The sequence below is a fragment of the Phoca vitulina genome, unplaced genomic scaffold (assembly GCF_004348235.1).
Source record: "Phoca vitulina isolate PV1807 unplaced genomic scaffold, GSC_HSeal_1.0 scaffold90, whole genome shotgun sequence".
NCBI lineage: Eukaryota > Metazoa > Chordata > Mammalia > Carnivora > Phocidae > Phoca > Phoca vitulina.
The window spans coordinates 2951972-3023879 of NW_022589793.1; the positions used below are offsets into that span (position 1 = coordinate 2951972).

Sequence of the window (71908 nt, forward strand, 5' to 3'; positions counted from 1 at the left end):
AAGGGCAGTGAGGTAGCACCACGGAGGCCAGTGTTTACGTGGTGCTTACTCAAGCAGGAGCCGCCCTCGGGTGCTTTATTCCTTGCAGCAGCCTAGGAACGAGGCACTATTATTCTCAGCTCCATTGGACAGGGAGCAGACTGGGGCACAGCGAGCTTACGCCCTCGCTCAGTGCCCCTCATGGCAGTGTGTGGCGGAGCTGGGCTTGGCACAGAGGCTGTCTGGTGCCCGCCTCTGTGCACTCAGCCCCGTGCACCCTAGGGTGCGGTGGGTCTTCCATGCTGGCCATGCCTCAGAATCACCTGCACAACCTGCAAAGACCTGCTTGCTGAATCAGACTCTCCGGCCCCTGTGCTGGGTACAAACTCCAGGCCTTGGTGCCCAAATATAGGCATTCCCTTCCCCTCCTTGTCTTCCTTTTCCTGACTCACTGGCTCTTTACCAAGTCATAGGACTAGATAATTAGGGTTACCTTTGACCCATTCCTGACAGAGCCATGTCACCAGTCTGCGCGACAGGTGGAACTGGTTCTAGGAGCTGCAGGAAGAGACGGCTGTCCCTGGGATTATCCTTCTCCTCCTGTATGAAGCCACAACCCTGGTCAGGTGACTACTGGGAAAGATGCTGTGAGCCATGGTGGGTGTGTCACCCAACCTCTGTCTTTTAAATAAACCACATCTGACAACCCCATGTTATCCTGAGCCCCTTCAGGATACTAGAAACTCCCAGGATGTTTCGGAAAATATAGTTCAGCTGTAACTTGGGTCGTAGGAACCCATGGTACCAACCACAGTCGAATTGCCCTGAACGTTAAAATAAGATGGCCCTGAGTTCTCATACCCCTCTAGGACATTCTTCTCTCAAATCAAAATTTGTTTAAATGGGTATTAGGGTCTTACGTGATCTGGCCCCTGCTAATCTCTCTGACCTGAGCCCAGTCACTCCCCATCATGATCCACACTCGAGCCACACCAGCCTTTCAACTGTGATGGCTCACACCTGAAGACTCTGACACTCGCCATTCATCCTACCTAGAACATTCTTCCCCTAGAACTTCACATGGCTAGCTCATTCTTATCATTCAAATGCCAACTCCAATGTCACCTCCTCACAGAGGCCATCCGATGTAAATCCCCCTCCTCTACCCTACCCCATCACTCTCCATCTTGCTAACCTTGTTTTATTTTCTTCATAATCCTGGCAGGATATATACCCAGGATGCCTGGGTGGTGCAGTCAGTTAAGCATCTGCCTTCGGCTCGGGTCATGGTATCGGGGTCCTGGGATCGAGCCCCGCATTGGGCTTCCTGCTCAGCAAGGAGCCTGCTTCTCCCTTTCCCTCTCCCTCTGCCACTCCCTCTGCTTGTGTTCTCTCTCTCTCTCTCTGACAAATAAATAATAAAAATAAAAATAAAATAATTCCATTTGTATAAAAAAATACTTATGACATTCCATAGCTATCTCTCCTTTGCTTGTCTGGGTGCTTATTGTCTCTAACACTAGAATGGAAACTCCAGGATAGCAAAAGCTTTGCCTGCCATGGTCACTGCTGTGTCCTGAGTGCCAGAAGCCTGCCGGGAACGGTGCCTAGAACACTCCATAAGTATCTAGGACATGAATGAGAGCCTTTGCCATCAGCGCTTTCTCTCATCCCCACCCCACTCCTCCCAACCAGGGTCCTCCAGGAGCAAAGCCAGCAATCTGAAGGCAGAGTGTGCCCCCTGAGATGGGCACAGGTGTGACAGATGCCACCGGGAACACCTGACAGGGAGAGTAAGCTCACCAACTGGGTTCGAATCCTGGCTCTATCCCTACCCACCATGACCCTGGCCTCACCTCTGGGCTGTGTGACCTCGGGCTCCCGGCTGTGAGCCTGTTTTCTTCTTGTGTAAAATCAGGCAAAGCATCAGACCTACCACAAAGGGTCATGGTAAGGTGAAATGAGATAGTACACGTGAAACACGTAGCCCAGTCTCTCAGACCCACAATCCTGGATGCAGAGCCAGGGAGGAGCACGCACAAAGCCTGAAAGGCATCCCCATTTGTACTTCCTCAAGGGAGGTTGGGGGGAATGAGAGGACATTCAAGGCCACTGCCCTGCTTTAATCTACCCAGCTTGTTACTGCCGGAGAAGCCAAGCAGAACCACTTATCAAGAGTCAGTTTTGGGCTCCCCAAATAATTACCAAGCACCTGCCAGGTGCCTTAGGAAAGACATGGAGGAGACAGATGATGAGGTCTGGGAACTTAATCTAGGAGCAGAGACAAGATAAAAACACAAGACCAAAGACAGTAGAGGTTAAGCGGAAGACAAAGGGAGGAGGGCCAGGGGATAGTCTGTTGGCAGCGGACCGGCTTTGCTCCTGGTACCTGAAGGGAGGGCACCCCTCCACGGGCCCCTCCGAAAGATGCCTCGGCAGTAAAATAGAGTCAGTGGTTAAGAGAATGCCCTTCCCATTCAGGCACACCCCTTTTTAAATTGTGTTTCCTCTGTGACCTCAAGCACATGACATCACCTCTCTGAACCTCATTCCTCATTTATGAAATAGGGATAATATTGGGACCTATTCACAGGGTTCTTGAGAGGATTTCAAGAAGTCTGCATTAAAAGTCCTTGGCACAGGGTGGTAAATAAGAAATGTATAGCCACAGTTCTTGCTTTGTTGTTATGTTTATCCAAGATGGAAGTATTTCAACTTCAAAGAAACTTCTCCAGCATTTGCTGCTTAAATTTTTCTTTTCTTTTTTTAATTTTTTAAAAGATTTTATTTATTTGACAGAGGGAGAGAGAACACAATCGAGTGGAGCGTGAGCACAAGTGGGGGAGCCGTAGAGGGAGAGGGAAAAGCAGACTCCCCTCTCAGCAGGGAGCCCAATGCAGGGCTCCATCCCAGGACCCTGAGATCATGACCTGAGCCAAAGGCTTAACCCACGGAGCTACCCAGGTGTCCCTTAAATTTAGTTTCCAAACAACATTTACATGGTACTTCCGTGCCAGGGTCTGTCTTAACAACCTTATAAGGAAGGTACTATTTTTTGGTCTTTTTTTTTTTATACATAACATAAAATTTACCATCTTAACCATTTTTAAGTGTACAGTTCAGTAGTGTTAAGTATAATCACACTGTTGTGCAACAGATCTCTAGAACATTTTTGTTCTTTTTTTGTTTTTGCAAAAATGAAACTCTGTACCCATTGAACATCATCTCCTCACTTCCCCTTCCCGTAACCGTTGGTTTCTGTTTCTAGGAAGGTACTGTTCTAACTCTGTTTCACAAGTCAAGAAACCAAGATCAGCTACATAGTTTGTGGGACTCGGGGCAAAATGAAAATGAAAATTATGAGGAATGGTCAAGATGATCACAGCAGAGCACTACATCAAGCACAATCACACAGGACTCATGAAACAGGCCCTGGAGGAAACCAGGGGCCAGAGAAGGTAAGTTACTTTCCCAAAGTCACACAGCAAGTTTTGGAGTCTCTAAAATCCTTTACTTATTGTAAACTCCCTGCAGGCAGGGGTTTTGATTTGTTCACCGCAGAGTGGCCAGCAACCAGCATAGTGCCTGGTGCCCCTGGTCATTCATTACATAGTTCATATCTGGGGGAATGAATAAATCAGTCACATTCACCTGAGAGAGAAGGGCTTTGTCCAAGGATCTGTGCTCTGGCGCAATAGCATTCCCATTCCTCTTCCTCCTTTGTGTTTACCTAGAGCCCTTGAATTTCTAGGAGAAGCAAGTGTGGCGTGTGTCTTTCTATATATAATGTCCCCTGGCATTTTTACGAGTCCTTTCCTCTTCAAAACATTCCTGGTTTCGAGTCCCACCTTTACCCGTGGAGTGGAATTAGAAGTCACTGGATAGGGGCGCCTGGGTGGATCAGTCTGCTAAGTGTCTGCCTTCGGTTCAGGTTGTGATCCTGAGATCCTGGGATCGAGCCCTGAGGGTCCTGGGATCAAGCCCCAAGAGTCCTGGGATCGAGTCCCACATCGGGGCTTCTACTCTCTCCTCCCTGCTCATGCTTTCTCTCTCTATCTCTGTAGCTATCTCTGTCTCTCTCTCAAATAAATAAATAAAATCTTAAAAAAAAAAAAAAAAGGGGGCGCCTGGGTGGCTCAGTCGTTAAGCGTCTGCCTTTGGCTCAGTTCATGATCCCAGGGTCCTGGGATCGAGCCCTACATCGGGCTCCCTGCTCTGCAGGAAGCCTGCTTCTCCCTCTTCTACTCCCCCTGCTTGTGTTCCCTCTCTCGCTGTGTCTCTCTCTGTCAAATAAATAAATAAAATCTTAAAAAAAAAGAAGAAGAAGAAGAAGTCGCTGGATAAAGAGAGGTCACTGGTAGCATGTTCTGGCCTCAGGTCCCCAAAAGTCTGATGGCCAAGTCCCCTCCCTGATCTCAACACAAGAAAACTAGAACCAAATTATAAAAGTATAAGCTAAACACGAGTTTTATTTACAGTTACAGCATTCAGTGCTGCAAAAGAGTTTAGGGAACTAGCCTGTATGTTTTGTTGCTCTGAAAGGGATTTCATTTTTTTCTGTCTGACCGTGAGAGTCTTTGCTGGCGGTGAAAAGAAAGTAGAGATGAAACCTCAGGGACATATCAATGGATTAATCATACTCCTGATCTCACAACCTCTTATTGTTCTGTACATGATCCCCTTTTAGTTTAAGTATTCTTTATTTGTCCATTTTCAGTACACTAATGACTACATGTGAACCCACCCAAGAACTAGGTCACTGCTGATAACTCCTATCTCCTCTAGGCTCCTCACCTGTCTCATCCTTCCATCTCAGAGGTAACCACTGTCCTGAATGTTGTGTCTCCAGATTGCCAGTTTTCAGGTGCGTTAACATTTGTATGCCTCGCTAAATAATGCATTGTTTGCTTTGAGTTGTTTTTGAAATTCATAGGAGGGGTATGTCAGCTTCTGAGACTTGCTTTCCTGACTCCAGAACAGCTAAAAAGATCGCATTGCCATGTCGTTACACCTACTGTTATTTTATTTATTTTCACTATCGCATTATACTCCAACGTCTGGATAGACCATCATGTATTCACTCATTCCCCTCTCAAGGGCATTCGGGTTGTTTCAGCTTTTTGCTCCTGAGAAGAGAGCTCCCGTGAAATTCTCATGCAAGTACATGAGTTAAATTTTGCCTTGGGTATATATAACCAGGAGTGCAATGACTGATTCATAGGGTATAGGAATGCTCAAATTTGCAAGAGGATGCCAGATCGTTTTCCAAAATTACTGTTGCAAACCCCCCAGTGATCATAGGGGATCCCATTGATCCCCATCTCCCATATATGGTATTGTCAACATTTTTGATTTTGCCAGTTGAATGACTATTGGATGAATGAATGACTCAATAATGGGGAAACTAGATTGTTCACAAAAAATCAGTTCATATGATCAATCAGTGACCTTTAGCTTTAAACAAATTAAATGTGCTTTAAAATGTTGCCAAGGGGTGCCTGGGTGGCTCAGTCGGTTAAGCTGCTGACTCTTGATTTCAGTTCAGGTCATGATCTCAAGGTCCTGGGATCAAGCCCCCAAGTGGGGCTCCCTGCTCATTGGGGAGTCTGTTTCAGGATTCTCTCTCTCCCTCTACCCCTCCCCCTGTTTGTTCATGCCCCCCTCTCAGATAAAAAAATAAATCTTTAAAAAAATAAAAATAGAGGCACCTGGGTGGCTCAGTCCTTAAGCGTCTGCCTTCGGCTCAGTCATGCGGATCGAGCCCCGCCATCGGGCTCCCTGCTCAGTGGGAAGCCTGCTTCTCCCTCTCCCACTACCCCTGCTTGTGTTCCCTATCTCGCTGTGTCTCTCTCTGTCAAATAAATAAATAAAATCTTTAAAAATAAATAAATAAATAAATAAAAATAAAATGTTGCCAAGAAGAGAAAATGAAACATTTCAAGTAAAATGTTGCAAAAATCTTATAAAAACTAAAATCATTCAATCTGTTATAAATTGCCATAAAATATAAATAGTTAAAAAACAAAAGATAGAAACTCCTTTTATAAGACACTTGTATAATTTGCATCAAACCATAAATACAGATTTTATGCTTTTTTTCCTTTAACAATATATTTCACAATTTAAAAAGGGATAAAATGGTCTTCGCTTTATATTATACCCTATACACAAACAAATTCAAATAGATTACAGAGTTTAATTTAAAATCATGATACCCATACATAAGCTGGAGGGAAACTTAAGCAAATAAAAATCTAAGGTGGGTGCTGAGTGGCTAGGAACTACTTTTTACAACATACAAATAAAGGTAAAAACCATGAGGAAAAAACATTGATGGACTTTATTACATAAAAATGCAAAACCTTTTGTCGGTTTCAGTGTTAAATAAAGAAAATATAAAGGCACTCAACCATCTGGGGGAGATACATCAGTGATATAAAGGATCTATCTATCTTTTGTGAATTTGGGCTGAGAACACAGAGGCCAGACTCAGAATCTGGTGACGTGCCTGCTGTTGGGGCACTTGGTGGGATTAGATTATAAGAGTATATAGCAGCCTGGTAGATCTCATTTTAACCTCCAGAACCTGGATAGTAACACAAGTGCCCTGCAGGGGACTGGCAGACTTTCTTGGGTCTCCCAATTCTGTTCTCTGAAACTGAAATGTCTGCATACTAAAATAAGGTAGGGGATCTACTAGATGTATGTGTTTGGTGGGGATGTGAGGGTACAATGAGTTTGAGAGTGACAAAGGTTAAAATTCTAGGAGGTGGGAGCTCCGGAGTTGCTACCTACAAAAAGTTTGGAAAGGTAGGTACAGTACAAAAGGCTTTTCCAGGGCTTACACGAATATCGGGGTAGGGGTGAGGGGAGGAGTGGCAGGGAGAGCAGCTCCATATTACCAACGGAAGTTTACAAAGTTGAGATTTGTTAAGGAATTTCATGAAATGAACCAAATGTAACATTTTGTCAATTAGGCAAGCAACTGAATTAAATCCCATCACAAGCGCATTTTATGCGGGTTGTGGGTGAATTTTGACCTGTTCAATGTGATATAGAGTGAGGTCTCCAAAAGCATTGTAAAGGGCTCTTGGCTGAGGAGAACCATTGGACCAAATCATAACACTGACTATATTCTTTCCAAGGAGACATACTCATCTCCGGCAGGATTCTAATCCACTCTATCCTGAAGATGTGGCCTCCTTTGAGTCCCATCAGGTTGATTAAATTAGCACTGAATTAAGTGTGAAGGGATAGGCCAAAGACCAGTGAAAGAATATAGATTTACCACTTTAGAGGTGTGAATACCAATACAATACCTCATTTTCCTGTCCACCTTTTCTTTCGTTAGATGTAATTCTCCCCCTTTGGTTCATACAGGTTTTTCAAGAAAAGCAGCCGTTCTGAAGTGGACCCAAGAGTGAGAAAATTTTGGTCAGTTACCAAAGATAAAGGTGGGAGAAATTTGTTATATGTGAAAAGCACTGATGCTAATGATGTGGTTGAGTTAAATCGTATTTGTGTCTCTGGGGCTGCCCTTGATTTGCCAAAATCTTACTGCCATGGTATTTCTATAGATCACATAAAAATGTATTTATTCAACACTTTTATTGAGTGCTTACTATGTCCAGGCTGGGGTTCTAAGAGCTGGGTATATGGCATGACTAAAAGAGAAAAATCCCTGTTCTCAGCTGTGGGGGGAAACAGAAAATTAAAAAAGTAAATATATACCATGTCAAATAGTAACAAATGCTTGGAAGAAAATAAAAAAGAGGAAGAGATAGAATGATGGCCATCCTGTTTGGATAAAGTCGCCCTAGGAAGACGTTCCTGACAAGATGATGATCTATTTAAACCACCTTCTGCAAGGATTGGGTGTATGTATTTAGGAAGCCCCTGGCAAACTGCCCCATCATGGCTGTGTGATCTTGTCGTCAGTGACTAACTTCTCTGAGCCCTAGCCAGTAAAAATCCAGAGAGGATGAGGAAAATGCACTGTAAGTTATAGTGATTATGACACTTTATGAATGCAATTTTGTATAGTATGAATTTCATGGATGTTATAATAACTTCCCCATGCCCCAAGGAAAAAATAAGCTCCAATCCACTGGGGGGCGGGGGGGGTCTTGGCAGAGTTCCCTTTGTTTACAATTAGGAATGGGATTTCGGACCCCGCTACAAAGCAGGCATTCCCCTGATTCTGCGAATTCAGAAAGTTCTCGATTGCTAGCTTCCGTTGCCTCATCTATAAATCCGAGATAATGGTCGTGCTGACCACTTAGGGTTTTGTTTTTTGTTTTTTGTGGGGTTTTTTTGATGTTAAAAAGACATTTATTGAGCTACATGTGAGACACATTGAACCATATGCCAGGCATAGTCCTAAACAATGGAAACATATTCATTCATTTAATCTATAACAACCCCGTAGACCGAGTACAATTTTAAACTGCACTTTACAGCCAAGGAAACTGAGGCACGGAGGAGTTAAATCTTGACCCCCGCACCTAGGGTTCCAACCACGACAACTGGGCTCCAGAGACTGGCAGTGTTACAAAGGGCTCAGCCCTGTGCCTAGCACATAGTAAGGACTCAATAAATCTTTATAGTGGTGGTTTTGTCAGTTCTCGCCAGGGGGCTGCTCCAGAATTTCCACTTAGGAAGAGCGGAAGGTAGCGGGTTTGTTGGAAGAGGAGGCTAGGGGGCGCTTGCATAGCAACCATAGTTCACTGCATAGCAACTATAATGTTTACTTGAACTGCGGGAGTTGGTGGGGATTGCGGAGAAGGGGAGTTAGCCGGCCACCCCTAGGCACCCCACTTTGCCGCGGAGACTAACAAGCACCGTAGCAGCTGAAATCCGAGCTCCCCCCCACCCCTCTCCGGAGCCGCCGGGTGAGCCGGCCTTCCGTGCAGCGCCCCCTCCCTCTTGAGACAGATGGTTCCTTCCGTTCTCCGGGCTGGTTCAGGTTCCGCGCTCCGAGTCACAAAGCGCGGGGTCACGTGGGCGGGCCGGTGCGCTTTGTGACGCCGCGGGCCCCGCCTCCCGGCCCGCCTATCCGCGCACGCCAGCCCCGCCTCGCGCGCGCCGCCCGTGCAATCCCTGCTTAAGAGACCCCGGAGTGGGGCGCTCGCCTGAAGCCAGGCCGCGTCCGCCATAGTGCCTGGCTTGGAGGTGTCGCCGGCGCTGGGTGAGGGCCCGAGAGCGGCAGGGGGGCAAAACAAAAAGAGAGCCCCGAAGCCCTTGCCGTTGCCCAGCGGTTTCCGGGCCTCCTCTCGCGGTTGGGGGCCGAAAGGCGACGGGAGCGAAAGGCGAGAGAAGCGCGGAGCACACGGCGAGAGGAAGCGTCGGGGAGCCTCGGCGGCGTCCCCAGGGTCCGCCAAAGCCACCCGGCCGCTGGCTGGGGCCCGGGGTGGTGAGGAAGTGCTTCGAGGCCTAGTTGAGGCCTAGTACCGGCTTTGTGTCTGAGGCGGCGGCGGCGGCGGCGGGGGGGAGGCGGAGCCGGGGGCGGCCTGCGGGAAGGCCTCTCCTCCGCCGACCGCGCGTTTTTGGCCTAGGCCGCGGGCCGCTCGTGGCCTCCGGGGAGCAGGCGACAGGGGTTTGTGTGTGGGGGGGCCTGGGCCTGGGGAAGCTGACGCCGGTCGTCCGGAAGCCAGGAGGAGGCGAGAGGCCGCTCGTGGACTCCGGGCCTAGGCCCTCTCCCCCAACCTTCTCCCGGGGCCTGGGTCACCCCAATCCACGGAAAGAGAGACCAACCGGGAGGTGCGGCCGCGCTATGGACCCCTGACCCCGCGGGGTCATTCGGACTCTAACGTGTGGACTGACCGCTACTGACTGCACCGCCTGCCCCCCGTCTCCTGCCGGCCCTTAGCATGAGCGAGGGGGACCCAGCCGGGTGACATTGTGCCCGTTGGCGGATTCTCGATTTCCCCTTTCCCCGTCCTCGTCCGCTTCCTCCCGTATGAAGTGCTTCTGAGTATCGGGGGGGACGGGGGGGGTTCTGGATTATTGTTTTTACGAACCCCTGCTTGTGGTTGGGGGGGTATTTAATCTGAGGCCTTAGGGTCCTTCGGTGTCTTTTGAGTGTTTTGTGTGTGTACATATTTTGCTCTTGAGTTTATAAATATACATATATTGAGAGTGTCCACGTCTCCTCGCTGAACCTTAGGAATCCTTTGGCACCATGTCCTGTGTGCATTATAAATTTTCCTCTAAACTCAACTATGATACCGTCACCTTTGATGGGCTCCACATCTCCCTCTGCGATTTAAAGAAGCAGATTATGGGGAGAGAAAAGTTGAAAGCTGCCGACTGCGACCTGCAGATCACCAACGCGCAGACGAAAGAAGGTAAGGGCCACCTGGGCTCCAGATATTTGCTGGTTGAAGATAGATACTAGTTGTGCTAGATACTGGTTGCCTGGCAGAAGGCTAACCGCCATTACGTCTCTTGTGGGACTGTTCATTCTAATACTTTTGATACAACTTTTATTGAGACCCCAGGGTTGCAGCGGTCGGCCTGGGAGCTTAACTGGTTTATTTGATGTCTGCGTACGTGGGATCATCGGTAACAGGCTAATCTGAAAACGTGGAAGTCTGATTATTCTTCTCAAATGTTACTTAAAATGAAGATTTCAGTGGGAGACGGTGAGGGGTGTTATCCAGGTTCTTGGTGTTCTTGCCTTGTGGCGTTTTCGAGCTTGTTTTTTTATCAGAAGGAGGGGAGGAGAGCATATGGAGGCTTCTTACTTGTTAAAGCAGCAGTAGAGATACTTCTCTTAACTTTGTAACCTGACAGCGATGTGGGGTTCATTGGCAGGTTTTATGTACTCCTTTTCTTCCTGTCCTTGTGTACTTAATTTATTTTTATTTTGGAGTTGCCTGTGTTTTGGAGAAGGGATCCTCACTTAAGTATTTTTTAAGGATTTAATCCAGCCAGTCTTTAATGTTGGAATTGCTTTTGGAACCTGATGTGTTCTGATGTCACCACTTTGGTGTGTAAATTCCAGAATTAGTAATACAGTAATTAAGTGGTTGAGTTTTCAGTTCATCACATTACTCTTAAAATTTAGCAGTAATTTAGTAAAGATCAAAAGTAAAGGTTTTTCTTTTAAAGTAGTAATTGCTAGACTTTACATGATTATGTTGTTACTAGGATACGGAGAATAGTAGGCTGCTACCACATGAGTTTGGAAGATGCCACTGATAGGAATCTTTAAGTTCTTTCTCCTTTTTAAAAGCATTTTATAATGTTGAAAATTTAACATTAGATGTGACAGTGTGATAAACAGTTTCTTCAGATTCTGGTTCTGCACTTGTTTTGGTTTCTTTTTCTCGGTGTTGTAATGCTGATGTGTAGTTTTCAGTAAGTCAGTCTGGGATGAGAAGAAATTAAGTTCTAATTAGCTTAGGGTATTTTATCGATCACTTAAATTTGGCTTAAGGTGTGACTTGGGTTCTTTAGTTGAAATTGGGGTCCCTCACTTGTAGCCTATTTGGGGTTTGGGGTTTTGTGGGGGTTTTTTTGTTTGTTTTTTTTTTAAGATTTTATTTTTAAGTAATCTCTACACCCAACGTGGGGCTTGAACTCACAACCTCAAGACCAAGAGTCACAAGCTCTACCAACTGAGCCAGCCAGCGCCCTTAGTCTGTAGTTTTTAATAGAGTAAATCTTGTCATGTAAAAGAGCTGTTTCCCATTTACATCCAGTTATAAGTATAATTGTATTATGTTAAGGAATGGCACTATGGCATGACTCAAAAATATTCATTAAGAAAGAACTTTACTCACATGGTAACATGGGAAAGAATATTCTCCGCTGCCCCCACCCCCTTTTAAAATGTATACCTAAGGGATACCTCACGTGAAGCTTTGGTGATTGTAATTATGTGTAGAATACTTACGGAAAGGAAAAATTGCTGGTCATCTTGAACAGTTGAGAAACAGCTTTTTAAAATAGCATTCAAGAGAATACCTTAAAGGAAATACTCTTGTCTTTAAGGCCGCCAAAAGTGTCCCTTAAATATTGCAGCCACACTTCACAGGACAGATGGGTTTATAAGAATTTCAGGACATACTGATATGTTAATGATACTTACAAATGAGAGGAAGAAGATACAAATGAAAGTAAAGAATATTAAGGCAATTTTAGTCCTATACTCAGGCAGGTTTTACATTTTACTGGAGTATTAAATGATTTTATCATAGACTTTGTGCATTTTCTCCACCTAATAATTGAATACAATTTTGTTAGATTGGAGTAAGTTACAGTTGGTGGAATTCTTGTCCAAAAATCTAAGAGTTTTGTGACATTGTGTTATTTTTTTTTTCTAAGCCAGGAAATTCTGTGATGTATTATTTTTACAAACCCTAAAAGCCGGGGAAAGTGTTCTGCCCAGCAGCATATTTTCTTTTATATGTTTGTGTCAACTGTCCTTATTGGAGAAAGCTTTGATGTTAGATTAAGAGAAGGAGCTTCTGGGGAGAGAATGTGCGTTTTGTGCAATCCTCAAATTAAGAGAGAAAAAAATAGCATTGATAGTAGCGCAGAGGATATTCACTTAATGAGTTTTACGGGAAATAGCGTCCAATGTCACAGGCAGCTGAGTAAGAATGGGCTGGGTTTTAGCACCATCCAGTGAATTAGAGAGTGCAAAATAAATGTTTATAGCCTCAGAGTTAGGAGATTGCTTAGGAGAAGATGCTGAACTGGATCACTTTAATTTGTTTGAATTAATGTTTAAATTACCCAGTATATCACATTTCTGTAAAACATTCCTTAGAGTTTTGGGAATCTGTCTATGTTTAGGACCCTTAAATCTTGATTAGACCAAAATGCTTGGATCAAAATTTCATGTTTTAGGTTTAAGAATCTTGCTCCTTTATTTCTAGACTGTCTTTCAAAACAAATCCCAAATGATCTTCCTATATTTTTTAATATAGCTTTTCCATATAAACTTGTTTTCCTACCTTTCAGCTTACCCCCCCCCAAAACGCAACAAAATAAACCTTCATTCTGAACTTAAGTGTGAAAGATTTGAAAGCTGAGAATGAAGTATTTTTAAAAGACTCTTATCTTTATCCATTTTTCAAATTCATCTTGTTTTTCATTCCAAAATCTATGGTCTTCATATTTTTGGATCAGAAATCACACTGGCACCTGGAAAGTGTCTTTTGAAGCTAACAGGCTACTTAGTAAGGTATCTTAAGGGTAGGAAGTCACCAGTGTAACTCAGGTACTTAAAAGGTCAATCAAAGGGGCGCCTGGGTGGCTCAGTCGACTGTTAAGCGTCTGCCTTCGGCTCAGGTCATGATCCCAGAGTCCTGGGATCGAGCCCCGCATCGGGCTCCCTGCTCGGCGGGAAGCCTGCTTCTCCCTCTCCCACTCCCCCTGCTTGTGTTCCCTCTCTTGCTGTGTCTCTCTCTGTCAAATAGATAAATAGAATCTTTAAAAAAAAAAAAAAGTCAATCAAAGCATCTGGTGTTGGGGCACGTGACTTTTAGTCTGACAGTACTGTGCTGATCAAATTAATAAGCTGTCTTGGAAAGCTACAGTGAATGCTTTTGAGAGTTGTTACATATTCAGAAAGTCTGTCAAGTGCTTGACACCAAGTTTTGTTTCTATAATTTATTTTTTGGGGCGCCTGGGTGGCTCAGTCGTTAAGCATCTGCCTTAGGCTCAGGTCATGATCCCAGGGTCCTGGGATCCAGCCCCACATCGGGCTCCCTGCTCCGCGGGAAGCCTGCTTCTCCCTCTCCCACTCCCCCTGCTTATGTTCCCTCTCTCGCTGTGTCTCTCTCTCTCTCTGTCAAATAAATAAATAAAATCTTTTAAAAATAAAATAGAATTTATTTTTTGAACATCTCCCATCTTCAGTTTTTCTTACTCAGAGCTTGCTTGAAATTTGGAACTGTCATGAACTATCAAGATAATGATGATAGTCTCTAACGGTCTAGGAAATTGCATTTCTCTGATTGGATACCTGAGAGATACAGTCTACTACTTGAAATATACTGCAAAGAACCCTTTCTTGAACAATTTAGTTTGTAACAGGAAATAACTAATAATGTTATTAAAATTAATAGAGTATATATAAGCTTAAAATGCTCACATGTGTGATAAATTGAAATAACTGGAAGAACAGAAGTAGTCAGCCACTTGGTGCTGAGTAACTTAAGTGAAGCAGGTAAACTCCATAATCTTAAAGAGTGAACCCTAATACCTGAATGGGGGAGATGGGTACATTCTCATGTCTATCTCCCTATTTTTCTTTTTAGTAATTTTACAAATTCTTTCCTCAGGAAAGCTTTTTCCCCATAGTTAAGTTAATTGGTCCAGGTTCTCTTTTAATTTCATTCTTCCAGAAGTATTGCAAGTAATAGGGAGTTTAAAGAGTAGAAAAATAGGATCCATTCATCCTCCCTGTTTTCTTCTCAGTGACATCACTGTTCTTCCAGTTGGCTTAAGCCAGGAACCCAGTTTTTTATGCCTGATTGCTCTTTTTCCTTCATCTCCTCCCCCCCATTAAATCCATTGATAGCCTTATCAGTTCTACCTCAAACATTCTGATTCTCTTCCTTTGATGAAGAAAATCTGTCACATCCCAGCACAGACCATCATCTCTTACTGTGACTTCGCAGCAGCCTCCTTTTTGGTCACCCTCTTTCTGCTCTTGTTCCCCTCTGGATTCATTGTCTATATAGATATGGGAATTATCTTGTTTGTTTGTTATTAATGTAAACCAAATTGTCATCATTTTTGTTTAAAATCCTTCAGTGACTTCCTGTTGTTCTTAGAAACAAAATATAAATCAGTGTGTGATCTATATATTTCTGTAGTTCAAGTCATTCTTCCTTTCATTATCTTCCAGCTATTCTAGACTTTTTATGATTTTTTTTTCCACATGCTTTTCTTTCTATCTGAAACACCCTTTGTCCAGCTTTTTTGCACATCTGGCTGGTTTCTCAGTCTTTAAGTCCCAAGTGTTCCTTAGAAGAGCCTTAAATCAGTGTTCTATCCAAAGTTGCACTAATTGTTTGTACTAATTGTTTTTACAAAACTCTTTTTTCTCTATTCAAAACATGTCATAATTTCTTTAGTCTGTCGTTTTTAGTAATACTCAGGTTGAGGGGCTAGGAGGGACAGAATGACTTCATTTTAAATAACAGCTTTTTCTCATAGTTTAGATGCTTAGCATTACTAGCTAAATAAACTAAAGAATGACTTAGTCTTACTGAGATTTGGGGTTCCACAAAAGTAGGAGCGCTAGAGCCAAGAACCTGGTGACCGTATTTGGTGTCTTTTGAAGAGAACCTCCTGTGAGGACTTGACTTTCTTTTAACTTTGGATATTTGTTCTGACAATATCAGTAATCCAGATGCAAGGAACATGTAGTGATTAATGCTCTTTTAAATTTAAGTTCATTTTCCATAAAGTTTATGTTTGGTTGAAGTTTTCTAATTCTTGAGGACTGACTTCTCTAAATCGCCAAATAGAAATTCAACTCTCTTATCTTTTTTACAGAATATACTGATGATAATGCTCTAATTCCTAAGAATTCATCTGTAATTGTTAGAAGAATTCCTATTGGAGGTGTTAAATCTACAAGCAAGACGTATGTTATGTAAGTTTTTATCAAATCTCATGTATTTAAGTCCTCAAAATAGACTTTTTTGTTTCGTGAGAAAGAAGTATTTTAGAACTGAAGTCATTACCTTAATAAGTGTATCTTCTTAATCCTTAAAACTGTGAGCATGGGTTTGTTTTTTCCTGGTTTCTTCCCCCAGTTAACTTAATCTGTAGTTAGTAGTACGAGCTATCAGGAAGAATTTCTTGCTATATTATATAAGTGTATTAAGAGATTTGTCCTAAATATTTTGACGGCATCCAGAGTGTTCAGTAATGCTAACATTTGCTTCTCAATAAGGGGCTTTTGTTGGGAAGCTATAGAGTTTATAGGATTTATGGAATCAGGCTTAGGTTTGACTTCAGTAGCTGCTTCACACCAGTTGTGTGACTTTGGATAAGTTATCTAAAGCCTCAAAATAGATTTCTCAAAATAATATGGGGATATGAGTACTTAGCTCAAGAAGAGAGCTGGAGGAATTAAACAGTGCCTGGCCCATGGTAGACTCCCATTACTGAAGTAAGAACACAGCAGTATTTTAGCACCAGCCTAGAGTTTAAGGAATTCATGAAAGACGCAGGATTAAAACATACCTTTTAACTTTCCCTGCCTCCTTGCAATTTTAATGGTGTTAAAATTATAATAATGTGAAAGAGGTAGTGATTTCCACTTAGAAGTTAGGTAGCCTTATTTGAAATTTTGGCAAATTCTGCTTTTGGCTAATGAAAAATCCTGGAATTTGCCAGTCCTAGGAAATGGAATGTGTTCCTGGAATTGAGGTAAAATAGTCATTTCTTGGAGGTTTACCTCATATGGGCAAGTATTCATTCTAAAATTATTGTCATTAATTTGCTATAAAGTTATATTCCATGTCTTAGCATTTGGAGATCCTTTTGTGTAATATCTTGTATAGCAACAACTTAAAAACCTGCATACTTTCTTTTTCTTATAAAAACCAAGTGAATTAGGTGCTTTTAACTTTGTGTAATTGTAAGAAATTATAAGGGAATAATTAATTCCTAGAATTTAGTGTGAAATTATACTTTACTGATTGCTTTTTAAAAACAGTAAACATTCAGTTTTCAGTTGATTTTTTTTTTTTTTTTTTTTTGATACTAAGAAACTCGTAGGGAGAGAATTACTTGAAGTACACCGGAAAATAAGTTGCCTCCTAAAATTGTGTGTTAATTCACTATGTGTGAGATTTCCTTTGTAATCTGTTTGCCTCTTGCCTCGTAAAATGCCTCTGAGTTTATTGAGCAAGTACTAGAAAACAAAAGCTTCATTTTTATCCCAGGACTTGCAAATCGCATGTAAACTTAGAAACTCCTTTCAGAAGCGCACTAACATTTCTCTGTAGTCAGGATAGCATAAACTTCAACTAAGCATTTAAGCGCTGTATTTAGCAACTCAACCCCTGTCCCCTTTCCTGTGAGGACTTTTAAAAGAATTTCTTCTTGGCCTTTATTTGTATGTATTTTAAAAAATCAATTTGTTCAATTCTTCATAACCATCAGACTCGGTCTTTGAACTAATATACTGTCAGACTATATTGCGTTTTTCTGGAAGTTAGAATTCTTGTTTAATCTTTGGTCATTGTTTTGAGACTTACAAGAAGTTAAAGTAACTATCAACCTGTCTTTCTGGATTTGAAATTTAGATTTTGGAGCACAGCCATTTCTCAGGGATCCAAATTATAAATGTTAACAGTGAGTGGTCTTCATTTAAGAAAATCTGATGTATGAAAATTTACATTTGTTACCTATTAAAAAACCAGGGAATAATGTAATTTGGTTGTAAAGTCTATTAAGAAATAGCTACGGGTGCCTGGGTGGCTCAGTTGTTGAGCAACTGCCTTCGGCTCAGGTCATGGTCCCAAGGTCCTGGGATCGAGTCCCATATCGGGCTCTCTGCTCCGCGGGAGGCCTGCTTCTCCCTCTCCCACTCCCCCTTGCTTGTGTTCCCTCTCGCTGTGTCTCTCTCTGTCAAATAAATAAATAAAATCTTTAAAAAAAAAAAAAAAGAAATAGCTACAATGTTTCTTTTCCTTTCTTTCCTTTTTTTTTTTAGATTTTATTTATTTATTTGAGAGAGAGCACACACAGGGGGAGGGGGAGGGGCAGAGGGAGAAGCAGACTCCCTGCTGAGCAGGGAGCCTAATGGCGGGGCTGGATCCCAGGACCCTGGGCCGAAGGCAGACACTTAACCCACTGAGCTACCCAGGTGCCCAAGAAATAGCTACAATGTTTCTTAACAAAAGATCTTCATACTACCTGTGAGAAAACATCTATTGTAAATGGCAGGTTACACCTATTCTAGAATTCCTTAGTACGGAATTTTATTTTATTTTATTTTATTTTATTTTATTTTATTTTATTTTATTTTATTTATTTTATTTGCCACAAATAGGTCTTAAACTATTTAAAGGTGGTAAAGATTAATCAAAGTAGTGTACTTATTATTACTTAGGAAATTGGTTGTTTTTAAATTTTTATACCAAAGGAAATTTGTGTTCATAAAGATATGTGATTAGAGATATGTATTAAGATGTTTTAGCACAAAAATCCATAAATAGCTGCTCATAATTAATGTTATTTTCATTTTTGTTTATTTTTTAGAAGTCGAACTGAACCAGTGATGGGAACTTCAAAAGCAGTATGTAAAAACACAATCTCACACTTTTTCTACACATTGCTTTTACCTTTATAATGTAGCAGTGAAGTAAATCATTTAGAACTTAATATCCAACTGATCATAGTACATATTGTAAATAAAATGTATTTTGATGACAGCTCAGTTGAATATGGATATATGTGGCATAATTTGCACACCTACTTTGTAGAAATGGGTAATTTGTGCCCCCCAAAAAACACTGTTTCATATTAAATATGATAGCATCCTCCCTGTATGACACTGTGTTGTACAGTTAATGTATGATTCTTTTTAGCTCATGTAGGTTTTACACTAATGAACATGATGACATGTTCTACATCTGTCTGTCTATAGTTAGTATTTTGTATGTATGTACAGGCTGTTGTGTGCTTTTTGTTTCTTGCAATAAAAAAATGTTTGGAGTGTATATTTTGCCATTTTCACGTTGTATCACTTAGTTTTTGTTAGTTTTTTTTTCTGCCTGATTGATGGCTTTAAAAAATGCATTAGCAATGTGCAAAGCTAATGTTAAAGTTTGATGCTTTCTCCAAGTTCAGACATATAGAAAAGAGCTTTCCAAAGACTTTTGATGCAGCTTTATTACTTAGTTTTGTCTTATTTGGCAATTTCAAGCTTTTATTCTTTGTTTATATCTGTATTATAAAGTGAGACCTGAAATTGGGCCCCCATGAATATATGAATGTCTCATTGATGATTTATACAATTGAGTACATTGTTTTTAAGTTTTAATACAAGGTCTTTCACTTCTAGCCTGCTTAGTTCTCCAAATTCAAATATTTCCCTCTTTCTCGTAAAGATATTAAAATGCTGCATTAATTGTAAGCTAATTGAAAGCTGTAGCTCATCAAAGGTAACTCCCCTTAACCCGGGATAATATCTTAATTTTTATGATCACAGCTTAAGTATGACACCATGTTGACTTGGAGGTCTTAAGTAAAAGGCGGCAGTATTCCTAAGTTGTGGGGTGACACATCCGTTTCAGAGTGTAGGGCTGTAGTAATTGGGTTCTGTAAACTTGATGGTTCTCGAAACATTTTACTGCTCAGGCTTGATCTGTACACAATACAAGATGTCTGAAATCTTGATTTAGAATTCAAGGGTATTGCTTGCTGTTTCACTTTATCTTTTTAAATACTACTGATCTTTAATTGTGTATCAGGCATTTCACTAACCTTGGATCATTGCATCTTAAACATGATAATATAGAATATCTGAACTTTGGACTTGTTCTCTGAAGTATATGGCCTTTAGTTCTCATGGAACTAAATACGGTGATTCAAAGATCAAAACTTAGTGTTTTGGGGTTTCCCCCCCCCCGGGGGTATATGGGTTTTTTTTGTTTTTTTGTTTTTCGGTTTTTTTGTGGTTTTTTTTGGGCTTTTTGGTTTTTTTGGTTTTTTTGTTTTGGTTTGGTTTTTTGGTTTTTAAAGCATAATGCTGTAAAAAACTGTCCAAGTTTCTGTTTTGCTGGTGATTGGTTTAAAACTGATTTTATGTATCCAAATGCTAGCACAAATTAGAGTGACTATCCTGGTGACTGTAGTAGTTAATGTAACACATTTTGTATAAAGTACTTCTATATAGTATTTAAACTAATTCAGATGAAGTTTTATTTCTTGAAAAGTTATTTCCTTTTTGTTTATTAGCATGTGTATAAACACAAATCACATGTTCATAAATAAAGTTAACATTCTTTTAGCCTTGTGTGTTCCCTGGCATGTCTGTATTACACTTACAAGAAGCAGTTTATTTTATGCTTATTTAGGTTTCTCTTTTCTTTTTTTTCTTTTTTTTCTTTTTTCCTTTTTTTTTTTTTTTTTTGATACTTTAAAAGTGGCTTTAATTTTTAGGTAGAATGTCTGAAATGGAGACATTAGATAATTTAATATCCCCATCATTTATTTGCTTGGGGTACAGTTGCTGAGGTTTAGGTTGAGAATATATTCATCAAGCATAATTAATGCCCATTTTACAAATCACCTGTTATTGTACACATTCACAAAAGCCAAGTAAGATAGAGCCACCAAACCAAATTTCTAAATTCTGATTAATAAATGTGTGTACATTTTTGGTAACCTAAGCCAATTGTGATCAAGGATGGCTATTTCTATCTATATTCCTGGGCTTTGTTTTATTTAGTCATCCTTCCATGTTGGTACTGCAAAGCTGGATGTTCTTCCTGCTTACTAAATACCAGAATTGCATTTTGTAGGATCCTTTAATTTCAAGCAAGGGTAGGTAGCATAAATTTCAGATTCTTTCTCCCAGAAGCAAGACCACAAATTAGATGTGGGGAAGTGGGTTAATTTTAATGATGTCCAAAGTATCGATTAGTTTTTTTTAAGACTACTTTTTTTTTTACATGGTGCATTTTTTTAATCATTAGTATCTGAGAGTTAATACATGTATTGATGCTTAGGACATGTAAATTCCTAGTCATTTTTAAACCATTTCTTGTCAGTTTTCACTAATTTCTAGTACCTTGCTATATGCAGAAAATAATTGGATGCCTTTCTCAATTTGTGGTAAATTTTACTGCCTTGTGGATTTTAAGGTATTTAAGGTGCTAAAGTGATTGTTTGGTGGGGGAAAAAAAGTGATGTAGTTGTCAAGTATCTGAACTTTATAGGATACTAAAGCAAGTTGGCAGAAAACTAAAAGGGCAAGAAAGCCTGGCATAAGAACCAAAAGACAGCTATATCTCAGGAATGGGAAGAACAAAAAATGTTAGTATTTTAGTTCCAGCTGTAAGAAAGTTAATATAGCTGCTTTCTTTTAAATGATCAGTATTAATATTCTAGATAGTAATGGATTTATTTTGAAGGGCTATTTTTGTTTCTTCGGTTAGAAACATAGATGATGCTTGACAGTAATTTGTTCAGTTCTTGTTATTTAGATTCAGGTAATTCTAGCTAATGTAAAATGTAACCCTCTTCAAAATAGATGATCAGAATTTATTTGGATAAAAATAAGGTATTTGTTTACTTTTTTTCTTTAAGCTTCCCTTTGAGATTAGTTCTGTAATGAAAGAGCACTTAAAAGCTAGATGAGAATAAGAACACGTTGGTGGATTATATGGTTGTGTATTAGGAATGTGGAGTTAGTGCATTATGAACTCTGCCACCCCTCAGTGGGGAGCTAAGAACCTTTTGTTTAAATAAGCATCCCAGTAATAATATCCATTAAACTAACTTTTAAAACCCTAAGATATTTATAAGGTGTATTTTAAATTTAGCCAACATTATTTTTATTTATTGAACTCCTACTGTGGTAGGCATTGTGCTAAGAACTTCATACTGAAACTGGTAACATTTCTATTTGGGACTCTCAGTCATGCTGCTTTTATTTTAATACTCTCAGTTCTCTGGAATATTTGAAAAATACCTGATGGAGACTCACTTTGTTGTTGTTGTTGTTTTTCTTTGATCCAGACATTTCGTTACATCCTCTCCATTTTAAACAAGAGTTCTGACCAATAATGCATGAGAAATTTATAATCTGTTGAATAAGCAACCCAGTTACTACCTAGGAAGCTAATAATGTTTTCATTTTGGAACACTTACAGGGAAATCATATCTTTAGAGTTATATGCTAAAGGGGTGTGTATGTACACATATACACACATATACACTTTTAAAAACTGATTAAAATAATTTCAGGGATCAAATAATGAAAAAAATTTTAATATCACATTTGAAAATACATTTTTAAAATCCTTCTTACATCTTTCAATATATAATACTTGCTCGCTCCATTTGATTAAATTAACTTTCTTCACACATTAAAGTCCATCCTCTTATGATAGCCCTGTTTGCCTTTGCCCCAGGCTACTTTCGGTTTCCTTTTTTTGGCTTAACATCTTTGCCCTGATAAAGCTGTGGTTTCTTTGGCAAAAAGCCATTCTTACTCTTTGTATGGGAGAATAAACAAACTTACTCAGAATGAACAGTACATGCTCAAAAATAGAGAAAAAAGTAGCAATTATGTGGGAGCTGTTTATTAAAGCAATTATCTGAGCCTTTAAAGAGCTGCTTGTTTTACAGTGTTATATAATGGCATTCCAGGAAAGTTAGATTTCTTACTCTCTCGTCTAGTGTACATTGTCTTGAGCATTATCCGATTTAGAAACCATCGATAGACACGGGACTCTTTAATATTTAGTCACTGCTCTGAACACATTTTCTGTGATATATTTTTCTTTACCCTGTTGTTCTTTTTTTTCATTGTAATTGAGTGCCCTTCAACTTTAGCCTTTTACTGTGTGTGAAATACGTAGAGAAGGGTAAAGCAGGGTGAGCTACAATTTCAGCTTTAAAACTGGAAATAACATTTTTTAGAAAACTTCTAAGAAAATGCCCAATATTTGAACATTAAGTGGCAGTAGGGACTAAATGATCACTTTCAGATGTTTTCAGTGTGGAACTTGAATGTGTGTTTAATTTTTTGTGAACAGATTGATGACTCTTCTGCGTCTATTTCTCTGGCCCAGCTTACAAAGGTATATATATATATATTCTTGAAAATATAAATCTTTTTCTAACATCGTATTTTTTTAACGTGGAACAATTGTTTGAAGAGGGGTTGGGGGAGGATGTATTTTGCGAAAACATTGTACACATTATTACTATCCTGTAAAGAGTAGTTGCCGTTTTGAGAAGATAGGGGGAGTATTTTGGCAGCCTCACCATAATGTTGGAGTGTTGTTCATCTTCAAGACAGAAGAAACACATGAAGCTACACTTACTTGGTTTTTTTTCCCCTCATACATTTTGTTTAATTATACATTGGAAACTAACAAAGTTCTGGAGGAATTTCCTGGTTTTGGCTGTAAATTATGTGGACTTTCTTTAAGCAGCCAAAATAGAAGCTTTCCTTTACATGGACGATTGCACGGTTATTTCTTGAATATTTGAATTGATCCCATGAAGGTCAACATTTTAAATGTGTTACAATTGTTTCTTTATGCTATAGACTTGTAGTCTGTCTGCATTAGAAAAAGTTTTAAACAACCTAATTTGTTTGAACACAGACTACATGAATTGTGTAAATGTATAAAGCTGTTTGCAGGAATATACCAATGTGTATGTTTGGCAGAGGGGCAAATTGTTACCTCCTGAAATAATTGTATATGCCATGTTTTGCGATAAAATTGCTTGCATTTTCTGCTCAACAATGTGTACTTTTGTTTGGGAAAGCACTAGTGATGGATTTAAAACAATAGATGTAGCTTGCAAATCATGCCTTAAAAAAAAAAGACATATATTACAGAATAGGCAGATTTTTGAGGACCAAGAAGGAAGTCTTCCAATTTTCCAAAAATCCTTTTTTCCCTACTATCGGAAATGTAAAACCAAACTTAAGTAACCAAGACTAATGAGTTGGATGGATTTTCCATTAGTGCTGTCCCTATCTTATCCTTGGCTTTGTTAGAGGTTGTGTCCTTTTCCCCTAGAATGTATCCCCAAAAAATGTCATAGTAACAAATAAGCTTTTTAAGCTCTTGTTCCGGGAAAACTAAACATTAAAATTGATGATTCTAAGACACAAGTGGGCTGAAACCATCCTCTCTTACAATTTTCTAATGCAAAGTGGTCTAGCATAGTTAACCTCTTAAGCAGTTTATAGTTCATGGTTTTAATTCTTATGTGCTGTAAGGACCATATTTGAGTTTTGGTCTGTTCCTACCATTGTTTCTTTGTGGGAAGCAGTTGGGGAATTTTGGAGGTTTGGGGGATTTTTTTTTTTTAACTATTTGTAAATTAATGTTTGGGTTCAAACAAATTAGTTGTTCAACATCTGTAATCCAGTTTTCTGTAAATGTTGCTGTTGTTCTAAGCTCTGTTAATGTTAAGCATTCTTTGTATATAAAATTACAATAAAATGTTAAAACTGGTTGCTTGTTTTGTGGATGAATGTAAAGATAAAACCCAATGAATGGCTGATGTGAGTGCTAGATGCTTGAAGGTTAAAGTTATTAGGACTCACTCCCTTAGACCCTGCTTATATCTAGACTATTCTGTATATAATACCTTAAAGATGAATGAAATTCATAAAACTTTGGAGAGTTGGATTTATGAGTGCTCAGTTGCATGTGCTTTGCACTTAATTTGAAACTGATGCTACTCCTTAAAGAGCCTTCTGGCTTAATATCAGCTACATAATATGTTCAGTTGTTCTACCCACAACCCTACCTCCAAGTTGTTAGTATTAAGTCTTTATGTTGTGACACTTGAATTATTTTTAAGATTTAAAATATCAAGTGTTTCCTTAATCTGTTTTTAACTCTTAGAGGAGTCATATGCAAATCTTAATGTAAGGTACAAACAGGGTCTAAGGTTTGAGTGCCCCCAGAACGACCTTCCTCAGCCCTGCAGACACCCAAACATCATGTAATGACCTAAAGAAACTCCCAGGGCCTCTTCTAGGTTATACATGTAAATAGTTTTCAGTTTTAGGTTTTATGCAAGATTAGATACTGCTCTTTACAGGATGAGTGGTGTTATCTTTGGCTGTGTGGTCTTAAATGTGTTTCTAATGTGTGTGTCAAATAATTACCTGTTAAACAGACTGCCAATCTGGCTGAAGCCAATGCTTCTGAAGAAGATAAAATTAAAGCAATGATGTCGCAATCTGGCCATGAATACGACCCAATCAAGTAAGTCCATAAATGCTTCATACTAATAGGTACTTTGGGGTGGGTTCCCCCCCCAATCAAAAGCATTGTTTTTTCAAGTTTTTGTGTACATGTAATTTTTTTTCCCTTTCAGTTACATGAAGAAACCTCTAGGTCCACCACCTCCATCTTACACCTGTTTTCGTTGTGGTAAACCTGGCCATTATATTAAGAATTGCCCAACAAATGGGGTAAGTCCAAAGTAAAAACCCTGGTACACTTTATTTTTCTTAATTATTTCTTAGTCATTGTGTTTTTCTTGGTGAATACTGCCTTCACTATGACAATGGCAAATGAGTACAGGCTCTGGAGCCAAATTGCCAGGCTTCAGACCCTGGCTCTGCCACTTAATAGCTGGGTGAGCTTGAGCGAACTACTTGATTCTTCAGGTCTGTCGTTTCTTCTCTGTGAGACCGAGATGCTCATAGCAGTATTTCCCTCACATGGCTATTGTGAGGATTAAAGGAGATCATATGTGTAAAGCACTACAAATAATAGAAGCAGTTAATGAGCACTCTGTGTTAGTTCATATTAAATAAAGGTAACTGCTTTCTTTCTTCCTCCTTTCTCTTTTCCCCTCCGAATAGGATAAAAACTTTGAATCTGGTCCTAGGATTAAAAAGAGCACTGGTATTCCCAGAAGTTTTATGATGGAGGTGAAAGATCCTAACATGAAAGGTGCAATGCTTACCAACACTGGAAAATATGCAATACCAACTATAGATGCGTAAGTATGCGAGTTAGGTATGACCTGTGAGGCCGCCGTCCGGCCAGGCACCAGTACTCTGTAGTCTCAGGCTCGTAACGTGGCTATTTGGATTTCTTGTACGGAGCATTGTATAGCAAGACTGTTAGTCTCCATGTGTTGCATTTCTATGTGAAGAATGAGAGGCTGCAGTCTGCTCCATTAAATGCAAATTTAAAATGGATTTGGGGTTTTTTGTTATCACCGAGTGCCACTTCCCTTGTAGTCTTCTGATTTTTTCCTTTTTCTGTCATACCCTGCTTTCTTCCTCATTCACATACATACTCCCATATAATCTTATATGCTATCTACATTTTTTTAAGTGAAGAAGACAAATATCTTAATCCTTTTGAGAAACAAAAGGCTTAAGCATAAACGTTCTACAAGATTTCAAGGCAAATATAAATGCCAAGAATAAATGAAAAACTGAGTCCTCTTGAATAAGTTCAGATATACTGTGTGAGTGTTAAGATTCTAAAATATGGTTTATTTTATAAGCCATTAGCTTAGAAGAGCTACAGTGCTGTATGCTACAGCTTTGTGCTTATTTTGAATGGGTTTTCATATTTTACTTAGTCAATTTTAATGAAATGGATAGATGTGAAAACCTAGTGGTAATAGTTCAACTAGGTAACTTCTCATTTTATCTGCTCTTACTGATACATCTAATATTTTCGGTTGCCCTGGGCAGCTGTGAACTCACGTAATATAGAGCACAGTATTAATTGTCCCTTTGGACTGCATTCTCTAACCAGTCCTCCAGTGGATTATGAAGTGAGCACGTCCTCAGGACATACCTTGAGAAACATCAATTTAGAGAATAGCTGGCAATGTTCATAGTGACACAGGGAAAATGTGCAGAAGAACAGTTTTCCTCAGCTTCATGCTGTTGTGTTGAAGCATAGTGAGCAGGTGAGGGTGATGGAGAAAGATGGCTATGCTACGGAAATGATATGGAACAGAGTGGTTTCAAGTATGCGCTTTAGTAATAAGTACCTTGTTTCAGTTCACGGATAGGAATGAATGTTCTTCCAAATTCCCAACCCTGTTCCCTTTCTCAGTTTCACCCCCATCTATTTTTTATCCGTCACCATCCTGTGTTTTGTGGTTCATCTTAGACTAGTCTGTTGTTATGCTGTTTCTAATTCAGACATTTCATACATGCTTCCAAACAACTTAGGTTGAAATGGTTGATTTTTACAGACACAATTTAAGAGCAGACCGCTTCATCTTAATATAATATATACAAGTAAAAGTATTTAAATAGAAATTTGTGTTGGAAAAATTAACACCACCCTTGTGAACCCTAACTAATAATTAACTTCATTGCTTTTGAATGCTGAAATACAAAAGCCCATTTGTGCCAAACACACAGCAAATACTGGGGAAAATGGGAGCCCAAATATTTTAAATGAAACTTTCACCGTCTCCACTAACACCACTGATAAGCAACTCAGACTCTTCTTCTGTTTCTTTTTCTATCCTCTGTTCTCCTCTTTTTTTTTTTTCTTTTCTTTTCTCTCTTTTGGGCAGTGGGAGACTCCTCTTTCACAAATTGGGAACAATGGGGCATAAGCAAATTGATACTTATTTCTGGAATCGTGGTGATGTCTATGGAGCAACTGCAACACAAATAACACACCTAAGGTACCCTACTCCGTACAGCTGAGATTCTTTCATTTCCAGCGTTGAGATTGACACACTCTGTTCCTAATTGAGGTAGAAAGAATCTAGGAATTCCTGTGTTTCATAAATCTGCCTGATTACAGAGAAGATGGGGGTGTTCGAAATAGTGGTGACAAGTCTGAGAATAGTGTATTGTGTTTTTTTCTTTTTAATATATTAAATATACAACATTTCTGCAAAATGCACTTCAACCAAAAAAATGGACCCCATGGTGGAAGTGTTACTTTATATTTTTGTAACACATACTCTGATCACTTAAGTCATTAATATTTCTTAGTTGGCTATAAATAGATTAGTCTCTCTTTTAAAATACTGATAATAAGTAGACCACTGGTTTTGCAGTCTACTTCTAGCTACTGGTGTGGTTGGTAGTGTCCTATTTCCCTTGAGATATCCCCCTTGATTGTGTAATGTCAACACCAATTTCTATTTCCTGTGGTACGACATTCACTCTGGTACCTTCACACATTCTGGGGCTGTTGGACTGTGGAGGGGAAATTTCGCTTGTTTTTCAAGTAATATGGTAGGATAGAGAAAATTGTGGCTAAGGTGTTGTCAGGTCTAAGTTCAAATCCTGTCTCTGCCACTTAAACATAATTTTGTGGCACCGAGTGTGTTCCTTTATTCTCCGGCCCTTAGTTCTAGAGTTGTGGATTCTTAAGATCCTGTTAGCCAGTTTTATAGTGTTTGTTTCTTTTTGTTATACTTGTTTAGGATTTTGTTTTATGTCTTTTTGTTGTTTAGGGGGAGGATGTTCATAATTACTTCCCTTATTTTGGAAGGTATTACACTTGTGTAAACAAATTTAGCATCGTACTGAATTATAAGTTCCCATTATGGCATAGTAGAACATGTGTGTATCTTGGAAATACTTTGCCTTCTTAACAGTGTTAAAACAGTAAAACCTTCTTTTACAGAGAAGCATATGCAATTGGGAAGAAAGAAAAACCACCTTTCTTACCAGAGGAGCCATCTTCTTCTTCAGAAGAAGATGATCCTATCCCAGATGAATTGTTGTGTCTCATCTGCAAAGATATTATGACTGATGCCGTTGTCATTCCCTGCTGTGGAAACAGTTATTGTGATGAATGTAAGAAACATTGAACCTTCAAAGACATAGATCTTAGAATATGTGTATTTACCTGGAAAGGCTCTAAGCAACATTATAGGTTTTAATAATGAAGTATAAAATGTCAATAATTGGTCAGTTCATCAGTGAGCATTTAATAGCAAGGACCGTCTTTGTCACTGCTTTTTTTTTTTTTTTTTTTTAAACAACAACCTCATTGTCCTGTTAATTATTAGTTAGAATGGACCACTTCTTATACCTTCATCAGGGTAGCTGTACTGAGGTTTTATGAAATGTAGGATTTTTGTTGCCTATACATTTTAAATGGAATGCAAAATTTTGAAAGCTTTTTGGGCCTTAGGTATTCTGGAAATATTTTTAAATGGTACTTAAATTACCCTTTCCTGGATTGTGAAAAATCGCTTATTCTAAACTTCCTAAGTTTGATTGAGAACTGCTCTCTGTAAAGATACCGCCCAACATTTGACATGTGGTGGCTTGTGACTTTTTTTTCTGATCATTTATATTAGCATTTGTTTTTTTCTGCCACTTATTCTAAATTTGCCCCTTCCTAACCCAGATGAAAATGACATCATCTGAAAATTTCACTGCTCAGTCCTGCTCTGGCCTTTTTCATTTCTAAACATAGCTTTGGAATATAAATCTTTATTTTGGGGTCTCTTTAGTGAAGACCAAAGTCACAAAGAGGTCACTTAAGATTCGTTTCAGAGTATGTCTTAGATTTAATAAGCCACTTCTTACTGGATTTTTTACTGCACTGAAGCATAATCAGTGAGTCTGACTTAGCGTTCCTCCTGTGCGCTGTGCAGGAGGTGCACTGCCCTTCCTGCCTGAATCACCCTTCTGGTCTTTATCCTGTACTTTTCTTATGAGGCTTTTTTTAAAAGCCTGTTAGTCATGTAAAGTTTTATCTTTCTAGACTATATCTTATTTCTTTTGTTTTCCCCTATAATATTCCAACTACTAAACAAAGAGAATAGTATTTAGGAAAGAGTGCTTTTTCTCTTAGTTTAAATGTTTGTTGAAATTATATTCATGATTTCTGTTTTTAAAGGTAGCGAGAAGTTAGCAGAGGAGTGCTATCAGGCGAGAGATTTTACTTCTCAGTATCTTAATCTTAGAAATGATTAGTGATGTGTGCTTGGAAACAGAAATGTAACTGATTAGATATAAGTGGTCTTTGTAATTCATTCTCTAAACATTGAGTTTGTACTCCGATTTTATTAATATTTAAAATATTTGACATAGGTATAAGAACAGCACTCTTGGAATCAGATGATCATACATGTCCAACATGCCATCAAAATGATGTCTCTCCTGATGCTTTAATTGCCAATAAATTCTTACGACAGGTAACTATCTTTGTATCCCTTTTCTGAAAAATTTTTTAAAATTTTTGATTGTTCAGGGGCACCTGGGTGGCTCAGTCATTAAGCGTCTGCCTTCCGCTCAGGTCATGATCCCAGCGGTCCTGGGATCGAGCCCCGCATCAGGCTCCCTGCTCGGCAGGAAGCCTGCTTCTCCCTCTCGCACTCCCCCTGCTTGTGTTCCTGCTCTCGTTGTCTCTCTGTCAAATAAATAAGTAAAATCTTTTTAAAAAATTTTTTTTGATTATTTAAACTGTACTTGAGTAAATACAGCCTTACATTTTCCTGCATTTTTCTCTTTGGTATATATAGGCTGTTAATAACTTCAAAAATGAAACTGGTTATACAAAAAGACTACGAAAACAGTTACCCCCACCACCACCCCCAGTACCACTTCCGAGACCACTCATCCAGCGGAACCTACAACCTCTGATGAGATCTCCAATATCAAGACAACAGGATCCTCTGATGATTCCAGTGACATCTTCATCAACTCACCCAGCTCCTTCTATGTCTTCATTAACTTCTAACCCGTCTTCCTTGGCCCCTCCTGTGCCTGGAAATTCATCTTCTACCCCAGCTCCTGTACCTGATATAACTGCGACAGTCTCCATATCAGTCCACTCAGAAAAATCAGATGGACCTTTCCGGTAAGTCTGTGTGCAGCTCTCACTGTTCAGAAACAAGTGAGATCAGTAATACAGTTTTTTATTGTTGTATGTTGCTCTAGCAGTTGTAGTGGCCTGCAGTATGTATCATCCTTGTGAATCATTGTGCTCAGTAAGGTGGAGGAATAAAGTAACCCTCTTCTAAAGCTTTCCTTGTAAGAGATGACTTACTCTTAATTGGAGGAACAGGTAAATGAAGGAGATTCACTCGGCAAATGATTAAGCATCCCAAGGTCAAGGACTATGCAAGTTGCCAAGAACCCTTGTTAAATGTCGAATCATAAAGAGAATTCACTTGTGGTCGTAATGGTGGTAGTAGAAAGAGTCCATCTGAGCAGAACTAAGCACAATTTGGATCGGTGGAGTAGAGGGGATAAAACATTGGTGGCAGTAGAGAAGTCAGAAACAATTGTTTTGGAGCAAAATTAGGTAGAAGACGACCAATGAAAACTCACTTAAATCCTACCACTTCAGACACAAAAAGGACCTTTGACCGTGTCATCCAGTGGCTCATAAATTCTTAAAGAATCAGCCACTTTTAAAAAAAAAAATAGATGCCAGAGATCTGTACAGACCTACTGAAGCAAAAATCTTGAGGACTGGGATGTATATGGAAGACGTCTCACTGATTTTCTGTGATTAACAGTGGGAATGAGTCTCAGGGTTCATTGGCTTTTCTAAGATTACCCCTTTGATTCAGTGGTGGAGCTGGAAGTAGAATTCACTCTTAATCCTGTCTTCTTTAGGTCCCACACTTTTGACTTTTTTTTTTTTTAAGCTTTATTCTTAGAACTGAACTGGTTTCTATCATAGCTATCACAGATGGGACTCCTTAAGGAGATTCCTTCTTTTTACTTACACTGTGTGTTTGAGGAACTGTGCAAAGGTCTAGGCTTCTCACTTTCCTGCAGAGTTTTCTTCAGCTTTGATTTAACTCACCTTAGTGCAGGTGGTGGGTGAACGACTTAATAATACTACGTAAATTTTTTACTCTAATCCTCCATTTCTGATGACTTCTTAATGTATTGCAAACTACATTGTTTTGTAGGGACTCTGATAGTAAAATACTGCCGGCTGCGGCCCTTGCGCCCGAGCACTCCAAGGGTGCCTCTTCAATCGCAATCACTGCTCTTATGGAGGAGAAGGTAAGTTTGATTGGCTTTTAAATGTGGAGATTTGTCTTACAGTTTTTCTTCCGGGTTTTGTTTGTTTTTTAACTCTCCCTCTTTGTCTTTTTTTTTTTTTTTTTTAACTATTTCTTTTTATTCATGTTTTTATCCTACAGGGTTACCAGGTGCCTGTACTTGGAACCCCGTCTTTGCTTGGACAGTCACTATTGCATGGACAGTTGATCCCCACAACTGGTGAGTAAAATCATTCTGGTTTGAACATTTTCTCCTTTCGAAAATAGTTGTAACTTTACTTAACATGCGATTTCATATTTACCTATTGTTTTTGTTTCCAAGGTCCAGTAAGAATAAATACTGCTCGTCCAGGTGGTGGTCGACCAGGTTGGGAACAGTAAGTATATGTTTAAAAATCTACAAATGATTGCTTTTGAACTAGATAATGGGAATTAGAATCTAATGTGTTGGTGAATATTTTTTATTGTAAACTCCTCTTTTGTATGCCACGTTAACATAGTTTTCATGTAAAGTGTCATAAATTCAAGATTATGTGAAGAACTATTTTCTAGAAGAATGAGTAATTCTTTTCTTAAAATGGTAAAATATAAATTCTTATCAATTCTTGTTACTTTCATGTCTTACCAAATGGTGATCTTGACAGGATCTCAGTTCATGGATAAGTAGTAATTGAAAGTAGTATTTTTTTTTTGAAAGAGTATTTTAAATGTTGAATCACTTATTGTGCTAATAGATTGAACTTTTTCCTAGCCTTAATATGGATTTTCAGAATTTGATTTGAGTAAACACATATTAAGGCTACCAAACAGTTTCTCATTTTGAATAGTCTGTGTTAGTGGAATTTTATTACATATTAAAATATATAGGATTTTGATCTTTGTATTGATAATGGTCTGTGGCACTAAAAATTAGTGTATTTATTTATGAATGGTCTTTATACAATCATTTCTGTTTTTATATATAAACAGGCTTATATATTTATATAAACTGGCTTATATTCTAAAATTTTGATCTGTTTGTTTGAAAGATAAGTCAGATTTTTTATTTTCAAGAGTATGCTAAATGAGAGACTTAGCAGATTGTGTCGGTAGAAGGAATACAGGATTTGGAGACCAGTAGGCTTGGGTTGGAATCCCAGCCCCTGCACTTAGCAGCTACATGACCCTTGGGCATGCAGTTTTACTCCTCAGCTCCATTGCCTCATCTGCAGAATTGGAACAGTGCTAGTTCCTTAGCTGCACAGTGCCCAGCAGATAAAAGGGCTCTATTTCTCTTGTAACAAGTTCACAGTCACTTGTAGAATGCTAAATGGAATACCATATTGTGAAAAATACTGTACGTTGAGGTTTAATTATTGTCACAATAGTTAATCGAAAAAATAGTTTAAGTAAATGTAATACTTGCTCATATCCCCTCTATCTGGAAAAAATTTCATAATGGGGATCAGGGAGAAGAAAAAATTTCTAGTTAAAATATGTGTCTTAAAGTCCACACACTAAGAGATCCTGTGTTATACTCAAGCCCATTTTATCTTTCCTCACAGTTCCAATAAGCTTGGATATCTGGTTTCTCCACCGCAGCAAATTAGAAGGGGGGAGAGGAGCTGCTACAGGTAGGCTTGTTAAACATCTTGAAAAACTGTAATCTGATGACATGCTGAAAAATATAACAAAGAAATTAAAGTACAGCAGTGGCAGGGGAGGGAGGTCATTTGGTTTATGCTTATCTCACTTAAGTCCTCAGGAGTTGCCCTTGAGGCCTAGAGAAAAATAGATTACATTTAGTCTTTTAAATGATGGTTTTAGGCTACATCTTTAATACTCCTTCCCAGTGACTACTTTCTCCAAGCACACAGCAGAATATTAGCTCACATGCTCTTTTGAGGGTAGAAGGAAGTTGTTACGGTCCAGACAGTATTTAAGGTGACAGTTTAATTTAAGATGAAAGTTAACTTGCTCACCTCCCAAGTGTGAAGACTTGCATTTATTTCTCTTCTAGACTCCATTGTCTGAATCTTCTCCCACCTTCTCTTTTCCAAAAGAAGAGACAAAGAAATTGTTCGGGGCTTTTGCCCTGGACAGGCAAAAGCAATGTTACTCTTCGAAGCCCTAAGTCTTATTATCTAGGTCACACTCGCCACCAGGGTAAAGGGCCTCTAAATTAACTCTATAACAAGAATATTAAGGTTTATCTTCTAGTGCTGCATTGAGAATTGCTAAGTAATAACTTTGTTACTAGATCACGTGTTAATAGAAGATAATATTTACTAATTCAGACTCTGAAAAGAGGCTTAAACTCTAAACCCCTGCTGCTGCTGTTGTGTACCAGTTATTCATAATTTAAAGAACCTTTAGCTTAACAGAAATAAGCCCACCTTTTAAAGAAGCCACTATTTCTTTGATGAGGGACAATTCAGAAACTTTGGCCAGCACTGTTATTTTCACCCAACCTTTAGAAATAAAACATTGAGATTTTTAGTTGTTAATTACAAATGTTAAGAGTAGTACTTATTTTCTTGAGGATGAAAGGTAGAGCATAGGGAATATAATCAATGGTATTGTGATAGTGTAGTATGGTGACAGTAGTTACACTGTGAGCCTCACATAAGGTATAGACCTATTGAATCACTGTGTTGCACACCTGAAACAAATGTAACCTTGTGTGTCAACTATACTTCCAGTTTTTTTAAAAATGTAACCAATTAATAAAAAGTACTTTAAATGCAAAAACAAAACAAAACCAAAAAGCTATGAAGCCATTTAAAACTGTTTCTAAAGACATTTTAATGACATCAAGAAATGCTCATGATATACATAATGTCAGGTGAAATATAAAATTATGAAAATCAAAAATACCTTGTACTTAGGTATTTTTGAAGTACCACTTAGAAGGATCCTTTCCACACTTCCTACCTCAAAGGATTACAGGAAGTGGTTTTTATTCATTGAAAGTGTTGGTCTGGAAGGCATTTTGGGGAGGCCTAGGTCAGAGAGCCATTAACCTTGTCAGTTCCTTTAAATGACAGATTAGGAAGTCACAAAAGATCTTTGTGGAGTGAAAAAAAAAAAAGATCTTTGTGGAGTGATAATAAATCTGAACTTCACAAAAGAGAACTTCTAAATATAGCGTCTCCATAGAGAGAAGGCCCTATAAACTTGTATCATTTTGGTCCCCAAGTGGCCTTAAAAATTATATTTTCATATAAATAAGTTCCTATTCTTATTTGAATAGTTGATTCTATTCCATCATTTATAAGTTTGAAGATAATTATGGATAGAAAAGACAAGCTTATTTGTCTTGTCTTGGTTGATTTTAGTTTGAAGGAATAATATCTCGGATTTATTTCTCCAGAAGTATAAACCGCGGACGACACCACAGCGAAAGATCACAGAGAACTCAAGGCCCGTCGCTACCAGCAACTCCAGTTTTTGTGCCTGTGCCACCCCCTCCTTTGTACCCGCCCCCACCCCATACACTTCCTCTCCCTCCAGGTGTGCCTCCTCCACAGTTCTCTCCTCAGTTTCCTCCTGGCCAGCCACCACCTGCTGGCTATAGTGTCCCTCCTCCAGGCTTTCCTCCAGCTCCGGCCAATTTATCGACAACTTGGGTATCATCAGGAGTGCAGACAGCTCACTCAAATACCATCCCAACAACACAAGCACCCCCGTTGTCCAGGGAAGAATTCTATAGAGAGCAACGACGGCTAAAAGAAGAGTGAGTGTTTTAATTTGAAATTCTCATACACTTTCATTTTCTGATGTAACATTAAAAACCAGGTATCTTTGGAAACATTTTCTAGTGTTTCCAGTTAGTACAAGAAAAATCACCTAAAAATTAAACCAAAGCCATACAAGCAACTTCCTCAGGGATTCTTAGTTATTTATAGTTTTAAAGTGGAAAACTAATGGCAATTTCATTCATTTCATTCATGATCTAATTACATTTGTCTTGTTAGTTTTCTTAAATGGTTTTTGTTAACTTTCACTCTTTAACTTTATTTTACTAGGGAAAAGAAAAAGTCCAAGCTAGATGAGTTTACAAATGATTTTGCTAAGGAATTGATGGAATACAAAAAGATTCAAAAGGAGCGTAGGCGCTCATTTTCCAGGTTAGTGTTTTGCAAGCCTTCACAACAGAATTACAAATGGGACTTTGAATATCCAGGGATTAGCTATGGATATAAATAACATTGCACTTACGGAATTTTTTTGATTCGGTCTAGGTTTATAGAAATGGACATGTAGCTTATTTCCCAATATCTGTTTATTGAAATAATGTCTCAATGTAAATTCTATTGTGTAGAACTAGCAGTTATGGGGATGAAATTGCCCTTGTCCCTCGAAGTTATTTGTAGCGTGAAATAATTGGGAGATGTTTGTGGAAGGAAAGAAATAGAGAAATAGCCGAAGAACATTTCTGAGGACCCTTTTACCTGAGGCTACAGCTTCTTGCTGGAACATTAACCTGTGTAATTGATGAAGTAGTGGTAGAATACAGATTGCTTTATTGATAGAAAAACTGAATTATAAAAATTCCCTGGAAGTTTGTTTAAAAGACTTATTTTTTAAGCTTACATTTCAAATGTGGTTCCTTTCAAAGCTAGACTATTGGCCAACGTAGGACAAAGAAATTACTCCTACTTAAATAACCAGATAGGAAGTAAAATTTAAATTTAATTGGCATTTTGTTTAATGTTAATTAGCTCATATAACTCACGGTACATTAATGTGCTTCACTCTTAATTGTCAAGATTTCACTTTTGTTTTGTAACAAGTGATTGCTCTGATCTTTGTGTACTTTATTCCATTCCAGTAGAGGTCACTGTGCCTCTTTAATCATCTAAGATGAAATTTGATATAAAGATGGAACCGTGAGGAGAGCATGCTAGAATCTGAGTCTATTTTATTTTGTATATATTTCTCAACTATCAACTATTGTTTTGTTTTTGTTTTTAGGTCTAAATCTCCCTATAGTGGTTCATCATATTCAAGAAGTTCATATACTTATTCTAAGTCAAGATCTGGTTCAACACGTTCACGTTCTTATTCTCGATCATTTAGCCGCTCACACTCTCGTTCCTATTCACGATCTCCTCCATACCCCAGAAGAGGCAGAGGCAAGAGCCGAAATTACCGTTCACGGTCTAGATCTCATGGATATCATCGATCTAGGTCAAGGTCACCCCCATATAGACGATACCATTCACGGTCAAGATCTCCTCAAGCATTTAGGGGACAGTCTCCTAATAAACGTAACGTGCCTCAAGGGGAAACAGAACGTGAATATTTTAATAGATACAGAGAAGTTCCGCCACCTTATGACATGAAAGCTTATTATGGGAGGAGTGTTGACTTTAGAGACCCATTTGAAAAAGAGCGTTACCGAGAATGGGAGAGAAAATATAGAGAGTGGTATGAAAAGTACTATAAAATAGGTTATGCTGCTGGAGCACAGCCTAGACCATCAGCAAATAGAGAGAACTTTTCTCCAGAGAGGTTTTTACCTCTTAATATCAGGAATTCTCCCTTCACAAGAGGCCGCAGAGAAGATTATGCTGGTGGACAAAGCCATAGAAGTCGAAATTTAGGTGGCAGCTATCCAGAAAAGCTTTCAACAAGAGACAGTCACAATCAGAAGGACAGCACAAAGTCGAAAGAGAAGGAGAGTGAAAATGCTCCAGGAGATGGTAAAGGAAACAAACATAAGAAACATAGGAAAAGAAGAAAGGGGGAGGAAAGTGAAGGCTTTCTAAACCCTGAGTTATTAGAAACTTCTAGGAAATCGAGAGAACCTACAAGTGGTGAAGAAAATAAAACAGATTCATTGTTTGTTCTCCCAAGTCGAGATGATGCTACACCTGTTAGAGATGAGCCAATGGATGCAGAATCTATCACTTTTAAATCAGTGTCTGAAAAAGACAAGAGGGAGAAAGACAAACCAAAAGCAAAAAGTGATAAGACCAAACGGAAAAATGATGGTTCTACTGTGTCCAAAAAAGAAAACATTGCAAAACCTGCTAAGGGACCTCAAGAAAAACTAGATGGAGAGCGTGAAAAATCTCCTCGATCTGAACCTCCACTTAAAAAAGCCAAAGAGGAGACTCCAAAGACTGACAATGCTAAATCATCATCTTCCTCCCAAAAAGATGAAAAGATCATTGGTACCCCCAGGAAAGCTCACTCTAAGTCGGCAAAAGAACACCAAGAGACAAAACCAGTCAAAGAGGAAAAAGTGAAGAAGGATTACTCCAAAGATGTCAAATCAGAAAAGCTAACTAATAAGGAAGACAAGGCCAAGAAGCCTAGTGAGAAAAGTAAGCCACCTGACAGCAAGGGAGAAAAAAGAAAAAGAAAAACTGAAGAAAAGGGTGTAGATAAAGATTTTGAATCCTCTTCAATGAAAGTCTCTAAACTAGAAGTAACCGAAATAGTGAAACCATCACCAAAGCGGAAAATGGAACCGGATATTGAAAAGATGGATAGGACCCCTGAGAAAGACAAAACTTCATCATCAACTGCCCCAGCCAAAAAAATCAAGCTCAACAGAGAAACGGGTAAAAAAATTGGAAGTACAGAAAATGTATCTAATACAAAAGAAACCACTGAAAAATTGGAATCAACATCTAGCAAAGTTAAACAAGAAAAAGTCAAAGGAAAGGTCAGACGAAAAGTAGCTGGAGCTGAAGGATCCAGCTCAACGCTTGTGGATTATACCAGGTAACTGATTATGGGTGGTTGGGTGTGGATGTTTGTTTGGGGAAAGAATTCCTTTAATTTTATCAATGCTTGTAATTCTAAAGTGTAGTATGTTAATTAAGAAGGGGTTAGGCTGGTTTATTCATGTCTTTAAAGAAAGGAGTTGAAGGTTGTAAGTAGATTTTGTGGGTGAGCCTTTTTTTTTAACACAATCCTACATTTAAATCATTTAATCTCAGAGTAGGGCCATTGGCTTTTGAGGACGTTTATGTTTCAGTTAGCCTTTTTTATATTTATCAGTGTTGAGTAGTAGTAAATTCTTCATTAAATTCATCATAAATTAACTATTTTAATTTTTTTTTAGTACGAGCTCAACTGGAGGCAGTCCTGTGCGGAAATCTGAAGAAAAAACAGATACCAAACGAACTGTCATTAAAACTATGGAAGAGTATAATAATGACAATACAGCTCCTGCTGAAGATGTTATTATTATGATTCAGGTTCCTCAGTCCAAATGGGATAAAGATGACTTTGAATCTGAAGAAGAAGATGTTAAGACCACACAGCCTATATCAAGTGTAGGAAAACCTGCCAGTGTTATTAAAAATGTTAGCACTAAACCCTTAAATACAGTCAAGTATACTGAAAAAGAAAGCGAGTCATCAGAGAAAATTCAGAAACTCACCAAGGAAGTGAGCCATGAACTTATACAACATGAGATCAAAAGTTCAAAGAACTCTGCATCCAGTGAAAAGGGGAAGACCAAAGATCGAGATCATTCAGTGTTGGAGAAGGAAAACCCTGAGAAGAGGAAGAACAGCGCTCAGCCAGAGAAAGATAGTAACTTGGACCGTCTGAATGAACAAGGAAATTTTAAAAGTCTGTCTCAATCTTCCAAAGAGACGAGAACTTCAGATAAGCATGATTCTGTTCGAGGTTCTTCAACTAAAGACTTTACCCCCAACAGAGACAAAAAAACTGACTATGACAACAGAGAATACTCAAGTTCCAAACGTAGAGATGAAAGGAATGAATTAACAAGAAGGAAAGACTCTCCTTCTCGAAGTAAAGATTCTGCATCTGGACAGAAAACTAAGCCACGGGAGGAGAGAGATTTGCCCAAGAAGGGAACAGGAGATTCCAAAAAGAGCAATTCCAGTCCCTCAAGAGACAAAAAACCTCATGATCACAAAGCCACTTATGATACTAAACGCCCAAGTGAAGAGACAAAACCTGTAGATAAAAATCCTTGTAAAGATCGTGAGAAGCACATGTTAGAAGCAAGGAACAATAAAGAGTCAAGTGGCAATAAATTACCATATGTGCTTAACCCACCAGACCCACAGACTGAAAAAGAGCAAGTTCCTGGGCAGACTGACAAGAATGCGGTGAAGCCGAAACCGCAGTTAAGTCACTCCTCCCGACTTTCCTCCGACTTAACTAGAGAAACTGATGAAGCTGCTTTTGAACCAGACTATAATGAAAGTGACAGTGAAAGCAATGTGTCTGTAAAAGAGGAGGAAACTTCAGGAAAAGTTTCTAAGGAACTGAAAGATAAAGTCGTGGAGAAAGCAAAAGACAGCCTGGACCCAGCAGCAGGCGGCCAGGTAGGCACAGCCAGGAGCCAGAGTCAAAGCAGCCCTAGTGTTAGTCCAAGTAGAAGTCATAGCCCTTCTGGAAGCCAGACCCGAAGCCACAGCAGTAGTGCCAGCTCTGCAGAGAGTCAGGACAGCAAGAAGAAGAAGAAGAAGAAGGAAAAGAAAAAGCACAAGAAACATAAAAAACATAAGAAGCATAAGAAGCATGCGGGCGCCGAAGTAGAATTGGAAAAAAGCCAAAAACACAAACACAAGAAAAAGAAGTCAAAGAAGAGCAAAGATAAAGAAAAGGAGAAGGAGAAAGATGACCAAAAAGTGAAATCTGTCCCGGTATAAAAGGACAGATTTTTAAAAATTGACTTAATTACTAAGTCATCTGTATTAAATTTTGTTATAATGTAAAGAGATTCAAGCCTTGTAAATAATGATATGGAAGACCCTGTGCTGCACTTAAAATATTGCTGCTTGATTATTTGATTTTTACATCAGAGCTTTATAACACGAACTTTTGTACAGAATTGTGAGTTGTGACCATGTAACATGAGAGGTTTTGCTAGGGCCTATTATTTTTAACCACCATTAATTAGTTGGGGTGGAGTTTACTGTACTGTGAAATTTTCACATTTGAATTTTTTTAATTGCCTGGCAAAAGCTGGTATCAGTTCTAAAATATCAGCAGAATGATTTGCTGAATTCATTACAACCCCGTTATGTCACTTTTTGATTACAATAAAAGTTTTCAGTAAACTTTTCAAATGTCGAATATCTGTGTTATTTGAAGGAAGTGTGTCATGTCTCTTCCCCCTTCCATTTCCTCATTTAAAATAGCCTTTGAGCCTGTAGTGTAAGCTGCACCAAATATACAAAATTACGAAGTAAACATGGTAGGTAGACTTCATCAGTGGGCCGGTAGTAGGTGGCCAGAAATAAGAAATCAGGATTAATTGGAGAGCTAGTTGAAAAAAAATCTAAAAGGGTCTTATAGTAATTAGAAGTTTGGACTTGAATTTTAGCGATGAGGTATTGTGATTTGTTTATGGTTCTTTTTCTTAAAACCCTGATAAACAAGTGTTAAATTCCTCGATAAAGTGCCAGCTAAAGCACACAGTCATGAGCGTCTGTGGCCTGCCTGGTCTGCCCCATTGACAAGAGCAAGCAGGAGGAGGTCCAGGAGCACTGGGTTAGACTATAATGGGCTCTTTGGGGCTGTGGTTCAGGAAGTTACCGTAGGCAATGAAAAGCTATTGAAAGGGTTTGGGGAGTTAGGGTAAGAATGGTACCTCAGAAACACGGCAGTATGAACAGGGATCAAGATGACAGCGGCTGGAAGGAGGAAGAGACCAGCTCCAGTCTGAGGGTGGTCCTAGGGTTCCCCTGGACTGTTAATAGTGGGAGAGGAAGGGAACTAAATTAGCAGCAACTTGCTTCTATGAACCTCCTCTGTCTGTGCCTTTAAAGGATTTCCAGGCTGGGCCGTGTGGACAGTGTGCAAAAATACTTCAGAGTGTGTTTTTAATGTAACTTCTAATGTTTAAAGAAAAATGATTTAAAGAGATTAATGTGGGTGTCACAAATGCTGTTGACCTCATGAAAGCCATTCAGGACTGAGTTAAGTTTGTTACGTGTTTGTCAAAAGTTAAGTGTGTTAAAATAAGTTAAATGAAACCAACTTTCGTTTAAAGGGCTGTCACGGGATGAAGGTGTCTGTTGTGCCCCCTCGAAGCCCCACCACACCCCACCCCACATAACACATAACGACCACTTCTACTCTGAGGTACTCCAGCTAGACTACCCTCTTCATTCGTACTAATCAGGACCCCAGATCTAGATCATATCTCCCACATTCACTGAGGATTTTAGCACCTGGGACTCTTTATCATAAACTTCATCAGGTGAGGTCAGTTTCCTTACCTAGGTAGGCTCCTGGCCTTTCATTTTAATCTCAACTGACGTTCCCTTTAACAGCCGTCCACTCCTAGGACAGTTTTCCAGAATTCATCTGTGGCTGTTGGTTTAAGTTTAAACCAATCTTTTCCTCCATCCTCTACTGGCCTTTCTTAGGCCTAAGGTTCCTTTTTTTTTTATTTTTACTATGTTATGTTAATCACCATACATTACATCATTAGTTTTTGATGTAGTGTTCCATGATTCATTGTTTGTGCATAACACCCCGTGCTCCATGTAGAGCATGCCCTCTTTAATACCCATCACCAGGCTAACCCATCCTCCCACCCCCCTCCCCTCTGGAACCCTCAGTTTGTTTCTCAGAGTCCATAGTCTCTCATGGTTCATCTACCCCTCTGATTTCCCCCCCTTCATTCTTCCCCTCCTGCTATCTTCTTTTTTTTTTTCTTATCATATATTGCATTATTTCTTTCAGAGGTACAGATCTGTGATTCAACAGTCTTGCACAGTTCACAGCGCTCACCATAGCACATACCCTCCCCAGTGTCTATCACCCAGCCACCCCATCCCTCCCACCCACCCCCCTCCAGCAACCCTCAGTTTGTTTCCTGAGATTAAGAATTCCTCATATCAGTGAGGTCATATGATACGTGTCTTTCTCTGATTGACTTATTTCGCTCAGCATAACACCCTCCAGTTCCATCCACGTCATTGCAAGTGGCAAGATTTCATTCTTTTTGATGGCTGCATAATATTCCACTGTATATATATACCACATCTTCTTTATCCATTCATCTGTCGATGGACATCTTGGCTCTTTCCACAGTTTGGCTATTGTGGACATTGCTGCTATAAACATCGGGATGCACATACCCCTTCGGATCCCTACATTGGTATATTTGGGGTAAATAGCCAGTAGTGCAATTGCTGGATCGTATGGTAGCTCTACTTCCAACTTTTTGAGGAACCTCCATACTGTTTTGCAGAGTGGCTGCACCAGCTTGCATTCCCACCAACAGTGTAGGAGGGTTCCCCTTTCTCCGCATCCCCACCAACATCTGTCGTTTCCTGACTTGTTAATTTTAGCCGTTCTGACTGGTGTGAGGTGATATCTCATTGAGGTATGAGATTTCCCTGATGCCGAGCGATGTTGACCACTTTTTCATGTGTCTGTTGGCCATCTGGATGTCTTCTTTGGAAATAGGCCTAAGGTTTTAACTCCTCCCTTACTCTTCCATCCTATGATTGCCTGAACCCTGTCATTTGCACCACACGACACTCCCCAAATCTGCTCCCCCTTCATATTCCTGAACCTAAATAGCTTAACTCCCAAACCTAAATAAGGGTGCTGAATGGGCTGCTTAATGAAATTAAAGGCTTGAAAGAAACTGTAAGAAGTAACTGCCCGGCACTGTGATAGGTGCTTGTATTTATTTGATCTTAAAAATTCTAGCTTTTGATGTCTGATGCTACTTTGAGGAGGAAATTCTACTACCTCTGAAGCTTCAGTCCAGCCTTGGGTACTCAAGCCTCGGCACCTAAGTAGCCCAACTCACCCCTGCCATGTAGAGAGGAGTGGGATATAACATGTTAAGACTCATCTATTTTTGCTGGACCCCAGAAAGGCCATGTTCTATTTCCATGTCTTCTGTACTTGGCTGTTTTCGTCTGGCTGGAGTTTTCTTCCTCCTCTGCCTGTCTTACAGTTTCCTACCCACTGTTCAAGAATTAGCTTGCCTTTTTTTTTTTTTTTTTTTTTTAAACTATTCCCTCACGGTGCCTGCCTGCCCACCCCCACACACAACCAAGATGGAATAGCATCACTGAAGATGCTGTGAGGACACGCCAGTTGTTTTCTGTGGGCTCTGGTTGTCTTCCTCAATGGACTGAGAGCCTCAAAAGGAATGTGGGTTTATATTCCAGAAGCCAAAACACACCTTGCACATTAGAAGGTTAATAATTGATAAGATGAAATAAATTTTTTTAGCTTGAAGTTAAGTTTTGCTAACTTCCTGGAAACCAGCGATACGTCAACATTTTTAAGGGAGGAAAATAATTTTTGAGCTACTATAGACTTGGAAGATAGTATCCTTCCAATACCCAGCTGCTTCAGTGTGCCAAGGGTATTGCAAAGCCTTACGATCAGGGGCCTAAGAATAACTCCTTTGCTGGTCTCAGCATGCCAAATGAAGAGCGCTAAATCCCCTCCAAAATTTTTAAGCCTGGAATTTCAGAGTTAGATAGCTAGTGAATGGTTTATTCATCCCAATTTGTTCAAGTGTCCCCATTTGTCTTGTCCACTTTTTCCTGTCTTTAATTCCTTTAATGAATGTTGTTCCTATTGTACAAAACTACATGGAACAAAATCCCTGGTTTGGAGTAAGCTCTTTCTTCTCTGAGCCCTTTTATACCAGTGCTATTTATGTAAGCCAATTTCAGCTGGTCTCTTATTTTAACAAAGCCTTAATAATACGTAGATACGTGTATATATAGTGTGCTCTGCTTTCTTTCTTTATATATCATAAACAGGTCTTTTTGGCGTTAACATTTTTCATTAATTTTGTGTTGCAAATGATCATGAAAGAATTGAATAAAGTAAGCCACTTAAATCCTTAAAGGGTAATGTGGCTCTGCTGTGTGTGAATAATGGTTCAGCACACTAATATGAAAAATGGGGTTAACAGGAATGTTCAGAGATTTCATGAGAATTCTTTTCAGTAATGTAGTCTAAACACTTGATCAAGGCTTCTCTTTGTTACGGGCTTCTGACATTATTTTTACGATCATGTTAAAAGGACTTTTAAAGAATAGCTCTTGCTAATTTTTACAGTTAAAAAAAAAACTGATGGGTGAACAGTGATCCCATTTTAGAACCCACATCGGAATGAATCTTGCTTTTCCACCCAGAAATGTGGCTACTTAATAATTTGCTATGAAGCTAGCTTGGCCAGTGTGGATCTTTTTCAATTTAGTTCTTCATTTTTAAAGTCTAAAGTAGTAAGAGATACTAGTAAAAGAATGGACATACCTTTAGAATTCAAAGTAGTTTTTGTAGAAACATTGACACCTTAAAATTTTGGTAATTATTTATAAATATGTTTTAACATTGGCTTAATGACCTATAAGTAGATCTGGTAGACCGATTCCTTTTCATGGCCTAAAACTTAAAACTAATAAAAACAAGTTGGATGAAAAGTGAACGAACATAGGAGGAAACTGTATCAGTGCTAGAGTCTAGGGAAAGGATGGGAGGGGCAGACAGCCAGAGATGTGGAATTTTGCCACAATGCCACATTTTAAAAGTTGTGTTTTTGTTTTTGTTTTTTAAGAACTAAAGACAAGATGCCCAGAACTCTCTTCCTTGAAAAAGCAGATGGCCTCTTGGGAAGTGCAAATAGAAGATCTTGGGCAATATGAACGCCTCATAATCTGGAGGGACAATGGTAGGTTATGGAGCATATGAGGAATACTCCCTTTGTGGTCATTTTAATATGATAGAAATTGCACAAAGGAAACCTGAAGCATAGGCTACAACTTTGATGGGGATAGGGGAAGGTTCCAACCAAAAATAGATTTGCTGTATGTGGTCTCAATGCCAGGAAGGAGGTCAGACCACAGAGGCTTCGTTCCCCTGGCTATTACAGGTGGTGTGGGGGGGGAGATAACACAATATTCTAATCATGATAGTGTCTCTACTAGAACAGGTAGACAAATTATGGAATTGAATGAAACTCCAGAAATTGGCCCAAATAAAGTATTTGATGACAGTTTCAGCATAAATAAATATGAAAAAGTTCCATTTTTCAGTAAGTAGCTTTGAGAAAACTGGATTACCATTTAGAGAAAAATTTTTTCACACCTGAAAATTCTAGATGGATTAAATCTTTTTATCAACAATTTTATTTTACATAACCCAAGTGTTGGTCAGTTTTCCTTTTTCTAGGATCAACTTCTCTTTAATAGCTTAGGTCTTTCTTTTTTTCAAACTGGCCAGTCACCTGGAAACCCAAGATCTTCCCCCGTATTTCTGATAGTGCTTGTGAGATGTGGTTTATCTTGGTCTGCTCCTTTCTGATTCCCTGACATCTATTCCTGGTGCTGATTGTTCTCTTCAGATCTCACTATGGTAGAGTCTCGGTCTTCATAAGTTTTATGACATTTCCCTCAGAATACATCACATCCTCTCACTTACCCTGTGTTCAACGTCTCTTCTTCTTTTCTGTCCTACACCATAGGCTCTCCATCTTTTAAGGTATTTTTCTGAGCCAAGAAACAATTGCCCTGTGATGAATTATACCATTAGAGAGCAGAAGAAGCTGCAGGCAGTTCTTTAAAATAGCAACTCTTTTCTTCCCTCTACAATTTTTAAAAATTACAAACTCAACTATTATACAGAATACAAATGGCCAATTGACATTTGAAAAGGTTAAATGTCACTGGCAATAAAAATGCCAGTAAAACAAAGTTCCATCGCCTTCAGGCATTTAGAGTTACCTGCAAGTCCAAAACCAACCCAATTCTCCCTCCTCCCACCACCTTGGCATTTCCATCAGCATTTGTCTATGGTGGTTAGCTTTTCACTAAGTTTGCTCAGATCATAATATGCATCCTCAGTTTGCAGGCTTTTAAAATGTGTTTTGCTTTTATTTCTAACAAAGCCCTACAACGATTAAAAAGTCATAAAGTTCTTCAAAACATAAAACACTTGAGCCTCCTGCACCAACCGCACTACACCCTGACTCCAGCTCTTCAGATGCAATCAATTCCAACTCTTCTAGTTCTTTCTTTAAAAACAAAACAAAAACGCTTGTTGAATATAAAAAGTGAACTCTTACCTTGATGTTTCAGTTTCAAGTATTAGCTACTACTGACTTTAGCTCCTCATCTCCCTCCCCACACCACCCCCACACATGTATCTTTTCCCATCCTCCAAATAAAAGTTCCCATTTGGACTACATTGAAATGGCGTGAACATTATTATGTCTTGGGGCTCCTGGCTGGCTCAGTAGGTAAAGCATGCAACTCTTGGTCTCAGGGTCATGAGTTCAAGTCCCATGTTGGGTGTAAAGCTTCCTTAAAAAAAAAAAAAAGATGATGGGAGACATTATTATGTCTTTACATCTGTAGTTCAAGATCAAGTCATTTGGTATATTAGGATTCTTTTTCCTGTAAAATTTTGGTTTCCCTGGAATTAATAACTGACTTATTTTTTTAAAGTGTTTCCTGTCCTATAGATTGCCAAGAAATGTAAATCTCTCCTCAGTATATTCAAATGAATCAAGTGGTCTTTCAGTTTTATCTTTTTTCTTGTGATAACTCTCCTATAAAAATTGGTTGTCCTCTAAGCCAGCCACACAGCTCTGACCCTGCAAGCTTCTTTACTACCACCCTGGGGATTTTCCTCACCCTCTCTGCAATGGATCTCTGTGTCTTCCATCCTGTTTCCTTCTCTTTCCAGGTTGGCTGCCTCACCTGGGGTGAAGGGCACATGTAGATTCTTGAGAAGGGCTGCGTGAAGAGGTACATTTTTTTGAGAGCTTACAATATCAAGAATGTTTTTACTCCACCGCCACACTTGATTTATGATTTGGGTACAGAATCCTAAGTTGGAAATTATTTTCACTCATACTTGCAGACATTGCTTATAATACAGCTTCCAGCATTGCTGATAAGAACTTCAAAGGCATTGTGACTCTTATCCATTTTTGTGACTTTTTTCTCTCCCAGGATACTTTCGGGAACTTCCTTTTATCCTGAGTATGTTAAAAATCTGATGATGTGTGTTGATGTGAGCCTTTTAAAATTTATCTTGCTGAGTGTTCTATGAGCCCTTTCAGTCTGGAGACTCAGGTCTTTCAGTTCTAGAAACCATCTTTTATTACTTGTGAGATAATATTCTCCATGTTTTTCTGGGACATATTTATTTATTTTTAAAGATTTTGTTTATTTGCGAGAGAGAGTGCATGACCCTGGGGTAAGGGGGTCAGAGGGCGAGGGAGAAGCAGGCTCCACGCCGAGTAGGGAGCCCGATGCAGGACTCGATTCCAGGACCCCGGGATCATGACCTGAGCCGAAGTCAGATGCTTAACCCACTGAGTTACTCAGGCACCCCTGGGACATATTATTTAGATGTTCAATTTCCTGGACTGATTCTCTGATTTTCTTACTTCTTTTCTCCTATTTTCCATCCCCGTTTTTTGCGAAGTTTCCTCAACATATTCCAATTTTTATTTCTGCTAGCATATTTATAATCTCTCAGAATTCTTTTTTGTTTTCTTATTGTTCCCTTTTTATAACACCCTGTTCTTTTTTCATGGGTATAATTGGGTTGGTGAAGATGTGATAGGTTGTTGTTTTTTTTTTTTAAGGTTTTCCTATGCTCCTTGCATTAGAAACTGTGTGCAAGCTTTGTCAAGTGGGTTCTATTGATCTGATCTGATTAGATCATTTCACTAGGGGATCCCCAGCCGCCAATGTCTTCCAAGCATTTTCCTTTTATGAAAAATAATTTAAAATTTTAATTCCAGTACATTAACGTACAGTGTTATATTAGTTTCAGGTGTACAATATAGTGATTCAGCAGGTCCATACATCACTCAGTGCTCATCATGGTAAGTGTACTCTCAAGCATTTTTCTTGGGCTAGTTTCCCGAGGAAGGAATTCTCCACTCTTCAGTGTGGGCTAGAGGAGCAGTATAATTACCATCCGGACTACCAGGAACTTTTTTGGAGATAAGTAGGCTCCATTAAATATAAAGGCTTACATTTGATCTCCCTATTTTGATTACAGCACCCCTGCTTACAGCTATTATGCCAGATGTCCTTGAATGCAGGGGCTCTCCCATTCAGCAGTTCTCCTAAGGGCTGCGTACTGGAATTACCTGGGGACCTTTAGCAAATACTGAAGACTGGGTGGATGCCACCCCCAGAGTTTCTGATTTAATCATCAGGGTGTGACCTGAACATCAGGCTTCTTAGAATCTCCCAGGTGATTCCAACATACAGCCAAAGTTGGGAACCACTGCTTGAGTTGCAACCCTCCAGAGAGTTAGCCTCCATCCTTCTGCCCGAGTGAGCGGCTTTGTACTCCCCCTTTTGGCCCTCTCTGCTTTGCTGCTTTCAGTAGTACTTGGCTATCAACGTACTCTGGATCTTCTGGGCTTCTGTGTTATGAACAATCTGTCTTTGGGCTTCTGATTTAGACCTCTGATTTTCTGGTCTAGTGATTGTTACTGTATATTGTCTCTGTTCCTTTCTGGTCTATGTTATTTTCAGGCTCTTTCTTTGCTTAGAGGACCCCTTTCAATATTTCTTGTAGGGCTGGTTCGGTGTTCACAAATTCTTTTAGTTTTTGTTTGTCCTGAAAGCTTTTTATCTCTCCTCTATTTTCAATGACAGCCTAGCTGGATATAGTATTCTTGGCTGCATTGTTTTCTCATTTAGTGCTCTTATATGCTCTCATTTCTCATGATAATTACCTAGGAATGAAGTTTCTGGATCATGTGGCAAGTGTCAATGTAATACTTTAAGAAATTTCCAAACTGTTTTCTAATGTGGCTGACCATTTTTCATTTCTGTCAGCAGTGTAAGGGAGTTCAAGTTCCTGCACATCCTTGCCAACATGTGGTGTGGCCAGGCTTTTTAAAATTTTGGCCGTTCTGAGAAGAAGGATCTCATTGTACTCTTAAGTTATATTTCCTGTTGAGTACCTTTTCATGTGCTGTTTGCCATTCGTATATCTTCTTTAGTGAAGTGTCTGTTCTAATCTTTCACCCATTTTAAAATTTAAGTATTTTGAGAGTTCTTTATATATTCTGGGTACAAGTCCTTCATCAAATATGTGATATGCAAATATATTTTCCTACTCTATGGCTAGTTTTTCATTCACTTAACATTGTTTTATGAAGCCCAGAGTTTTTTATTTTGTTGGAGCCCAGCTTATGTGTTCAGTCTTAAAGGCCATGCTTTTGGTGGCATTTCTAAGAAATCTTTGCCTAACCCAAATTCAAAACACTTACTCCTATGTTTTTTTCTAAAAACTTTATCACTTTGGTTCTACACTTAGATTGATGATCCAGTTTTTAATACCAGCTTTACTGAGATATATTTCACATACCATAAAGTTCACCCCTTTCACGTATATGATTCAGTGGTTTAAGTATATTCACACAGTTGTACAACTGATACCACCATCTAATTAGAACACTTTCATTGCCCCAAAAAGGAACCCCACATCCATTGGTCATTCCCCATACCCTCCTCACCTCAGCTCCTGGCAACCACTAATCGACTTTCTGCCTCTGTGGATTTACCTATTATGGACATTTCCTATAAACTGAATCATACAGTATGTGGCCTTCTGTGTCTGGCTTCTTTCACTGAGCCTAAATGTTTTCAGGGTTCAGGGTGCCTGGGTGGCTCAGTTGGTTAAGCTTCTGCCTTTGGCTCAGGTCAAGATCCCAGGGTCCTGGGATAGAGCCCCGTAGCTCCCTGCTCAGCAGGGAGTCTGCTTCTCTCTCTCTCTCCCTCCCTGTCTCTCAAATAAATAAATAAAATCTTTAAACAACAACAACAACAAAAAAATGTTTTCAGGGTTAATCCCTATTGTAGTATGTATAAGTACCTCATTTCTTCCTATGACTGAATAATCCACATTTTGTTGATCCATCATTTATTGGGCATTTGACTTGTCCTTTTTGGTTATTATGAATAATGCTGCTATGAATATTCATGTACAAGTTTTTCTGTGGATGTGTATTTTCAGTTCTCAATCCTATAAGTGGAATTGCTGGATCATATGCCAAATGGTTCCCAAAGCAGTTCTGCCATTTTTTTTTTTAAGTAGTCTCCATGCCCAACGTGGGGCTTGAACTTACAGACCCCGAGATCAAGAATCACATGCCTCTTGACTGAGCCAGCCAGGTGCCCCAGCTCTACCATTTTATATTCTCACCAATCGTGTTCAAAGAGTTTCTCCACATTCTCCCCAACACTTACTATTATTCATCTTGTTTATAGCTATCCTAGAGGATATAAAGTGATATTTCATTGTGGTTTGGATTTGTGTTTCTCTAATGACTGATGATGTTAAGCATCTTTTCATGTGCTTAATGGTCATTTGCATATCTTTTTTTTTTTCCAGAAATGTCCATTCAGATCCTCTGCCCATTTGTCGCTTGGGCTGTTTGTCTTTATTGTTGAGTTGCGAGAGTTCTTGTATAGTCTGGATACAAGTCCCTTATCAGATATAAGATTTGCAAGTATCTTCTCCCATTCTTTTTTTTTTTTTTTTTTGAAGATTTTATTTATTTATTTGACAGAGGGAGACACAGTGAGAGAGGGAACACAAGCAGGGGGAGTGGGAGAGGGAGAAGCAGGCTTCCCGTGGAGCAGGGAGCCCGATGCGGGGCTTGATCCCAGGACCCTGGGATCATGACCTGAGCCGAAGGCAGATGCTTAACGACTGAGCCACCCCAGGCGCCCCTCTTCTCCCATTCTGTAGATTGTCTTTTCATTTCCTCTTTGGTGTCCTTTGAAGCACAAGTTTTAATCTTGTTGATGTCAAATTTACCTTATTTTTTTCTTTTGTCACTTGTGCTTTGGTGTCACATCTAAGAAAACATTGCCTAGTTTAAGGTCATGAAGATCTACTTTTCTACATTTCAAGAATTTTATTGTTTTAGCTCTTACATTTAGGTCTTTAATACATTTTGAGTAAATTTTTGCATATGGTAGGAGGTAGTGGTCCACCTTTATTCTTTTGCATGCAGATATTCACTTGTCCTAGCACCATTTGTTGGAAGACTGCTGTTTCCCCACTGAATCTTGGCACCATCTCCAAAATCAATTGACCATGATGGTAAGGGTTTATATCTGGATTTTTAATTCTGTTCCATTGATATATATGCCCATCCTTAAGCCAGTACCACACTGCATCTTTATGAGTTTTGAAATTGGGAAGTATGAGTCTTCTAACTTTGCTTCTTTTAAAAAATTTTTTTTTTTTTTTTTGGCTCTTCTAGGTCCTTTGCATTTCCATATGAATTTTAGGGTTAGATTGTCCATTTCTCAAAAAAAGGCATTTGGGATTTTGATAGGGATTACAATGATCTCTTTTGGTAGTATTGCCGTGTTAATAATATTAAGTCTTCTAGTCCATAAACACAAGAAATCTTTCCCCTTATTTATATCTTCTTAATTTCTTTCAGCAATGTTTTGTAGTTTTCAGTGTACAAGTACATTCTTAGACAAATTTATTCTTAGGTGCTTTATTCTTTTTAATGCTATTGTAAATTAAATTGCTTTCTTAATTTGATTTCTTGTTGTTCATTACTAGTGCGTAGTGTATAGATTTTTATATATCGATCTTGTATTCTGCAACCTTGCTAAACTTGTCAATTAGCTCTAACAGTTTTTTGTGGAATTCTTTGGGATTTCCTGTATATGAGGTCATGTCCTCTGGAAATAGTGGTTCTTCCTTTCCAATTTGGATCCCTTTTTCTTTTTTCTATGCCTAATTTTTCTGGTGATGTTAAATAGAAGTGGCAAGAGGAAACATTCTTGTCAAGTTCTGCTGTTAGGGGAAAAGCATTCAGGCTTTCCTGATTAAGTAGCACCAAGTTTTTCATAAATAACTTGTACCAGGTTGAAGGAGCTTCCTTCTTTTTTTATTTATTTATTTTTTTATTATGTTATGTTAATCACTATACATTACATCATTAGTTTTTGATGTAGTGTTCCATGATTCATCGTTTGTGTATAACACCCAGTGCTCCATTCAATACGTGCACTCTTTAATACCCATCACCAGGCTAACCCATCCCCCCACCCCCCTCCCCTCTAGAACCCTCAGTTTGTTTCTCAGAGTCCATAGTCTCTCATGGTTCGTCTCCCCCTCCTATTTCTCCCCCTAAGGGAGCTTCCTTCTGTTGCTAGTTTATTGAGTGTCCCTAGTTCACTGAGTCCGCGGATGTTGGACTTGGTCAAATGCTTTTTCTGTGTCTATTGGGATGATCCTGTGGTTTTTGTTTTTTTTTATTTAATATAGTGTATTATATCGATTTAATTTCATAGGTTAAACCAACTTTGCACTCCTGAGATCCCAATTGGTCATGGTGTATAATTACCTTTATATGATACTGAATTCTGTTTGCTAGTATTTTATTTAGGAATATTTCATCTATAAGGGATATTGGGTATAATGTTTTTTTCTTGTGTTATCTGTTTGGTTTTAGGATCAGGGTAACACTGGTCTCATAAAATGAATTGGGAGGTGTCCGTATAATCCATTTTGAGTTAATTTTTGTATAGTACAAGGTAGGGGTTGAAGTATTTGTTTGTTTTTTAGCATATATATAAATTTTGTTAGCACCATGTGCTGAAAAGACTAACTTTCTCAACCGAGTTGCCTTTGCAAGTTTGTTAAAAATTAATTGGCCAGATTTGTGTGGGTCTACTTCTATAATTCCTGTTCTGTTCTACTGTTTTTTGCATCTGTCTTTACACCAATACTACAATGTCTTGATTACTGTAGCTCTATATTCCAGTTTTGGTCTGATTCAAAGTTTTCCCCCACTGTTCTACACCTTCCATATTACCATGAATTTTGGAATCAACAACATTTTTGTTGTGGTAAAATATACATAACACCATTTTAGCCATTTTTGGATGTACGGTTCGGTGGCATTAAGAACCTTCATACTGTTGTACAGTCATCGCAACCATCCATCTTTTTCATCATCCCAAAATGAAAGTCTGTATCCATTAAACAATAACACCCCATCTCTCCTTCCCCCCAGCCTCTGGCAACAACCATGCTATTTTCTGTCTTTATGAATTTATTTTTTTTTAAGATTTTATTTATTTATTTGAGAGGGAGTGAGACAGAGAGAGCACAAGAAGGGGGAGGGGCAGAGGGAGAGGGTAAAGCAAACTTCCCATTGAGCTGGGAGCCCGACATGGGGCTTGATACCAGGACCTGGAGATCATGACCTGAGCCGAAGGCAGATGCTTAACCATCTGAGCCACCCAGATGCCCCTTGTCTTTATGAATTTAACCTCACATAAGTAGAATTATATTACATTTGTCCTTTTGTGTCTGATTTATTTCACTTAGTATAATTCCTTCAGGTTTCATCCATGGTATAGTACACATCAGAATTTCCTTCTTTTTAAGGTGTAATAATACCCTATTGTATGTATATGCCACATTTTTGTTTATCCATTCTTCTGTCCGGAAATTTGGAATATTTTCACCTCTTGGCCTTTGTGAATAGTGCTACTATGAACACTATTAGTATGTGCTCAACTTATCAATTTTTATTTTTAAAAAGCCTTCGGGTTTTTTTCTTAAGATTTTATTTATTTATTTTTTAAAGATTTTATTTATTTATTTTTTAAAGATTTTATTTATTTATTTGACAGAGAGAGACACAGCGAGAGCAGGAACACAAGCACGGGGAGAGGGAGAGGGAGAAGCAGGCTTCCTGCTGAGCAGAGAGCCCGATGCGGGGCTTGATCCCAGGACCCTGGGATCATGACCCGAGCTGAAGGCAGACACTTAACGACTGAGCCACCCAGGCGCCCCAAGATTTTATTTTTAAGTAATCTCTACACCCAACATGGGACTTGAACTCACAACCCCAAGATCAAGAGTTGCATACTCCACCAGTTGAGGCAGCCAGGTGCCCCTCCTTCTGGAATTTTGATTAAGATTACATTGAGGCAATAGATCAATTTGGGGAAAATTGACATTTTAAAAATACTGAGTCTTCCAATCCATAAGCCCATGTACCTTTACATTTATTTAGATATTCTTTTATTTCTCTCAGGTTTTGTAATTTTCAGTGTACAGGACTTACACAGTTTTTGGTCACATTTATCCCCAAGCCTTTCATATTTTCATGGTATTTCTTAAAATTTCCATTCTGATAGTTGCTAGTGTCTAGCAACATTTTTGGAAATTGGTCTTGTATCCTGGAATCTCATTAAACTTACATATTAATTCTGGTAACTTTTTTTGTACTATTTTCTATATAAATTATCCTGTTGCCTGCAAATAAAGACAGTTTTCCTTCTTTCTTTCCAATCTAGGTGCCTTTGATTTATTTATTTATTTTCTTGCCTCAGTGCCCTAGCCAAGACCTGTAATACAGTGTTAAATAGTGGTAGTGAGAACAGACATCCTTGTCTTGTTCCTGATCTTAAGGGAAAAGCTTTCGGTCTTTTGCTACTATGTGTGATGTTAGCTGTAGGTTGTTTTCATAGATGCCTTTTATCAGGTTGGGGGAGTTCCCTTCTATTCCTAGTTTGCTGAGAGTTATTAGAAACGGGTGTTGTGTTTTGTCAAATATTTGGGGGGGCATATATTGAAATAATTATGTGGGTTTTCTTTTCTAGTTATTGTGTGACTTACATTGATTAAATGTTAAATTAACCTTATATTGTTGGAATAAACCCCACTGGATCATTATGTGGTAGCCTTTTCGTATGACATTAAATTCAATTTAATAGAATTTTGTTAAGAATTTTTTCATCTATGTTCAAGAGGGATATTAGTTTTGGGCGCCTGGGTGGCTCAGTTGGTTAAGCGACTGCCTTCGGCTCGGGTCATGATCCTGGAGTCCCAGGATCGAGTCCCACATCGGGCTCCCTGCTCGGCGGGGAGTCTGCTTCTCCCTCTGACCCTCCTCCCTCTCATGCTCTCTGTCTCTCATTCTCTCTCTCTCAAATAAATAAAATCTTTAAAAAAAAAAAAAAAAGAGGGATATTAGTTTTTAGTTGTGTTCCTTGTACTGTGTTTGTCTGAATTTGCTATCTGAGTACTGCTGGCTTTGAAGAATTCATTGAGAAATATTCCTCCTCCTTCAGTTTTCTGGACGAGCTGGTGTAGAATTGGAATTTTTTCTTCCTTAAGAATTTGGTAGAATTACTCAGTGAAGTCATCTGGCTCTGGAGTTTTCCTTGTTGAAAAGATTTTAGGTACAATTTCAATTTCTCTAATAGATATAATACTTATCCAAGTTATCTATCTATTCTTGAGTGAGCTTTGACAGTCTGTGTCTTTCCAGGCATTTGCCTATTTCATCAGAGTTGTCAAATTCATCGACATAGAGTTACTCATAGTGTCTTATTATTACCCTTTTTAATATTCATAGACTCTGGAGCAATGCCTTCTTTCTCATTCTTGATATTGGTAATTTGTGTCTTCTCCTTTTTTCTCCTTGATTAGCGTAGTTGGAAGTTTATTAATTTTATTGATCTGAAAACATCAGCTTTTGTTTGGTTTCATGCATTTTTCTGTATTATCTTTCGGTTTTCTGTTTTGTTAATATCAATTCTGATTTTTTATTTCCTTTCTTCTGCTTACTGTGTGTTTTATTTGCTTTTTTCCCTCCTAATTTCTTTTTTTTTTTTTTTAAGATTTTATTTATTTATTTGAGAGAGAGAATGAGAGAGAGAGCACATGAGAGGGGGGAGGGTCAGAGGGAGAAGCAGACTCCTCGAGAGCAGGGAGCCCGATGCGGGACTCTATCCAGGGACTCCAGGATCATGACCTGAGCCGAAGGCAGTTGCTTAACCAACTGAGCCACCCAGGCGCCCCCTCCTAATTTCTTAAGGTAGTAGCTGAAGTTATTGAGCTGAGGTCTTTCTTTTCTAGTATAGGCATCTTAGTGTCACAGATTTCCATTTAAATACCATGTTAGATGCATCCAACACATTTTTATATGTTCCATTTTAATTTTTATTCAGTTCAAAATTCTAGTTTCCTTTTTGATTTCTCCTTTTACCCATGGGTTATTTAGAAGTATGTTATTTAGTTTCCAAATATTTAGAGATTTTTCAAATATATTTATGTTACTGATTTCTAATTCCATTTTGGTAGGAGAAGATACTTTGTATGATTTTTATCTATTTGAGTTTATTGAAATTTGTCTTATGACTGAGGCTGTGGTTTAACCTGGTAAACATTCTATGTGCACTTGAAAGGAATGTGTATTCTGCTGTTGTTTGCTTGGAGTGTCCTATAAATGTCAGTTAGAGTGAGTCTGTAAAAATGTTCAAGTCTTCTATGCTTGTTTTTTGTCTAGTTCTATTAATTATTGAAAGACAGTTGTTGAAATAGCTGCCTATAATTGTGGCTTTGCCTGTTTTTCCTGACTGTTCTATCTGTTTTGCCTTATTTATTATGAAGCTCTCTTACTTGGTGAATAAATGTTAAGTTTGTTATATCCTCTTGATGAATTAACCCCATTGTCATTATGAAATTACCCTCTTTATCTCTTGTAGATATCTAGAGATAGATGTAGATAGATAGAGTAGACATCTCTCTATGTTCGATATTGATAGAACCACTCCAACCTTCTTTTGGTTAAAGTTAGCATGGTATAATCTTTTTCCATCCACGTATTTTTAACCTATTTGTATTTTATATTTAAAATGGGTTTCTTTTAGTGTATAGGTGGTTCTTGCTTTTTTATTCAATCTGACAATCTCTGCTTTTGAATGGGTGTTTGGATCATTTACATTTAATGTGATTGTTTTGTTTGTTTGTTTTAAAGATTTTATTTATTTATTTGACAGAGAGAGAACACAAGTAGGCAGAGTGGCAGGCAGAGGGAAAGAGAGAAGCAGGCTCTCTGCTGAGCAGGGAGCCGGATGCAGGGCTCGATCCCAAGACCCCAGGATCATGACCCGAGCCAAAGGCAGCCACCTAACCAACTGAGCCACCCAGGTGCCCCAATGCGATTGTTGATATGAATGGGTTGAGATCATCTGTTCTTTGTTTCCTTTTTCATTTTTTTCTGCTTTTAGATGAAATAAATATTTTTGTTATTCCATTTCATCTCCTCTGTTAGCTTATTAGCTACGACTTTTCTTTTTTTTTTTTTTTTAAGATTTTATTTATTTGACAGACAGAGACCCAGCGAGAGAGGGAACACAAGCAGGGAGAGTGGGAGAGGGAGAAGCAGGCTTCCAGTGGAGCAGGGAGCCCGATGCAGGGTTCAATCCCAGGACCCTGGGATCATGACCTGAGCCGAAGACAGAGGCTTGACGACTGAGCCACCCAGGCGCCCCTAGCTATGACTTTTCATTATGTTAATTTAGTGCTTGCTCTAGGGTTTATAGTAGACATCTTAAACTTATTGCAGCCCACTTTCAAGTGATATTCCACTTCACATGTAGTTAGTATAAGAATCTTACAACATTATACTTCTATTTCTGCCCTTGGTTTTTGTGCTATTTTTGTCATATACTTTACTTCTACTTATTTTGTATACCTACAATGCAATGTTATTATTTTTATAGAGATTTAAATAATAAGAAACAAAGTATTTCTATTTAATCACATAGTTACCATTCCTTGTGCTCTTTATTCCTTTATGTAGATCCAGATTTCCATCTGGCATCATTTTCTTCTGCCTGAAGAACTTCCTTGAACATTTCCTATATAGTGAGGGTCTGCTGGTGATGAATTCTTTCAGCTTTTATATGACTAAAAGTATTTTTATTCTGCTTTCATTTTTGAAAGATTTATTGCTAGGTATAGAATTCTAGGTTGACTTTTTTTCCCTTTTAGTACTCTAAAGATGTTATACTATCTTCTCATATGTATTTTTTCCAACAAAAATCTGTTGTCATCCTTACCTTTGTTTCTCTGTAAAATATCTTTCCCCCCTCATTGCTTTTTTATTTTTTATAACCACTTTATTGAAATGTAATTCACATAATGTACATTTAAAGTGTACAATTCACTGGTTTTTAGTATATTCACAGAGTTGTTTAGTGATGACTACAATCAACTTTAGAACATATTATCACCCCAAAAGGAAACCCATACCCTTTAGCTGTTATCACATCCCCTCCCCTAAATCCTTACCTCCCCAGCCCTGATCTACTTTTCTTTACAGATGTGCCTATATTGGATATTCGATATGAAGGGAATCATATAATATGTGGGTTTTTTTGGTGACTGCCTTCTTTCACTTAACATTAATGTTTTTAATGTTCATTCATGTTGCACCTTGTATCAGTATTTAATTTATTTTTATGGCCAAGTAATATTTTTTTTTTTTTTTTTTTTATTTATTGAGAGAGATAGTGATAGAGCATGAGAGGGGGGAGAGTCAGAGGGAGAAGCAGACTCCCCGCTGAGCAGGGAGCCCGATGCGGGACTCGATCCCGGGACTCCAGGATCATGACCTGAGCCGAAGGCAGTCGCCTAACCAACTGAGCCACCCAGGCGCCCCTATGGCCAAGTAATATTACATTGTAAGTACATACCACATTTTGCTTCTCTTTCATCAGTTGACAGACATTTGGGTTTCCATGTTTTGGCTATTGTGGTTAGTGTTGCTATGAATACTCATGTATTAGTTTTTATGAAAACATGTTTTAAGGTTTCTTGGGTATATACCTAGGGTCAGAACTGTTGGATCAAATAGTAATTGTAACTTTTTGAGGAACTGCCAAACTGTTTACCATGTTACATTCTCACCAGCAATGCATGAAGATTACAATTTCTCCACAGCTTTGCCAACACAAAAACATACTTTTTTTTTTAGATTTTATTTATTTATTAGAGAGAGAGAGAAAGCACAAGCAGGGGGAGCATGAGGCAGAGGGAGAAGCAGGCTCCCCATTGAGCAAGGAGCCTGATGCATATGTTTTTTTAATTATAGCAATTCCAGCAAATGATCCCTGACCACTTTTAATATTTTCTCTTTATAATTGGTTTTAAGCAATTTGATTGTGACGTTATTTGGTATAGTTTTCCTTATGTTTCTTGTGGTTGGTGTTTGTTTAGCTTGTTGGATCTGCATGTTTATAGTTTTCATCTATTTGGAAAAATTTCAGTCATGTTTTTTTTTTTAAAGATATTTATTTATTTATTTATTTGAGACAGAGAGAGAGCACAAGTGGGGAGGAAGGTCAGAGGGAGAGGGAGAAGCAGACTCTTTGCCAAGCAGGGAGCCCGACACGGGGCTTGATCCTGTCCTGGGATCACAACCTGTGCTGAAGGCAGACACCCAACCAACTGAGCCACCCAGGTGTGCCCCTCAGTCATGATTTCTTTTTTTTTTCTTTTTTCTTTTTTTTTTTTTTAAAGATTTTATTTATTTATCTGAGAGAGAGAATGGGAGACAGAGAGCATGAGAGGGGAAGGGTCAGAGGGAGAAGCAGACCCCCTGCTGAGCAGGGAGCCCGATGTGGGACTCAATCCCAGGACTCCAGAATCATGACCTGAGCCGAAGGCAGTTGCTTAACCAACTGAGCCACCCAGGCGCCCTCAGTCATGATTTCTTAAAATATTTTTTCAATCCCCCTCCTTTCAGGGTCTCCAATTATGTGTATATTAGACCACTTGAAGTTGTCCCCTAGCTCACTAATGCTCTGTTCATTTCTTTCTATTGTTTCTTCTCTGTGTGTTTCATTTTGGATTATTTCTATTGCTATGTCTTCAGGTTCACTATCTTATCTTACAAGTATAATCTGCTTTTAATTTTATGCAGGGTAATTTTCTTCTCAGTCATTATAGTTTTCACATCTAGAAGATTGATTTTGTTCTTTGTTATATTGTCCATGTTTCTACTTAACATATCTTTCCTCTAGCCTCTTGTATGGAATAACTATGGAACAATCTGAGGCTGCAGCCTCTCTCTAGGCAGTATAATGGGGCAACAATAGGGCTGATCTCATGTGTTTCCTTTGTCCCACAGATCACGGTCCTTTGTTATTTGATGTTCAATGTCTTCAAAACTGTTGTTTTTTGTTTTTTGTTTTTCAATTTCAGTCAGACAGGTACATCTTATTTCTGTTATTCCATCTTATTTAGAATCAAAAGGCACTCCCTCTTTTTTAAAAGTTAAGCATAAAGTTTTTTTTAATAGACTTCATTCAACTGTTTTGTTTTGTTTTTTTTTAAGGATTTATTTAAGAGAGAGAGAGAGTGGGGTGCCTGGGTGGCTCAGTTGTTAAGCATCTGCCTTTAGCTCAGATCATGGTCCCAGGGTCCTGGGATTGAGTCCCGCGTTCAGGCTCCCTGCTCTGTGGGAAGCCTGCTTCTCCCTCTCCCACTCCCCCTGCTTGTGTTCCCTCTCTCACTGTCTCTTTCTCTGTCAAATAAATAAATAAAATCTTTAAAAAAAGAGAGAGAGAGAGAGTGAGCAGGGGGAGGGGCAGAGGGAGAGGGAGAAAAGCAGATGCCCTGCTGAGATCATGACCTGAGCTGAAATCAAAAGTCAGATGCTTAACTGACTGAGCTACCCAGGCACCCCTCACCTGTTTTAGTCTATGAAATTTATAGGGTCTGTCCTGCTCTTTGTTCTGTCCACTAGCGCTTTATGTGTTAAAAAGAAGTGTTTTATAATTTTGGATTATGAACTCATCTGCAGTGGGAACTTAATCTGTGGGAATTCTGTGAGGCCTGGGCTTAAGAAATTTGCCTCTAGATCAGTTTTATGTTTGCCTGTCCAAGGCTCCCCTCTTTATGTGTTATTTTTTATTTTTTATATTCCTGGGTCATAAAAGTAGTTTACAGTTGACCTTTGAACAACACAGTTTTGACCTGTGTAGGTCCTCTTATACATGGACTTTTTTTCTTTTTACATTATTGTAAATGTATTTTCTCTTTGTTACAATTTTCTTAAAAACATTTTCTTTTCTCTAGCTTATTTTATATTATAAGAATACAATATATATTACATATACAAAATATATATTAATCGACTATGTTATCAGTAAGGCTTCTGGTCAACAGTAAGATATTAGTAGTTAAGTTTTTGAAGAGTCGAAGGTTGTGTGTGGATTTTTTTTAAGATTTTATTTATTTATTTGACAGAGAGAGAGTGCACAAGCAGGGGGAGAGGCAGAGAGAGGGAGAAGCAGGCTCCCGCTGAGCAGAGAGCTTGATGTGGGGCTCGATCCCAGGACCCTGGGATCATGACTTGAGCCGAAGGTAGACGCTTAACTGACTGAGCCACCCAGGCGCCCCTTGTGTGTGGATTTTTGATGCATCAGGGGTCGGTGCCACTCACCCCTGTGTTGTTCAAGAGTCAACTGTATATTCAAACATCAAAGACACATGAGGACAGGCCATGGTTTTTAATTATCAGGGGAGTCGATTTTTTTCCCCTGACCTAGAATTCAGGTCAAATCCCATAAGATTCCATGTTTGGTTAGACATAAAGGTAAACTTTGTTCTGTTCCACATTTTCACTGAGAATACAGTGCTTTTAAGGTCCCTAAGTTGATGTGGAAATTTCAGTTCCAGCTCTCAGGCACAAGACTCTCACCAACAGCTGCTTGGAGCTACAACGCAATCTTCTAAGGCTACCATGTCCCCACCAAGCTCCAGTCCTTCAGGATTGACATAGTATTAACGTATGTGCTTAGCTCTCTGGTTTTCTGTTTCTTATTCCCTCTTAGAGAGCTCAGCTATGACTTAAAGGAATGTCTGCTATATTTTATTCAGAACTTCCTCTATGACTGTTGGGTCCTCTGTATTATCAGGAACAGACTGTTCCAATTTACTTCTTAACCCACTATCACCAGGCTTCCACCTCCACGACTTCACTGGTGCTATTCTTCAAAGGCCATTGATGACCAGGAAGCAGCTGCCAAATTCCCTGGATGCCATTTCAGTTAGGATGTATTCCAACCACAAGTGATAAAATATCTGGCCAAAAGGAGCTTAAACCATAAAGATGCTTAATTTTCCTAAAACACCTGGTTGGCTGGGCAGCTCAATTCCATTAAGGACCTATGTTTTTTCTGTCCTCCTCCTTTGTCATCTTTAGCATGTCAGTGATGTTTTTTATCTCGTCACATGGTGGCTGCCTCCCGTGACCACATCCAAGTAGCAAAACGTAGCAAGCAAGAAAAGGACTTTTTTCCTCATGAGCCTCTCTCTTATCGAGTAGGAAAAATCTTTCCAGAAGGTCCAAGCAGTTGACCCTTGCACCCCTCTGGCAAGAACTGTCACATACCCACCCCTGGAGCAATCATTCAACTCATCCCTGGGGTTGGCAACATTGCTGTTGGAACAATAAAGGGATTTTGTTGACAAGGAATAGGAGTTGTAGAAATGTGCAAGGCAAGATCTCTGCCCTTGAGGTCCGTGTTGCCTGGGGGAGACAACAGAAACACAGATATAGCAAATGCAAAATTCATGGTCACACAAACTTAGGTGTACAGAAATGTAAATTCTCTATTAGTCTACCCCCAGATCTAATTTCCATCCTAAACCTCCCCATTCTGCCACATGCAGGAAACAACGTATCACATCGTGTAAACTCCATCAGGGGTAGGCAGTCACCTGTGTGTGCCACAGACACTTTCTCTGCCTTACTGTATAGGACAGTATAGAACAAAACTTTCATTATTTGGAGCAGGCTCTTTCCTCTCAGACGCATTTTACACCTGCTGCCCATCTGGCCTTAAAACATGATCCTTTGCTGGACCTCGCCCCCAAATTGCAAAGTGACAGTGAAGCACTATCTCCTTCTAAGGAAAGTGGTCCACACAGTTTGCTAGTTCATTGGACAGTGAGTATCAGAGCTCAGTACCAACCCCAGGGTGGACAACAACAAGAGACAAATCTTTAATTTCATTTGCTTTAAATCTGAAGCAGAGAAAAATGGCCCAGAGGTGTTTATTTGGTAGTGACTATGGAGTCAATTTCCTCTGTTGGGCAGCATGGAGGGCAGGGAGGCTGGAGGTAGAGGCGAGGTTCACGTGTAGACAGACCCATGCCCGAGTTTGGGTGGACTCTGAAATGTGCATCTGCTACCTCAGTGTGTGTTTCTGCTGCCCTCTCACAGCATCACCTCAAGAATAGAGACCCCTCACTTTATGTATCTCCTCAACCTGTCTCCCCTCCCCTTCTCCGCTGCCCCGCCCAGCACAGGACCTGAAACAAAGTAGACGCTCTACAAAAATGCTTGTTTAATAAAAGGTTGTTAGAGTGAATGAATAAATGAGAAAAGGAGGTTACTGCAATGGGAGGAAACGAACCCAATAGATCCTGAAGACAAATGTGTTCAATTGTATCCTGATTAAGGAGAGAAACATAGAAATGCATGCACACAGGCCGATTGAGAGAGAGAGCTCCTGCAGACAGAGCAGAGCTACGATCACCAAGTAAAGAGGAGACAGCCTAATCAGAGAGCCAGACAGGCCCCACCTGACTCTTACTGCAGCTGGGGGAAAAAAAAAAGCCTAGAAGATTCAGCGGGCGCAGTCTCCCCACCTCCGCCCCACTCCCACTGCTCGGAGAGGCAGCATGGAAGCTGCGGGGCGGGGAGGCAGCCGAGCTGGGCTTTCCAGAACGAGGCAGGATGGTGTGAGCTCAAACGCCCTGCAATTGCTGGAGCAACGGTGGCGACACTTGAGTTATTCACAAAGGCTGGAATTCAAATGAGGCTGGCACGGCTCCAAGTCGCAGTAGCTTAGGAGGAGAGAGAAAGGCATATTAAGTATTCATCAAGATCTTAGCGTTGCGTGGGCTCTGAGCGTTCTCCATCTGCATCCCTCCCTCAGCCACGGATTTTTGCATGGAGGGGGGTGCTCCCCCAGAAGCACTTTATCCGTCAGTCTGGGGGGTGGGGGTGGGGGCGGCGGGCCGAAGTTAGGCAGAATTGTCTTATCACATGATGGGGGACCTGTATCATGTGATGACTCCGGTGATGTTGGAGGCAGCATGTGACTCCCAGGGCTACGTGGGCTCAAAAACAATTTAAATACAAAAACACAAGCAGGTTCCCCTCCTTTCTTTTGCCTTTTGGTCTGGCTCTCCCTACCTTTGGGTTGGTGCCCGACTGAATGGAAAATCCGTCATCTTGCAGGCACTAACCTGTGAGCACCGGGTACCTGGAGAACCAGGCCCCCTCTGCTGGTGGTCCCCCAGGAGCTGTGCCCCATCATTCTGGAGCCCACTGACTCCCAGCCTGGTAAGTTACTGAACACTTTGAGCAATTATTTGCGAAGCTGTCCTAGACTGCCTCATTAGCATGCACAGGGTACCCTCACTGGGCACTGGACACGTTGGGAGGAAAGTGCCTGCCGGCTCTGGGGAGCTGCAGCTCTCCAGTCGGTGGTCCGTCTGTCTGTCAGCCAAACCTCCCCAGCCTTCCTAGGAAGCCGAGCTGTGCTGGTTACGTTGTGCTGGGGTGGAAAGAGCTCCTCCATCCTTTTCCCCCTCTTCCCCCCTTCAGCCTGCCTCTTTCCCATCTCTCTCCTCCCTCAGTCTTGCTCCTCTGAGTCTCTCTCTCACCTGCCATCTCCCTCTCCAACTCCTATTTTCCCCTCTTATTTGCCCCCACTTTCTCTCTCCCACTGCTTTTCTTAGGGGGTCTGCTCCCCTCGCCTTCAAAACAAAATTTTTTTGGACACCTAGATCTTATATTCTTTCTGTCCAGAACCTGAAAGACAAGCCTCTGAGGACTTGGTGATTGGAAATGTACTAACTATCCCTTCTAAAATGTTTTTCTCACCAATACAATGTATATGGCCCGGTTCCTGCCATATATATGTGTGTGTGTGTGTGTGTGTGTGCGCGTCTGTTTTAAAGGGTGGCTGATCTTTTTATTGGGGCCATCAGAACTGTTTCTTGGGTGGATGTTTGTTGGCTCCTGATCCCCGCTCAGCTAGGGGATCATCAAGTGATAGGAGGGGCACTTATAGCAGTCAGGAGACATTGCTCTCTGACCCCAAATGTCTGGCTCTGTGGGAGAAATCAGGTCTTAAAGCAGGGGCCAAGATCCAGTCAGTACTCAAGGATTAGGGGCTCTACGCATCTCAGAGAGCTGGCTCAGAGTTTGAGGCCACACCTTTGCAGAATGAGGCAGATAGCTGGCTGAGAAACTAGCCATGGGGAAGACACATGTAAATTTAATCATGGCAGTGTCCATACTTACTACATAGGAAAGAGATATTGGCTATGTCAGAAGCTTCTGGTTCACTGTTATCCAGGTGTGCTGATACCTGTTCAGCAAGAAATAATTAACAATTATTGTGCACAACCCACCCAAGGAGTCAATGAGCAGGTACTATTTTTATCCCCAATTTAGAGATGGGCAAACTGAGGCACAAAGCAGTTAGTTAGGTCACTCAACTAGGAAGTGATAGAGCTAGGATTCAAGCCCAGACAGCTTTTCTCCAGAGCCTGCACAGTTAACTACTATGATAAACTGCCTCAAAAAAAAAAAAAAAAAAAATCCAGGGGCACCTGGGTGGCTCAGTCAGTTGGGCGTCTGCCTTCGGCTCAGGTCATGATCTCCAGGTCCTGGGATCAAGCCCTGCCTCAAGCTCTCAGCTCAGTGGGGAGTTTGCTTCTCTCTCTTCCTCTGCCTCTCCCCCTGCTTATGCTCTCTTTGTCTCTCTCTCTCAAATGAATAAGTAGTATCTTAAAAAAAAAAATCCATCCACATTACTATGTGACAGGGAGTATGCAAGGTTCAGGGCTATATTTGTGAACAAAACAGAGACATCCTGTTCTCATGGAGTTGACAGTTCATTGGAGAAGGCAGCTATTAAACATCATCACGTAAGACAATATATAATTTCAAATCGGACCATTTGCTAAAAAGAATAGTAGGTGCCATGAGAATATGTAACTGGAGACATACTTCAGTTGGTGGACAAAGAAGAAGAGTTGGTCAGAGGAGTACCCTCTGCCAATGTAATACTTAAGATGTAACCTGAGAGAGAGAGGAGCAGAAAGTCAAGCAGGTGAAGAGCCAGGAGGAACATTCCAGACCGAGGGAATAGCATGTGTGAGAGCCTTGAGGTGGGGAAGAGCTGGGACCACTCGAGGAGCAACAGGACGCCAATAGGCTGAGCCTGGTGTAAGTGGGACCATGATAGGAGATGAGGCCCTCCAGACTATGTGGATCTCTTGTAGGCCTTGCTAAAGTGACTTGGGTTGTATTCCAGGATCAATGAAAAACCATTAAAGTATTGAAAGTAGGGAAGTAGCATAATTGGATCTGCAGTACGAAAAGCCTTCTTCAAGAGGTGTATCAGTTAGTTTTTGCTGCATTACAAACCACACTGAAATATAGTGGCTTAAAACAACACTCATTTATAGCTCCTTATGCCATGAGTTGGCAATTGCAGGTGGGATCATCTGGATAGTACTTCTTGCCTGGGTTCACTCGTGTAGTTAATCAGCTGGCACACTGGCTGCCGGTGGCTGATCCTAGATGATCTCATGCACGCGTCTGCTGATTGGCAGGGGCAACAGAAATTGGCAGGGCCATGTGTCTCCATATCTAGTGAGCTAGCCCAGTCTTCTTCATATGACGGCTGGGTTCCAAAAGCAACAAGAGAAGGGGAACCCCCAACGCACAAGCGCTTTACAAACACCCACTTGTTTCACGTTTGCTAGTGTTCCATTGGGCCTACACAGATTACATGGTCAAGGCCAGATTCAATGGATGGAGAAATAGATCTCTTAACCAGAGGAGCTATAAAATATTGGGTTCCATTTGTTTCCAGTGTACAACGTGAATTCAAAATGATAAGCTGGATACTGTCTTCCTCTACTATGGGAGGAACTGAAAGCCAGGAGGAAATTTGGAGCCAATTTCGCTATGGTTGGAAATGAACTTAAACTTGGTCGTATATCAAACTTTGTGTTCTGATTAGAACAAGTAGGAGTCTAAGCATCTGTTTTGGCCACAGATCAGGAGCATATCTAGAATGTGGTATAGAAATGTCGCCTCCTTTTCTCACAGGATTATCTGGGAATAGCTTGGAGTCTAGGAAGACTTTTAAGATTGTTACCCTAGAATGAAATTTGGGCCATATGGAACTCAGAATGTGTTTAAGTGTTCCAGGCAAGGCAACAGCATGTACAAAGGCCCTGAGGCAAGGAAGTAGGTGGCTTGTTTGGGAAACAGGAGACAATTTAGTTTAATGTAATTGCAGTGGAAATGGAACAGGAGTGGACAGACAAGAAAGATGCTTAAGAGGTAGGAAAAAAAAAAACAAACAAGCCTTGCTTATGGATCTGATAGGAGTTGAAGAAAAGGGACATATTAAAGAAGCTTCCCAGGTTGGTGATACTATTTCCTAAAGTGGAAAGACTAGGTTTGGATCAGGATGTTTGCAGGGGGAACTGGAATAGGAAGGGCAGAAAAAAGTCAAACATGGTATCAGCTGGGTCAAATCTTTCTGAGACACTGAGTAAATTAAGGGGCAGAAAAGAGTCTGTTTGACTTGGAAACGTGGAGGTAGCTGCAGACTTGGACAAGAGCAATTTTGGTGGAGTGGTGAGGATGGAGACCAAATTGGAGTGGGTTAAGGAGTGAATGAAGATAAACAAACTGTGAAAGGCATAACAGAAATCAGGCAGTATTTAGATATGGGTCAGGGGAACTGTCTTGATTTTACATTTGCTTTAAAAAAAAAAATAGAAGCCTCTAGATTATGTAAACTATCAGAGCAGTCCAGCTGGAAGAGAGAGAGGGAATGGGATCCAAAGTGTGTATGAATGAATAGGTGATGACAGATTTTTATTTTTTATAGGAGCGGATAATGAGAAAAGATGGAGCAGTACAGGGAAGCTTGTAGATGTGGTGTTGGGAAGATGAAGCACTTGCTGTCTGTCAGCTTTTATTTTCACAGCGAAGTAGAAGGCAAGGTCATTAGCAGAGAGAAAAGGAGATGAGAAGAGGAAAGAGGAGGACATAGTCTTCTTGGAGAGGGAGAAATAAACATTGTAAAGAACGGAGCAGGGTTGCTAGATAAAACAGAGTGCCTATTAAGAGCATGTATCGGGGCGTTTTCTCCAATGTCATTTAAGTGGTTGGGTCCAAGCACCTGGAGATGGTAGAGTGCCATCACACTGAAGTTTTGCTGGACAAATTCCACAGAAGAGAAAAGGACAAGGATGTTGAAGCAGGTTAAAACGGAGTGATTGTCAAGGTGAGCCACAGGATCTAAGCTGGGCCAGAATGGGAATGGGACCAGGAAGAAATGATGAAGAATGAGTCAGTGGTAGAAGCCAACGGGATAGAGGTTATGAAGAGGTGAAAGACTGTGTTCTTGAAGGGAGTCCTGCATCAGCATCACCTGCGAGCTTGTTAGAAATGCAGGAGAGGGGCGCCTGGGTGGCTCAGTCGTTAAGTGTCTGCCTTCAGCTCAGGTCATGGTCCCAGGGTCCTGGGATCGAGCCCCGCATCGGGCTTCCTGCTCAGAGGGAAGCCTGCTTCTCCCTCTCCCACTCCCCCCAGCTTATGTTCCCTCTCTAGCTATGTCTCTCTCTGTCAAATAAATAATAAAATCTTAAAAAAAAAAAAAAAGAAAGAAATGCAGGATATCAGGTCCCATTTCAGATCTTCTGAATCCAAATCTGCATTTTAACAAGATCTTTCTGATTTGTATGCACCTTAAAGATTGAGAAGCAAAGGGACACCTGGGTAGCTCAGTTGGTTAAGCATCTGACTTTTGATCTCAGCTCAGGTCTTGATGTCAGGGTGGTGAGTTCAAGCCCCACGTTGGGCTCCACGCTGGGTTTGGAGCCTACTTAAAAAAAAAAAGATTGAGAAGCACAGCTCTAGAGTATCCTGTGGAAGAAAAATGGTGCTATTGTGGGCAAGGTGAGAAGGTAATGAACCCCAAAGTGTCCCTTTCAAAACAGATCTTGATTGAGCAAATTTCTTTTTTTTTTTGCTCTCGTTTTTATCTTACTTTATTTTTAGTATGCAGAATTTCAAACATGTTAAAATTTAGTGAAACCCCGTATACCATCATAAACTTCAATAATTTTCAACTCATGGCCAATCTTGTTTTCTTTATACTGTCCCTCCCACCCAGAATTGTTTTGAGTCAAATCTTAGACTAATGTAATTTCATCTGTAAATATTTCATTATCAACCTCTAAAAGACAAGGACTCCCTTTTTAACCATAACCACTGTACCATCACCACATCCCAATAAAATCAAGAATAAATCCTTATTATCATCAGATAACCAGTTAATGCTCACATTATCTGCAAATGCCATATTATTTAATTTGTAATTTGTTTGTTCGATGAGTATCCAAATAAGGTCCACACATGGCAGTTGGTAACTATGTCTTTTAAGTCTTGTGTAAGTTACAGGTCCCGTCTTCATCTCTTTTTTTCCTTGACATTTTGAAGGTTTATTTATTTATTTGAGAGAGAGAGAGAGAAGAAACAAGATGTATTGTTTTGAAGAAACAAGATGATTTGTCCTCTAGATTTTCCCAAAGTCTAGACTTTGCTGATTGTTTACTCATGGTATCATTTAATATGTTCTGCTATCCTTTATATTCTCTATAAACTGGTAATTAGACCTAAAGGGAATTGCTTTTGAAAAAACTTCGTAGTGAAATATATCCCACATAAAACATGTATAAAATATATATGTACAGCTTAAAGAATAAAAATACCCTCATAACAACCACCTCCTGCCTTAGAAACTTTCCAAAAATATCCCTCTTCATCTTCCCTAGAGATAACTTTTATCTTGACTTTTGTAATAATTTTTCTGCTGCTTTTTTCCATATATGTGTGCATCCCTAAGCAATATATTATTTAGTTTTTCCAACTTTGTGAGTTGTATATAAATGTAATCACACCACAGACATTCTTCTGTGGCATGTATCTTGCTTGATATTTTTATTTCTGAGATTCATTCATGTCTATATTTGTAGTTATGGTTCATTCATTTTCATTGGCTTATAGTAATCAACCATGTGAATGTTTTATGATTTATTCATTCTACTCTTGGTGGGCATTTGGTTCCCACCTAGCCCCAGTTTTGAGGTATTATGAATAACGCTGCTATGAACATTCTTGTACATATCTGTGTCCTTGTGCAAGAATTCCCCTAGGTATATACCTAGAAGTGAAAATGCTGGATCGTAGGGGCATCTGGGTGGCTCAGTCGGTTGAGTATCTACCTTCAGCTCAGGTCATGATCCTCGGGTCCTGGGATCGAGCCCTGCATCACATCGGGCTCCCTGCTCGGTGGGGAGACTGCTTCTCCCTCTCCCTCTGCCACTTCCCCTGCTTGCTCACTCTCTCTCTCTCAAATAAATAAATAAAATCTTTAAAAAAAAAAAAAAAGAAAATGCTGGATCATAGAGTATGCCTCAGTTCAACTTTACAAGAAACTGCTAAACCATTTTCTGCAAGCTGATTTGTTCCTTTCCAATCCTTATACCTTCTAATTTCTTTTTGCCTCATTGTACCAGCTAAATCCTCTAATACAATATAATAGAAATGGTGAAAGCAATTCTTGTCTCATTTTGATCTCAAAGGGAAAGCATTCAACATTACACATTTAGGTAACATGTTTGCTAAAGGGGTTTTTTAGAGTTGTGTGTGTGTGTGTGTGTGTGTTTATCAGATTAAGAAAATTCCTATTTCTCCTTTGCTCAGTTTTGTTTAACCATTAATGGTTTTTGAACTTTATCAAACACTTTTTCTGTGTCTTTTGAGATAATAAAATGATTTTCCTATTTTTATTCTTTTAGTATAGTGAATTATGTTGATTTTCTTTTTTCCCAGCTTTATTGACATACTATTAACATAAGCTATGTAGGTGTAAGGTGTACAGTGTAATGATTTGATACACACATATATTGTGAAATGATTGCCACAATAAGGTTAGTAAACACCTCCATTCTCTCTCATAATTTTGTTTTTGTATTTGTGGTGATAACATTTAAGATCTAATCTCTTAACAACTAATAGTAATATAGTATTGTTAGTTGTAGTCATCATGCTGTACATTAGATTCCTGGAACTTAGAGTTGGAACTTTATACTCTTTGACCGACATATTCCTCATTTTCCCTGCCGCCCCCCCCACCCCAGGGCCTGGCAACCACCAGTTTACTCTCTGTTTCAGTGAGTTCAGATTTTTTAGATCCCACATGTAAGTGAGAAGATACCATGTTTGTGTTTCTCTGTCTGCCTTATTTCACTTGGCCCTCAGGGTCCATCCATATTGTTACAAAATGCAGGATTTCCTTCTTTTTTATAGCTGAATAATATCCCAGTGTATGTGTATGTGTACATATCACAGTTG

General features: G+C 39.5%; 2 protein-coding genes across 11 annotated transcripts in view; both read left to right on the top strand.

Annotated features, from left to right (window-relative positions):
• Positions 1-9048: 9048 nt before the first annotated feature.
• Positions 9049-40697, top strand: RBBP6 (RB binding protein 6, ubiquitin ligase). Of its 3 annotated transcripts, none has more exons than XM_032396220.1 (18): positions 9049-10325; positions 15499-15598; positions 18220-18256; positions 22728-22772; positions 24841-24929; positions 25042-25138; positions 25535-25674; positions 27226-27339; positions 28296-28468; positions 29717-29820; positions 30148-30485; positions 31552-31648; positions 31789-31867; positions 31970-32024; positions 33192-33260; positions 35000-35362; positions 36604-38364; positions 38708-40697. In XM_032396220.1, the coding sequence occupies exons 1-18, from the start codon at positions 10160-10162 to the stop codon at positions 40275-40277; spliced, it is 5397 nt and encodes a 1798-aa protein (XP_032252111.1). In that variant the 5' UTR covers positions 9049-10159; the 3' UTR covers positions 40278-40697. The 3 variants fall into 3 exon arrangements, with proteins under 3 accessions (XP_032252111.1, XP_032252112.1, XP_032252113.1); XM_032396221.1 differs by lacking the exon at positions 27226-27339 and adding an exon at positions 35655-35756; XM_032396222.1 differs by lacking the exon at positions 27226-27339.
• A 23467-nt stretch (positions 40698-64164) lies between these two features.
• The window catches only part of TNRC6A (trinucleotide repeat containing adaptor 6A), a 196662-nt gene continuing 188918 nt past the window's right edge, over positions 64165-71908 (top strand). For 6 of the 8 annotated variants that reach the window (XM_032396259.1, XM_032396266.1, XM_032396260.1 and 3 more), the window contains exon 1: positions 64547-64795. The gene's annotated coding sequence lies outside the window, so the exon portion shown is untranslated. Of the gene's footprint in view, positions 64322-64545; positions 64796-71908 lie in introns of those variants that run through there. The other 2 variants (XM_032396256.1, XM_032396257.1) reach the window with 2 other exon arrangements.

Coding starts and splice junctions, on each gene's coding strand:
- RBBP6 (XM_032396220.1), top strand. CDS start 10,160: ATGTCCTGTGTGCATTATAAATTTTCCTCTAAACTCAACTATGATACC. Junction 29,821..30,147: donor CCAATAAATTCTTACGACAG/GTAACTATCTTT, acceptor TGGTATATATAG/GCTGTTAATAACTTCAAAAA. Junction 31,868..31,969: donor ACAGTTGATCCCCACAACTG/GTGAGTAAAATC, acceptor TTTGTTTCCAAG/GTCCAGTAAGAATAAATACT.